We start from the raw sequence: 65,758 nt of genomic DNA, 5'->3' as shown, positions 1-65,758 counted from the left end.
ATTTAATATGTATATATATTAACAATAATAGTAAAGTTCTTGTGATATGATTTCCATTTATAAGTAACATTAATTTATTAAATATATCCTTTTCTTATTTATTTATAGAGTATGCATTTGTTTATAACCATATTTACTGTTAACTATAGAACAAGGGCCTATTTATGATTTTTATGCATGTTTTGTATAGGTTTTAAGTATCGGGTGACAGGAAACGTTCCAAGACCACTCAAACTGTCTTTATATTTCTCTGAATACAAAATAAAGATTTATTTATCTACTTATTTAAAGTTTCTTATAATGAAAATATATAATTTAATAAGTATGTGCCACGATGATTTATTATTTAAATTATTGACTAAATATTGATAAGACGCAATAAGTGTTGTAAGATATTAATATATAATTTCAAATGAAATTTAAATGCGCGCCTATATATGGATCTCAAGTTTACTAATTAATTAACAGGTGGAGGCACCTGAGGCCACTGAGGACATAACATATGTCCTGGGAGGTTACTAGGATCGGAGCTGACGCCACCTCCAGGACAGTGGGAAGTTCGTTGTCACGCGGGACCAATTTTGAATTTGAAAACAGTGATAAATTCATTGTTTACTATGATGATGATGATTATTATTAATATTATTTAATGAAATAATGAAGTTATGGATAAGGATAGATGTAATTGATAAAATAACTTTTATCAGAAGACTAAGTTTTATTATAAAGTATAGATAAGATTTGATCAGTAATAATAGTTGTGCTCGTCAATAGTTCTCGGAGAGAAGTGAAGTTACATCAGACGGCAGAAAGATCTCTGACTCTCCACACTTCGACTTCTCCCACCATTCTCATGCTCACACACATACTTACGCAATATATGTACTTATACATATCAACGTTCTTTCTAATTATATACTTCTACATTTATACTTCCTACTAATACACTAACGAAATATGAGCTTACACATCTACGTTCATTATTTATCCGTTCTATGACTTTACTCATTACTTATATTATTTATATTCCATTTTCCTGTACTTGAATACAATCTTTTAGTTAATTATTCTATTTTTAATTATTCAATACGATTGACATTTATTTATTAAATATATCCTTTTCTTATTTGTTTATAGAGTATGCATTTGTTTATAACCATATTTACTGTTAACTATAGAACAAGGGCCTATTCATGATTTTTATGCGTGTGTTTTGTTTAGGTTTTAAGTATCGGGTGACAGGAAACCGAGACCACTCAAACTGTATTTATATTTCTCTGAATACAAAATAAAGATTTATTTATCTATTTATTTGAAGTTTCTTATAATAAAAATATATAATTCAATAAGTATGTGCCACGAAGATTTATTATTTAAACTATTGACTAAATATTGATAAGACGCAATAAGTGTTGTAAGATATTAATATATAATTTCAAATGAAATTTAAATGCGCGCCTATTTATGGATCTCAAGTTCACTAATTAATTAACAGGTAGAGGCACCTCAGGCCACTGAGGACATAACACAGTTTGCTTTAGCAAAAGTTTACTGTACAAAAGTTTCGTTGAATTTTTCGTCAAATTTCCGTCAACTTCGGACTTTTCCATTTTTTACGACAATTTGTATGCAACTTGCTATTGAATTTGACGTAAATTTACTGCCCGAATTAGAATGCAAATCACTTCAAAAGTTGACTAGAAAAAAGTTGTCTTTAATTTCCAGGCATATTTTATGTCAATTTATCGTTAATTTAACTTGAAAAATTGTCAAGTATATTTTTACCCTCAAATTGTAGACAATTTCCCAGATAGCCAGAGTTTCTGATCAGAAAGCTGATGTACCTGAGTTGCGACCAACTTGACGACAAGATGTCGACAACTTTCAGTTTGTGTAACTGTTGACTACAAGTTGGCTACAAGTTGTCGGTAACAGTTATACCAGCTGAAAGTTGTCGACAACTTTCTCGGAAAGTTGCCGTTAACTTATGGAAATGACAACTTTTACGGCCAACTTGGCGGCAGGTTGCGGCCAACTTGGCTATCAGGGTTTATGTATAAATTTGCTTACCTTCTGAAATGGTAAGAATGAACATTACTGACTGTTTTTTTTCGCAAAAAGTTACCTTTAAATTGAAGAAAAATTGATCGCAAATTTTTATTTTCGACTTTTGCTGTGAAATTGTCTGCAAATTCGGGCAGCAGATTTCAGGTAATTTCAACATCAAATTACCGTCAATTTCAATTTAAAGTGGCTATTAGGGTTGATTAGGATCTCTAGATTTGGGTTGGTAACTCCAGGCTGATGCTAAATTGCTATAGGGATCGTGGCGAATACTCAACTCTACTCAAAATTTCTTTACTCAGGCACAAAGACGACATCTATACTCAATGACAACCGTATTCAATGACAACTGTACTCCAATATATATTTATAATCATCTCATCCATATTAAGTTTATTCAAAGTCTTCTATATTCAAAGACCTACACAATTTTAGCACCTCATTTTACGAATTTGGCAACGGAAATGACCTTCATCATACCTACTTAGAGAATTCCCGATCCAATAAAATATCTAGACTCATTGTCATTAATGCCTGGTCCCCTGCATGGCTAAGATTCTGTAGTCTGGGGGACCAGGCATTAATGACAACGAGTGTACCATCTCAAAATCTCTACCAATGAAAAAATCTACCATGATATAATCACTATCAGAAAAAAACACTATCAAGTTGCGTTTATGATTAATCTCTATCGTTTGAAATCCCTACCATCAACTTTAGAATGGTCAATAAAATGGAAAATTTTGATTTTTGACGTTGGTAAGGCAGAAAATTTTTGAAAGAGTTAGAGTTAATGGTTCTTAAGGGCGAAGTCTAATTCTTATGTCTTGAGTTTAAAATTTTCACTTTTTTAAATATAAATTAAATAATTACATTAAAAATGATAATAAAAACAATGTTTATCCGTTAAAAACGATCACTAACAAGAAAAAATAAGATTTATCTAATATTAAACAAATAAATTTATAAAATTATGAACTATTTCAACACAATTGATAAAACTTTATTCTACCCATGAAAAATTCTTTTTAAATTTTTTAATTAACATTATTTTGAAATACATTTTAGACAGCCGAAATCTCACAAAAATTAATTTTACTGTAAAATTACTTAGAACCGCTTCTTAAGAACTCACTCGAAACAGCAAGACACCAATTCTACAAATCTGACGAAACCAGTAACTTTATCAGTAAACCTTTTTAACTTTTATCGTAAAGAGATAAGAAATCTAAAAAGATATTAACTAGATGTATTATGAATATCAATGTTTCCAAGCATATGAAAATTTTATCAAAACCGTCTAATTCTACTCAAATATAAAAATTTCTAGAGGGCATTTTACCTCATTCTATTTTCAGAAAATAAACAATAGCAAAACTGTTTTTCTTCGTATAATTTGGATACGAAAAATCCAACAGTATTTTGAAATCCTTAGTTAATCTAGGTATTATTCGTACCCTGAGAACCAGTTGAGCTCAATTTTACATAAACCAATACGTTATGTACTGTTTGACGTAAAATTGAGCTCAACTGCTTCTCATGGTATAATTAGTATAACATGTCCAAATCTTATTCAATCTCTACTATATCATAAATTTACCTAAAAAATACTCAAAGTATCGATATGAACGAATTAACTCAATCTTGAACAGTCGATATCACAGGAGTAATTAATTTGTTGTAGTTGCAGTGGTTGCAATTTATTCAATCGTAATCAATAAGGATTTCAAAAATTTTAAGAATAAAAAAAAAATTTTTCACTTGAAGCGATTTAAACAATTGTTGTAAAATAAAAAAAACTTTTTCCATAAATAAATCATCAACTTTATCGACAGTTACTTGAAATCACTCAAGTTATATATTAAATATTAATTATTATATCACACAATAAATTAATGAAAAAGAATTACTTGATGTACAAACAATTTTTAATTTAAACACTATTTGTATATCTCCAGTACAACTGTGTTAAATTTACCGCGCGGCTTAAAGGCTTAGAAGTAAAGTAGGGTAAACTTGAGGAAGTGGTTAGGTAGACGTTTACTTTTTTTGTATATACTGATCATACAAAATAATGAAGTATGTTATTTTAATATTATTTTCTTATAGAAAATTAAATCTTAATCAATGATACTCCATAAAAAAATGTTTTAACCCCAAGTTGAAATAGTACAAATAATTTTCGATAAAAATTTCGATAAAAATAGTAAAGGAATCGTTTGAGGAAAAATTTTACTTTTTATCTATGAAGCGTAGTCCTGAATCTATTCAATGCCGATGCTCATCCAATCTTATCCAACTTTAAATTATCATAATAAAGTTTTAGTGCTATAATAGTTTAAGCGATCAAACTATTTCTTAATAGTTTACATTCAAATTTCAAAAATTTAGTTCGATTTTTAGATACTTCAAAAAAGTGAAAAATTATAACTTATTCAGATACTTATACAGCTGACTAGCTGTAAATAAATGAAAAATTTCAAAATTATGAAGTGAGCGATCAACTTGAAAACATTACTGTTATTCATTTCTTTATTCATGCTCTTTATGTAACAAAACTTCAAATTTATTTTTTTTCTTAATCGGTCGTCATACAATATGAAAAATTCCTGATGAAAAAATAAATCTCTTCTCCTTTCAAATACCTTTCATAATTCTTTTTGTTTTTGATGAGCAAAACAGTATTTTTTTATAATTACTTCAAAGTAGCCGAAAAAAAAATATTGGTATATTTACATAATAGTAGGCACTTCTTGATAAGTGCTCGAGAGTTAGTTTGTAAAATACTGAAATATTTGGGAGTCAAACCTGAAAGTAGAAACAAAATATTAAAAAATATAAACTTCCATGAAGAAACTCAAAAGATAATTGTTTACTTTAGTAAATGATGACTTACTTGATATTTTTGAAAAACTTTAAAAAGGATTTGTCATGTTGTGAAAAATATTAAATGACTTGATAAGTTATCGCAATTACGAATGATTATTAAGTGAAAATTACAAAAATAATACATTTGAAATTAATCTCCAATTCAGTTAAAGAAAATGACTAAAATTTTACAGATCATTTCTTCCGGTATTTTTTTTTTTTTTTTTTTTTTTTTTTACATGTATTGTACGATTTTTTTTTTAAGACATTGACGAACATGGTAAACGAGGTGATCCCATTTGCGTTAGAACTCGATCAAGCCACTGTAGCGGCCCATTTAGATGTAGTTCGATCCAACATGGTGTTGACGTTACAGTTTGACGGCGATACTCTGCACCCCAGCCTTTTACAAAACTCATTCGGATTGTACACATTCTTGTTAATTGATAAACTGCTTCGAATCCCTGAGATACTGATTGCGACAATAAAGCAGCAAATTCCTGATTATTAAAAATTTTTAGGTTGCAGCCTAAAAAAAACATTAGAAGTAAGTATTTATTTGATCAGACAGTAATTTGAATAAAAAATACCATCAATTAATGATTAACTTGTATTCGAATCACTACTGAATTAATTTAGAGTAAAACGAATTCAAATTTTATTTTATTAGTGGCTTTCAGTTAATCTAAAACCAATATCCGGGAAAACAAAACTTGACTATTACAAATTTTGTTATACGGGTAAAAAAACACGTTTTATTTCAAATATACCCGACCCTGTGGAAAAGCTCTCATAAATTCTGATAAGATATTGAATATTTTTTATGAGAATCTATGAGCTTCGAAAATATCTATGAGATTTAAAAAAATTCTCATATGAATTTTTATGAGAATCTATGAGTCAATGCTTTTGATGATTTCCTATCATGATTTCCGTGCTAGATTTTTAAAAGAATGAGTAAAATTTTTTAATTTATAAGATTTTGTGACTCGAATTCCGCCAACGATTATGAGATTGAATAAGTACTTTCACTTCTATAAGATTGTTACAGTTTATTCTAATGTATTTTCAATAAGAATTGATCAGGCGAATTCCGATGTTATAATACTTACAAAATCTCAATAAGATTATTTTTTTATACGAAATTTTCAGAATTTATAAGTTTTAGTAAGAGTTATCCTAGGAGATAATATCTTATTGAATATCATAAAATGTTTGTCATATTTTATGAGAAAATATTTAACATGTATTTCTTCGAAATTTTATGAGACTGAATCAGGAATCACATTGACAAATTCAGACCTTTTTCTCATAAAAATTTTATGAGAATTAGTAAGAAAATCTATAATCGAATTAACTTATAAAAACTTAAAAGATTTAATTTTAATTTAAAAGCTATGTGATTTATGAGTTTTTGTAAGTTTTAGTTAGAAGGCTATTACTAATAAAATATTATGGAGTACTTATGAGATTTTAGAAATAATTTCCATTCACATAAAATATTAATTTTATCAGATTCATTCAAAAATAATTGCTTTTCATTTTTTTTTATAAGAATTTACACCAAAAATACTAATATTATCACTTTTTTTTGTACTTTGAATATTTTAACTGTTCGGAGATGAGTGAAAATATAAGTTTTTATGTGATTTTTTACAAACCCAGTAATGTATCTTGCCCCATTTTTTTTGGTGCAAGATACATTATTTTTTTGTAGCAATATTGCATTTTTTTGGGTGAAGAGAATAAAATTTCTCGGAACAAGTACTATTCTTTTCACGCAAGTATTTTTGTATTCTCCGACCAAAATAACAAATGTTGCTTCAGCCAAGAGAAAAAATTTCTTGGGAGAAAAGATCGATATCAAGAAGGGGAAAGTCACCGGTGCTAGGCAGCAGTAGCGGGAGTAGTTCAGAGCTCGCCACGAGATCGCGCCTACGATTTGTAGTGTCCCTGGTAAGACATTTATTTCAGAAGTGTTAAATTCCAAATTTCAATACGATTTTGTCCGAGTACTCCTCTGTCATTTGACAGACCAACAAGTACCTGTGTGGGTTGTACTTTAGTATATCCCATAATACATCATGACTTTAATATTTAATATTAATGCTTACTTGAGTAATTTTTGATGAATAAATAAACTAACTCAATTTCATAGATTTCTCGTGAATAGATTGCTAAGGATTTTCCGCGTAAATACTCATACAAATATTCTGGAGCATACATAATAAAAACTTTTTGAATTCATGCTAAGAAATTCAATAATTTAGCATATAAACCTTAATCAATACTAAAGAAACTATAACTTAATCAATCTCATAAATTTTTTCGTTACTATATGGAAAATTACTGTACTCACATTGATTAATCAGTATCAGATCTTGTATGATTACTTCAGAAATCGTCTTATACAATCTTATTCATTTCCAAAATCTACTCAATTGTAAACTTTACATTTTTCGAAAACTTATAAATACTTAATAATACTTAAATAATACTTAATAATCACAATATTACAGCTTCCGTTTCTTATAGATTCTGATAATTTATATGAGAATTTTAATAAAAATTTATTTTTGATGCACCATCTATGAGAAAATAATTGTATAAGAATTTTTGAGATTTTTCGCGGATAAATACTGATCGTTTTCTCATGGCCAATTTTTTTTTATGAGATTTTATAAGACCTTTTCCACAGGGGAGCAACTGGCAATAAAATTTGGACTCTAAATTCCGTATCTAAGATTCAAAAACTTGACCGCCCGTAAGGACAGTGTGACTCAATAGATACAGGCAAAGCAAACAGATCCCGGCAAAAGCTGTGATAGCTTAGTTGGTAGAGCTCTCGCGTGATGCCGCATTGCTGCTTGTTCGATTCACGCGCGGAGCGATCCAATTGTTTTTCTGAATTTGTTGATATACTTAGGGATGGGAAGATCTATCAAAGAATCGACTTTTAATTCACACTTTGAGTCTGTTCATTTCGATTCTTGAAATCGATTAATCGACACAAGAAGTCGATTTTAATCGATTTTTGAGTGAAAATTAATATGCTGTAAAATCGTAATTATAGTTGCATATGGGGCAGTCCACGCTTTATCACTGAGGTCGTCGACCCAATTATTGATTTTAAAAAATTTCAAAATTCACTTAAATTTTATTTAATTTTACGCCGATCGTGAATCAAACAGTTTTCTGACATATATTTTTCTAAAAGTACTACTGAAAATCGATTCTTGATCGACTTCAAAAACTAAAAGTCGATTCTAAAAAATCGATTTTTAACTTCCCGCTAAGAAAATTGGAAATTGTCAAAAATTCGGGAAGTTATAGGTTTCGGTCCGATTTTCGAAAATCGAATTTCTAAAAGATCTTGACGTTTTGAGGTTCTAGGAAGCTATTCTGACTAATTTCAAGATGATGTCCAAGTGTATGTGTGTAAATATCCTATAAATATTGAACGGATGAACCGATTTTGATCGTCAAGGTGGCATTCGGCACGGCTTGTCTATATCTAAAAGCTGTAAGAAATTGAGCATGATCGATAGGGTGCGTTCGGAGATATTCCAAAAATAAAATTTTTTCAAAAATATATTTTTTTTTGATAACTTTTAATGTGCTCGGTGGATTGATTCCAAAATCTAATCAGCTCTAAAACTTTATAAGCCGCATCGAATGCTACCTCAACCATCAAAATCGGTTCATTCGTTCAAGAGAAACCGTTGTCGAGAGAAATAAAAAAAATTTTTTCTTTTAGTTTTTTTGAAATATCTCAAAAACGAGCAGATAAATCAATTCCAAAATCTGGTCAGCTTTAGAACTCAATAGAATGCGTCGATTGCCACCTCAACCGTCGCAATCGGTCAATTCGTTCGAAAGATATCGTTGGAGAAAAAATGGTAGAAAACGATTTTTTTCCAAAAACAACGGCATACAAAAGTATTTTCGAGTTCGAAAAGCTCGAAAATGTATTCACAACAATGTTTTCGAGCTCAAGAAGATCGAGAGTGAGACACGGTAAAATTTTTGTGAGCTCTTACGATGAGTCTCGGTGATCTCTTACGGTGATTCGGAGTAAAATCAAGGTAGAATCACAGTGATTCGCGTCAATTCACGGTGATGTTCCATAATCGAACAATAGAGATTTACGGTGAATTTTCGCAAAATTAAGAAATCCCAATGTTAAGATTTACCATTGGTCTACATACTGCTGCTGCCTAGCTTATTTTCTTCACCAAAAAAAAAAAACCAAGAGAAGAATTCCTTGGAAGATAAAGTAAATATAGAGGAGGGAGAAGTCACCGGTGCTAGGCAGCAGCAGCGGGAGTAGTTCAGTGCTCGCCACGAGATCGCACCCAGACACTTGTGGCATCCCTGGTAAGATATATATTTCAGAATTGTTATATTGCAAACTTGAAAACAATTCTGGTACGGGTACTCCTCTGTTATTCGGCAGAGTAACAAGTAATTATTTTGATAGTAATATAGTAAATTCTATATTGCATTATGACATTAATATTTATTATCGATGTCTCAAAGAATAATTTTTCATTGAAATTGACCTTGCATATTCCGAAAAATTATTTATCAATGTTAATTTTTCGAAGAAAGATTACATTTCTTCGACTAGTAATAATAATATACTAGTAGTAATAATAAAAGTACTAAACCACGGCGATTCACAGTAAATCATAGTCACATCGCACGGAGCTCTCACAGTGATTTATTGTAAATCAATCCGCTAGGAAACTATTCACGGTGATTTACGGTAACATCGCGGTTAGCTCTCGCTGTGATTCGCGGCCTTTCACCTTAATTCACGGCACTTCACCGTGATTCATGGTGAGCTTTTACGGTGATTCAACGTGAGTCAGGACCGCCAGGGTATTGCATGACCTACTATTTTTACAAACTGCTTGAAGTAGAAAACCTCAATATCTGCGTGATCTGTTCGTCGAGGAAGTAGATGTCAGACGAACCGAGAGATTGGCAGCAAAAAATAATAATATATCATTTAAAATTCCAAACTTTGCTACAGTGTTTTACGAGCATTCATTTGTAGCCTCGGTAATTCGTCTCTGCCTTCTGAGATACTACAATCAAGAAGTCTTGAGGTTTTCAAAAATAAAATGTTTGATTACTTATTAAGTTTAGACTTTGAATAAAAGGAAAAAGAACAATAACCTTTGTAAAATGGGGGATCACAAATCAGCTTTATTTGATTGTATAGCATAAGTTAAATCATCTATTATTATTACCTCACTATTTGTTACTAGCTAATAAATTACTCTTGTAAGAGTTAAATTCATGTATAAAGTTTTCATTTGATTTATGCCTTCCCGGAAAAAAATAATCAGACCTGACCATGCCTGTTCATGTATGATCAGGCCTGATCATACCTGTCCATGCCCGCCCATGCCTATTCATGTCTGAAGCGTTAAATACGCTCGGGCCTGATTATACCTGTCCATGTCTGTTCATGTCTGTCCATGCCTGTTCGGGACTGAAGCGTTAAAATGAAAAGATATTCTTTTTTTATCATTTTGTAGGCACACCAAGTACACTGAATTTTTTTTAATCAATTTTCTTTTAAATTTATGACAATGTTTTCCATGCTTTTAAATTATATGAAGAACTTGGTATTTTTTCGATTTGACTTTTTTTTTGTGAAAAAAAATTTTTTCAACTTCCTGCTAAGAAAATCGATGATTTTCAAAAAATTCGGGAAGTTATTGTTTCTACCCCGATTTTTGAAAACCGAGTTTTTATCAGGTTTCGACGTTTTGAGGTCCTAGGAAGATATTCCGACCATTTCCAGAATAATGTCCGATGGTCTATATGTATGTGTGTGGTTTCGTCACAAAAGAACCGAGCGACAAAATAACTACGACAAAATAACCACAACAAAATGATCGCCAACAAAATAACCGCGACAAAATATCCACAACAAATTGACCTGAAATAAATAAATTTGCGAAAACTAATCTATTGCGGTGTAAAAGTAAAATATACATCGAGCCTTTAATAAAAGAGCTTGTCTATTTTTTATTAGCTTATTTAGACTAAATGTATGTCAAATTCATAGTAAATTTATAAAATGAAATGATTTAAAAAAAAAATTTGTATGCTCTTTTGAAGTGAAATAGATTCTAATTCATTACTTTGTTTTTTACTATTTGTTATTAAAATTCTTATTCTAATTCAAATCACATCATTGTTTTTTTTTCAATTTCTATAATTAAAGAAATAGAATAAATTTTATAAAAATCGTAAGATGGAACCAAATTTATATACAATTTATAATATAAATTCAATGTTATGAAACAAAAGTATGCTTGTTGAAATTTGAATCGATTTAAAATAATTGTTTTTTTACTAATAAAGCTAAATTGCATGTGCGTTTAATTATAATGATCAACGAACATATAAGCTTGCAATCGTAATTCTTTCTTCTTTCACGGATTTTAGGTGTGTATTGCACAATTACACCGACTGAATGCAGTCAATGTAACAGCCGGTAATGTCAAATAATTTTTTTCAACATACGTCACTGTTAGCAAACCTCACATTAACCGTTCCGCACGTTGTCCACATGTCACGTTCTTCGTTCCTCCGTTTCTACAAACGTATCGTTCTTTGTTACCCGCGTTTATTCAAACGTCTCATTTTCCGTTCCTTCGTTTCTACAAATGTCTCGTTTTCCGTTCTTCCGTTTCTACAAATCTTCTTTCAATCAAACGTTCGGTTTATTGAAGAGAACTTTATTCAGAGATTACGTTCATCATTCCTACGTTTCTCCGAACGTAACTTTTATCTGTCATTCGTTTACTTATACGTGTCGCTACACTTTTACTTTCGATGAAAGTGTGCGTTTCGTGTAACCTCCGTTAGGCACAGGTTGTGGCACTCTAAAATTCCCATTTTACCGATCACTAGATCCTCATCTTGTGCTAAACGGTCCGAGACCTTCGCTCGAGCTCGACGCATGGCTAAGCGGTCACCCAACCAAGTAGCGATCATGCTCGATGCTGCTTAACTTGGGTGATCGCCCGAGCCACACGAGAACCGCTCGGCTGCCTCTGCCGCTTGGTTTAATTAATTATAAAATTACGTATTGAAAGTACAGGGGAGTTATACTTCGGTTAAATAACAATTTAATGGTAAACAATTATTAAATTGTAATATTGTGGAGAAATTAAAAAATAAAGAAAAGTGGAAGTGGTCAAAATAATCAAGGGTTATTTCTTAAACTAGTACGAAGAAACAGAAATTTCTAGTTAACCCAAGTTAACTAACGGATAACTTTACCATAAGATAACTGCGAGTGAAGACATCGGCTAATAAATAAACAAAAAATCTAGAATACGACTTATAATTTATTTAAATATGAAATTGATAAGATGACATTTTTTTTAAATTACCAAATATTAGTTTATCTATCAATCAGTTTTTTTTTTTTTGCATACTTCGAAAGTTTATACCTTCGAAACAACATACTAAAATTTCAAGTGCATATCTCAAATAGTTTTTTTGAATCACAGCTATCTGAAGAGCAGCCGCATATCGGTTTCCGATAATACATTTTTCAAAATTGCTGCAGTTATAACTCAAAGACAAATCATCCGATCGATTTGATTCGAATTGCAGCTTCTTTTATATATGTTTCTACGTACCATGAACCTCTAGTTTTCCAATTGAATCAAAATTGTAATTTTGGCAGACCAAAAATCATCAAATTTTCGCGCAAAATTTGAAATTGTTTTTTAAAACTCTGTTATTTTGTTAAATTTCGATTTTATTTTTGATCCGAGGGTCATGGTACAGAAAATTATTTTCTAGTTCAGTAAACTTTTTGGTTTTTTTGATTTCATGCACTATGAAGGTCACTGCAGTGGAGGGACTTATGCACGACTCGTAATGCGAAGCATTAGAGTATGCTTTACGATCGAAAAATTCAGTTTGCTGAAATTATTTTTTTTTTAGGCGGTCACACTAGGGTCCCCCTTAATATTGTTAATAATAATATTACTTTAAAGGACATTGAAAAAACTTTAACCTGGAGGTATTTTGCAAACAGTCGCTGGATGCCATCCATAGCGCTGATTGCAGTTTGGACTTTGCACGAAAATGCTTGAATCAGATTGACACTCAGCGAATACTTCGCCACCAATATAATATAGTCTAACTCCTTTGCCAATATGTCGTCTAGTTTGCTCCACCACTGTATTTCGATTAACATTAGACAATAAGCCAAGACAAAATCGTTCTGAATTACTTGGATCCGTGAAACCATCCACCGTTATACTTGGTTGTGAAGCATGAAATGTCTCACCTACTCTTGTATTTAATTCGTAGTAACTTATTGAACACCTAATAGCAATAGATTTACTAAATATATTTTTAATTCTTTTGACAATAATGCAGACAAGTACATGTTTCAACAACTAACCAAAATGCCGGTTCACAGTACATAACTGGCTGAGCATCCACAGGACTAGGTGATAAACGAGAGAGAGACATATTGTCATTGTGATCGATATTTTCGCCATCTTCGCTAATATATCCAGGTGGAGGAGTATCCGCTGGTGGATCCATCGATCCTGTCGCAGGATGAGGCGAACCTTGGATACTTCCTATACTTCCCACACTCGCGGGACTTGTTGCTTGCATGCTCTATTTTAATAGAAAATATTATGAATTAACATTGATTAATATTTATCAAAGAATCGACTTAACGAACCTGCATCCCTTGATAAAGACTATTTGGTTGTTGCTGTTGTGAAGGATGAGGAATCCCTTGTTGATTATTGTATCGATGATTTAATGTAGCGTGAAAGCTTGTATTTTCAGGAACACTAACGCTAAGTTCTTCAAAAGACGTGTTATATAGTACTGATTCGTCACCTGACAGGTTATGTCGGGGTACCAAGATTGCTGGCAAAACTATAAAAAATAGAACTTAATATTTTGAATTTCAAAATTGTTGATTTTTTAAAGAAAAAAATTAAATTCATTAGTAATTTTTTACCCTCTACAAATGATAAACTCACCTGGTGTTTGTATCCTTTGATAATGATAAGGATTTACACACACTTCATCCCTTTTTTGAGTAAAGGAGTACTCACAAAGATCGATGGCCTTAAGCTCGTGATGAGACTGAAGATCTGGCCACCGCCAAAGACGACAGTAGATGACATGCGGTAAGCCTTTACCTCGTACACCCTGAACTCCGTTATCACCAACGCCTCCAGGACTAGACCTACAATAAAAATTGTTTTAAAAATGAAATTGAGTGCTGCCAAAATTGCTGAAATTATGATCTATGGAGGATCTTTGAAATTAATGATGAAATTAATTAGCACTCACATGAAATTAAGATGGAGTAATTTTTATTAATCTTTACGTATTTCCGAAGAATATCGTTCTGAGGTCAAAATTGGTGATCTCATGTTACTTTGAGAGGTACGAGTAGTCAGAATTTACAAAAAAACGAAAATGTTTTTTTGAATTTTTTCACGGTATGATATTTCAAAAATATTCTGTGAAAATTTCAGGATTACCTGATAACTAGTTTCAAAGATTTCCTGCAATAGGGTTTTCTTACTGTTCATAAGTAGCGGATCAGGTGTAGCGGACGGCAGCTGCTACAGACCAGAAATAATTCAAAGAAAAATGATATACATTGTAATCGATTCTATAAGCTATTATTTTAAAGGCATCAACTGTATAAAATTTTTTGTATTGTTCTATTTTCAAGCTTCAAGCCTGTTGAGGAACTGAAAATCCAATTATGTGATGAACTGGCTGAGGGTTTACCTGCGTTAACTGTTACCGGAGTTTTTCTGATTTATAATTCTCAAATTCAACGAATTTTATCTGCAGTCAATGAAAATACGGTTTATTGAAAATACCGATATTATCAATAATTTGATTATTAGCCCTGTTTAGAAAATCTTATAGAATCCATTAGATTCTCATAAGTTCCTATACAAATTTTATAAGAATGAATGAGTTCTATGAGAAGTGCTATAGTTAAGTATAGGGCCTTATACATACAGCTATAAGAATCTATCGGATTTTCTAAGCAAAGAGTTCACAAACATGCAAATGCATCTGATAATTAAATGGACTCCGTTTTAACAAAGTTTTCTCGTGAAAATATAATTCCAAATGACTACCACTGAGCTCTGGTAACGTGTGCCAATGGACGGGATAAAGTGAGAGAGACAGGAATGAGATAGACGGTGTAATATGACACGACTTGAGCAGATCTGACGCAAGATCAGCCCAAGTATCTGCAGATAGCTTCTGATGCAAGATATGCTTAAGTTAATTGCATCAATATATCTTGAGAATGATATGTTCAATATTCTTGTACAATTCTTGAAGTATTACATTACACACTGTTTTTTAAAAAGTCTTGCGCAATTAAAATCTTTGGACCAGTGTCTGCAGCAAGATACAGAGTCATATAAAGACATAAGCAACTAGTTTATTTAAGACCAGGCTTCCGAAAAATTGCTACAAAATAGTTATATGGGAAGAACAAAATACTATTTTCAGTTAAGCAAGGTATTACAATTACCTATTATTTTCATTATTTTATGATTTCATTTATACAAATATCCTGACAAAAGTGTAAAATACTATTTCTTGTTCAATAATTTTTCACTTTCGCAGTATTTTTTCATCTAATATTCTTGTCAAATTCATAAATATCGTTTTTTTTTAATTTCGGGGATGCACATCGATGAGTCCGAGAATGATGTCCGGAAGTCTGCGTGTGTGTGTGTGTGTGTTCGAGTATGGGTGTGTGTGTGTGTGTGTGTGTGTGTGTGTGTGTGTGTGTGTGTGTGTGTGTGTGTGTATGTATGTGTGTGACCGGCTTATAACTTTTTAAGTAATGAACCGATTTGGATGGTTAAGGGGGCAATCGAAAGAGCTTGTTGGCCATCAACTTTTCTGAAAATTTCACATCATTTGATCAAGTTGATTCAAAAATATTGGCGAATTACGGAAAAAAAATTTTTTTTTTTTTAGTTTTTTATTGATTTCTCAGAAACGACTCGAACGATCGACTTCAAAATCTAATCAGCTCTAGAACACAATAAAACGCGTCGATTGCCGCCTCAACCATCGAAATCGGTCGATTTTTTCGTAAGATATCATGGAAGAAAGAAATGCTAAAAACGATTTTTTTCGAAAAGAATGGGATACAATAGTATTTTCGAGCTCGATGAGCTCGAAAATGTACTCACAACAATGGTTTCGAGCTCAAGGAGCTCGAAAACAGCGGGAAGTTTTGGGGATGGCCCGCAGGGTCAACCGATAGACAGATTTTTTTTTGTGGCTTCAAGCTTATAAAAAAATATCCTAAGGTAAATTTTTTTGCTGAAAAACTTTTAATTTTGTGACAAGCTTTAATCTGCCATTTCTTTGACTTGGTTATTTTTTGCACTTTTGTTTATTACCTGGACATTTTTTATGCACCATAGCACATTAATGCACATCTAACAAATAATCCAATTTTTAAATTGACTTCCCAAAACTTGTATTCAAACCAAAATTCCGCGAATATCTCGGTTTTATGAAATTTATCACAATAGATATTTCAGAAATCAGTCTGCGAGTGATTGATAAACCGTAAAAAAAAAAAAAAAAAAATTCGTCTTCACTGAGATCCGAACTCACGTTACTTCCACCACGGGAAAAGAAGACTATCACTAGCGTATGACACCCCTCACGATATTGGTATTTTTTTTCTTATCACTTATGTTTTGCAATTTTTTTTTTATGTTCCTTGTATAAGCGCACAGAAAAAACAGTTAACTTGAATCAAGGAAAATATTCTTGATTCAAGAAATTTTTTTAGATCGATGCGGAAAATAAAAATTTATTTGCACCAAGTAAACAATTATCTTTAAATTTTTATCTTTAATCAAAATTTTTTTTCTCACGTCAACATATTTTTACGCTTAAATCAAAAAATTTTCACTTATCTCATAAGTTTATATTTCTTAATTAAGAGATATTTTTTTTTGTGCAAGATACATTATTTTTTTGTAGCAATATTGCATTTTTTTGGGTGAAGAGAATAAAATTTCTCGGAACAAGTACTATTCTCTTCACGCAAGTATTTTTGTATTCTCCGACCAAGAAAACAAAAGTTGCTTAAGCCAAGAGAAAAAATTTCTTGGGAGAAAAGATCGATATGGAGAAGAGGAAAGTCACCGGTGCTAGGCAGCAGCAGCGGGAGTAGTTCGGTGCTCGCCACGAGATCGCGCCTACGATTTATAGTGTCCCTGGTAAGACATTTATTTCAGAAGTGTTATTGCACGACTCGTTCGTGCTTTACGATCGAAAAATTTTTTTTCGCCTCACTTCGGTAACTAATCAATTATTATACCCTTGTTAGTTTACGGAATTAAGATGGTTTGCATACTATTTTGAAGAAAATTTAATGGAGATTAATTCCATACTTTTCAAAAATTTATTTAGTTGAATAAAAACGGAAAAAACATCAAAAATAGTTTTAAAAAATTTCCTGTCCGTCAAGTACGAATCCCGTATACACGATAACTTGCGAAAAAATGCAGTAATTAAATCAAATTTTTTAAAAAAAAATTCTTTGAAATAATTGTAGGTCTCCTATTGCAAATGGCTAGGTAACTCAGTGTCGTTTAATTACAATTAATAAAAAAACAAAAAAGGCTGTATAACTATATCTATATATATCTATGTAAAATTAACATGGATGGTGATATATCTATACATTATACGTATATTTATTCCACCAGGGGCGCTTGCGCATTACCGTCGGCTTGCAGGCACACTGTCAAAAGTAAAAATTTCAGAAGTATACCAACTTCAGAAACTCACAGTTAGGAATGTAAAAAATAAAGATGGTTCATAATTCAGAATGACAAATTATCACCTTGTCAAAAACATCGAATCTCTAATCTTTATATCAACACATACTCAGAATTTACAATATTCATTCTTTCGTAATAAAGAATTAAGAATATTTAGAATGACAATATTTCAGAAATCCAATACTTCCGAAATTTCAAACTACGAACGCCAATTCTTCAGAATTACATTTTATACGAATGACCATTTTAGTAAAATTTTCTAAGCTTTGCTGACAGTCGGTTTTACAGACTTTCCCTATGAATTTACCATTATCATGTGAGTGCTTTGGCGGATTGATTGGGTTTAAAAAATTTGTATGACTCGTTATGTAATAATTATATATGAATTTTACGAGTTTAATTTGTATGAAACGATTATATTGAATGTACTGAATTAAGATAGAAGTGCTATTTATGGCCAGTGTTTTATTTTTAGACCTTTAATATTTCATTTTAATTAATGGAAAAGTATAAAAAAAAAAAAATTCATTCTAATACAGTAAAAAAAATCGGTCTGTCAGTTGACCCTGCGGGCCAGCCCCCAAACTTCCCGCTGTTTTCGAGCTCGTTGAGCCAATTTTGTATACAATTACTATCACAATAATTATTAGTATAAATTTTATATATAATTTGTATACATTTACTATCACAATAATTATTAGTATAAATTTTATATATAATTTGTATACAATTACTATCACAATAATTATTAGTATAAATTTCATATATAATTTGTATACAATTACTATCACAATAATTATTTGTATTAATTTTATATATAATTTGTATACAATTACTATCACAATTATTATTAGTATAAATTTCATATATAATTTGTATACAATTACTATCACAATAATTATTTGTATTAATTTTATATATAATTTGTATACAATTACTATCACAATTATTATTAGTATTAATTTTATATATAATTTGTATACAATTACTATCACAATAATTACTGTCATATAAAATCGATAGAAAATTGATAGAAAACAAAAACTTGTTGCTGTCAGAGAAAATCGATAGAAAATCCATAGGAAATTGACAGAAAACAAAAACTCGTTGCTGTCATAGAAAATCGATAGAAAATCAATAGAAAATCAGTCTGTCAGTTGACCCTGCGGGCCAGCCCCAAAACTTTCCGCTGTTTTCGAGCTCGTTGAGCTCGAAAACATTATTGTGATTACATTTTCGAGCTCTTCGAGCTCGCAAATACGTTTGTATGCCATTGTTTTGTAAAAAACCATTTTTTAGCATTTCCTTCTCCCACGATATCTCGCGAACGAATTAACCGATTTTGATGGTTGAGGTGGCAATCGACGCGTTTTATCAAGTTCTGAAGCTGATCAAATTTTGAAATTGATTTATTCAGCCTTATTGAGAAATTTCAAAAAAACCAAGGAAAAATTTTTTTTTGAATTCTTTCGTTAACGGTTTCTCTTGAACGAATGAACCGATTTTGATGGTTGAGGTGGCATTCGACGCGGCTTATAGAGTTTCAGAGCTGATGAAATTTTGGAATCAATCCATCGATCAAATTAAAAGTTATCCAAATAAAACATTTTCGAAAAAATTTTATTTTTGAAATATCTCTGAACGCACCCTACCGATTAAGTTCAAATTTTCACGGCTTCAAGACATTAACAAGCCGCGTCGAATGACATCTCAACGATCAAAATCGGTTCATCCGTTCAAGAGTTATGAATATTTACATACATACATACGTACGTACGTACGTACGTACACACATACATACACTCGGACATCATCGTGAAATTAGTCAGAATAGCTTCTTAGGACCTCGAAACGTCGACATCTGATGGAAATTCAATTTTCGTAAATCGGACCGAAACCAATAACTTCCCGAATTTTTGAAAATTTACAATTTTCTTAGCGGGAAGTTAAAAATTCCCTTTAAATGAATTAAAAAAAATTCATCATATCATTACGTACTTTGCGTATTATTTTATTAAAATTTTTGAAGTAACCAAAACTGGTACTAAAGTGGTCAAAAATGGTACTTCTATCCTATATGAATTATAAAATAAAATTCAAATAAGATATTGAAAATAATACACGGATCAATGTCCAATAGAATGAATCAATTATTCTTGAATTATAATTATTATTTAAAATATTGGACCTAATAAAACATAAACATATATGTTAATTATAAATTTATAAATAAAAAATGCATCTGGATTTGATTTAGGCTGTATTTTTATTCATCACACAAGCATTAATAATAATTAAGTTACAATAATAATAATCCGAAAATTCCCATAGAATCCAATCACATGCGACAAAAACGGCATTGAAACCAATACAGTCTATAGGATTCTATGCGGTTTTTGTCGCAGTTACGTGGATTCTACAAGAATTTTTGGACAGGGTATATACTGATATACATCAAGATTAGTTTCGATTAAAATTTAGTTTAGTTAAATTGATAATATTTAAAATCTATAAACTATTTTTAAACAGATGAGATTATATTGTTTATTAGTATGTGTTAAAAAAATTATGTCACTAATTTTACGATTTTATGTTGAAGCTTAAATAATTATAACTCAACTATTCTTTCTAAACATGAATAAGTCAATGTTCACTAATTCTGAGTGCCAACCGAACCACTTTTTGAAATTAGTGGTTCGGTTTGCACTTGGCATTAGTAAATCTTCACTTATTTTCACTTATTCATGTTTAGAGAGTTATTAGAACTTAATTATTACTGGCCAAAAATAGCACTTCTATCTTAATTCAGTACATTCAATATAATCGTTTCATACAAATTAAACTCGTAAAATTCATATATAATTATTACATAACGAGTCATACAAATTTTTTAAACCCAATCAATCCGCCAAAGCACTCACATGATAATGGTAAATTCATAGGGAAAGTCTGTAAAACCGACTGTCAGCAAAGCTTAGAAAATTTTACTAAAATGGTCATTCGTATAAAATGTAATTCTGAAGAATTGGCGTTCGTAGTTTGAAATTTCGGAAGTATTGGATTTCTGAAATATTGTCATTCTAAATATTCTTAATTCTTTATTACGAAAGAATGAATATTGTAAATTCTGAGTATGTGTTGATATAAAGATTAGAGATTCGATGTTTTTGACAAGGTGATAATTTGTCATTCTGAATTATGAACCATCTTTATTTTTTACATTCCTAACTGTGAGTTTCTGAAGTTGGTATACTTCTGAAATTTTTACTTTTGACAGTGTGCCTGCAAGCCTTACCGTCCTGGAACAGCTGTTTTTTTTGCTAATTGGTAGGCCTGAATTTTTTCAATTCAATTTTTTTTTATTTTTGTTTTTATTTACGTTTATTTTTTTTTTTTGTTATTAATCGAGATATTTTGAATAAGTTCTTTTATAATTATAAAAAAATACTAATATAATAAAAAAAAAAAAAAAAAAAAACATGACAAGTTTCAATGAAAGAGAATTGTATATATTTCAAATTTATTCGCACTTCCCGCCATTTTTTTATTGTTATTTATTATTTCATAATATATGAGCATTACGAGTCGTGCACTTTTGGATTTTCCAAATTTTATTCCAAATTTCAATACGATTTTTTCCGAGTACTCCTCTGTCATTTGACAGAGCGACAAGTACCTTTTTGGATTGTTCTATAGTATATCCTATAATACATCATGACTTTAATATTTAATATTAATGTTTACTTGAGTAATTTTTGATGAATAAATAAACTGACTCAATTTCATAGATTTTCCGGGAATAGATTGCTGAGGATTTTCCGCGTGAATACTCATAAAAATATTCTTCAGTATACATAATAAAAACTTTTTGAATTCATGCTAAAAAATTCAATAATTTAGCATATAAACCTTAATCAATACTAAAGAAACTATAACTTAATCAATCTCATAAATTTTTTCGTTACTATATGGAAAATTACTGTACTCACATTGATTAATTAGTATCAAATCTTATGTGATTACTTCAGAAATCGTTTCATACGATCTTATTCATTTCTAAAATCTACGCAACTGTAAACTTTCCATTTTTCGAAAACTTATAAATACTTGTAATCACAAAATTACAGCTTCTGTTTTTTATAGATTCTGATCATTTATGTGAGAATTTTGAGAAAAATTTTTTTTTTGATGCACCATCTATGAGAAAATAATTGTATAAAAATTTTTGAGATTTTTCGCGGACAAATACTGATCGTTTTCTCATAGCCAATGTTTTTTATGAGATTTTGTAAGACCTTTTCCACAGGGTATAGTTTCCTTTTTTTAAATTTGTTTTACGATACTTTTTCCAATTTTAATAAAGGTTCAAAGTTACATGATTGACTCTTGTATCATAGTAAAAATGTCATTAATTAATTATTATATACCTTTGAAAGTTTTCGACGGATGATTAAAAAATTTCGTATACTGATTCTTCAGGCAACTATATTGATCGAAGTCAAAAATTTAAAAGGTCGGTTGAGTATTTGGGAAATGGTGGCAATTTAAAGTTTTCAAATTAATGAAAATTGTTGCTTCGATGCTTTTATTCTTTAATATCTTTCTAACGGAAAATTCTATCTTTATTATGTATACAGAACGTCAAAGCTGAGAAAATAAGTTGTATTGTCTTTTTCTTACTTTATGTTTTAGGATAATTTTTGAAAGTTTGATAAAGGTTTCAAGTTACATGATTGAATTCTGAGCTATGGTTAAAATTCCATTGTTCTATTTTTGGCGGTTTTCGACCTCAAAATTCATCATAAATGTCAATTAAAGATTAATTTATACTTTAATTTTATCTTAGAACTCCAAAATAAAGGAAAAATGAGAAATATATTTCCATTTCGGATGCCGAATGGCCTTTTAATAGTTAATATAGTTAAGAGATTGTTATTTTAAATACGTGACGGTAGTAGTTACAATCATTAGTTTACTGATAATTGTAATCAAATAATTCATAACACTACATTGTTTTGTTTCATTAATACCAATGTGTTTAATTAAATTTGTAACCGGGATCCAGTAAATATTACAACATCATGCTCGGGAGATAACTAGAACCTAGGGGCTACCTACGGTAACTGGACAACGAGGGATAAATTAACATCTTCTTATACCCACTGGAAATTACCACGAGGCAAAGTTACAGGACGCATGCGCTAGCCTGGAGTACGAGGTAGTAACCGCATCGCATAGGGGCAGGACAGACAATTCTGTACCAGCCGTTACACGACTCACTTCGAGTTTAGTCTATATTATTCAACATCATTTACTTCATATCCACCACAACTTTTGGTACCTGGGTATAAACTTGGATTTTGACAGTCAACCAGTTATTTGAAACATCATACGGAGGTTTTATAGACGACGATTATCTACTGCTATTTTCAAGAGAACGTGGACGTGGGCCGACTTTGAAGCCAAGCGTGCCAAGCAAGCGGAGTCTCGAGACGTAGTTGTTTCAGTCTGTTAAATCTCAGTAATAAAATCTAAACACTGTTAATTAATTATCAATATAAACTATTAAATTAATCAGTCGATTTGGTTACAATTAAAAATAGTCTCAGTGGGAGACTAAATTAAATAATTTAATATTGTATAAAGTCATTAAGATAAAATAACGTAGAATTGTTAATTATAAAATAAATTAAAGTAAAATTGTCAAGTCGATTCTGTGTTCTGGGCCCGCCATTTTGGCGTCGTCACCAGTTTGTCAATCACATACATAAAATTCCGGGTAAACTCATTAACTTTACTTGCTCGTGCCGTATTTATTGTCGCGGTTTTTATTTAATGTATTTATTGTAAAGTGGGACCTGTTGTCTGGGTAAATTGGTTAAATAAAATTGTCATTAACTTTTTATATTTATATCATCTGTACAAATCTTTTATTTAGCTAAATTCCTATAATCTCAGGAATTATAAACAATTACTTGTGACCAGGATAGGGTATTTCCCGCCCTCTAGAAGAGCTAGTCACATAAAATAGTTGATTTATCAACTGAATCTAATCTTGGCTTCCTGGACAGGGGGTCACACCCTGGACTTGAAGTCTCGTTTATATTTTGCGCCCAACAATAAAAATTAATACCTGGAGGTTTTGAGAGTGTAGAAGTGGGTTGAATAATTGATTTTTGGTGATATAAAAATTTTCTTCTTTTTTCTACTTTAAAATTTATTTTTTTTTTTTTTTGGTGGAAGTGAGTAAAAGGTTGTAAGTTCGGTACGCTGCCAGAATTAAAATCGGTAAAAAATAGTTGGTCAGATTTTAGGAATTGGGAAATTTATTTCGTTAATAGGAAAAATTTTATTTTTTAGTGTATATATTTTTTTTAGTTAACGCAGTAGGTCGGGTAATTTATTTATTTTTCCGTTTGCTTTGAGTAAGTGGGGAAAAATAAATCAACGTAAAGGAAAATAATCATTATTGAATATTTATTGTTGAAAATATTTTTATTTATATAATATAAGATTAAGTAATATTAAAAAAAAATTAATTAAAAATCAAAAATTTTGATTTGCGACGTGGCTGTCGACTTGAGGAAAATTTTATATATTTTAAAAATAAAAAGTAAAGCTACGTCGTGAAGAGATCGACACGACGACGACCTCAGGTTTATATCCTGCGTTTCATATTAAAATTATTAACTAAATTAAAAAATTATTGAAACATTCTCCAGGCTTTTTCCTATAGGATTTTTATTATTTAGTTGCGAGTAATAAAACGGAAATTTATTACCGTTTTATAATCTTTCGAACATTTTGGGAACAATAGTGTAAAATATTAACTTAAAAACTACATTAAATATTTATTTGCTGGATCGGGATGGTGAAAGAAATAAGAAGTCACTGATTTGGTGTATTGTCCATATTTAATAAAAATAAATCACAGATAATAGCGTAGAGTACAAGAGTCGATCACGAGTTCAGATTAGAGCACTTATTGAACATTATTCGATTGCATTTGAGTTTAATTGAGTTTTATATAAATTGCATGGCACCGTACACATGAACATTATATTATATACATATAGAGCGTGGTTGAAGATCGAGTTTGTTGAGTTTAATGAATACGAGTTTATAAATTTACACGGCACCATACACGTGACTTGATTTATACAAAAGAGCGCAATAAAGAGTAAATTATTAACAATTAATGATTTACAAATATCATCAATAGTTCGAGTATACATTTTGTCACAATTAATTTTGATACGCGACATTGAGAACGAGTAAGAGCCGAGTATGAACTTAATAGATGCTTAGCGAGCCGAGACTGAACGTATAATGATTACTTTGCAGTCACAAATAAAATTTGATATTGATTTTGAGATTAAGTATGACTGGATGACTGAATGATGACGTCAGTCATACCAGTTGACATCGAGTACGAGCAAATAATTAAGCAATGAGTAATAAAGTAAATTGTAAATTGCAAATAATTATTTGTGGCTGCAAAGTCACGTGATGGCGAGTATGTGAATGAATATAGCCCGCACGTTAGTTTAACACGCGGTCACCACAGCAATGAGCACAGAGTTTATATATGAAAAACCGGATATAATTGAAGAATATAGATGATAACAAATACATGGTGTATCAGCGAGTTACAATTAGAATGATGTACTTGATAGTGTAGAGTAATTAACACGATGTAATTGAATTACAATAAAAACTGGTAGCACGTGGTGTTCTATCACAAGTGTTGTAGAGTAATGCGAGTTGCCGCGTAGCTGGCTATCGAGTTGAAATTCCGAGTATCAGAGGGCGCGTCGATAGCAGCACCTCTGATATAGTAGAGCGTCAAATTATCAAGTGTTCTGGCGCGAACATTTGAAATTTACGCAACAAATAGAAATATTAATTGTATTTTATTTATTTTCGTTGGGGAATTTTAATCGCATTATCGGCATCGGTTGCGTATAAACAAAATGGCGACTACGAGGTCGAAGGCAACGCGGTAAAATAGTTTTGCGCATCGGTTAAGCCAAGACGAACGCCGAGAGAAAACGAAATCGTAGTTTTAAGCCCTGGAACGAAAACTCAACCATCACAAACAGGCAGAGTTCGACACTCGCCTGCGCGCGCAATTCCGAACACGTCAGCAAGTACGTCAACCGTGGTATCGTTACCAAGCACGGTGGTAACTGATCAACAAATGGCTTCTCGGCAAACCGGAACTTTGCCGACATTGAGGATACCAGTTTTGAATGTGTCATCTATTAGACCAAATAATAATAATAATACTAATAATAATAATAATAATAATAATAATAATAATAATAATAATAATAATAATAATAATAATAATAATAATAATAATAACAACAGTAGAAACACGAGTAACGCCACAATCACTAGTAATTAGGCAGCTTTAAATAATAATTTGAATATTACAAATTCTAGTACAAATACTAGTAATGCTACGATTACAAGTAATTCGTTAGCAATGAGTAATAATAATAACAATACAAATAATAGCTTACCGGTTACTAACGCGTCTCAAATAACAGTTAATAATATTTCGACTGTTGATGTTCCTCAAATAAGAGATAATAATTTAATACCACTAAATAATATTATTCTACAAAATAATTTTCCGTCTTTTGAGTCACAAAATAACTTAGTGGATAGTTTGCGGATAAATAATCGAGTTTTAGATACGTGAAACAGAAGTGACCCTGGAAACGCAATATTTCATAATAATAATCAGCCGGGAAACAATACAAATCCGAGATTAAATTTGAATTCTTCAAGTAATGATTTGAGAAATAATTTGAATCATTACAATTCACAAAGTCTAAATAATCCTCAAAGTAGTTTTAGATTTAACTTAAATAATTTAGAAAGTTTTAGTAGCATTAACAATAATGCGAATAACAATAACACTCTGAATTCAAATTTAGATCCAGGTTTAGGATTAAATAATTTATCACGGCCTGTATATAGTTTTAATAACAACATGAGTAATCCACCGAGTCACTTAGACTCAAGAAATCAATCTGAAACCCCGGGTAGTCTCAACCAGCATAGAAATAATAATATGAGAGCTGATGTAAGCCAGTCCTCTGCCGATACGGTTGACAATAACGCTTTTCCTGGGCCTAACCCGGTATTGGCCTCCATCGAGGAGAGGATGGATCGTTTGATGAACTTAATAGCTGCTCAGAGCAGTGTAAGTCAAACACACACGCAGGATTTAAATAACCTTGAATCGATCTTTAATAGATTGTCGGTTAATCAAGAACCAGTTGTGCAAAGTGCGAGAGACCCTCATCAGGCTGTCAGTACCGCGAACCCGGTAATTCTCGGTCTTGGATACGATTTTTCTCTTTCACAGGTAGCAGCAACACTAATTTAAACTTTCTTCCGTACAGGCACGACCAAGAGTTTAGCGACTCAAATAGCAAAAACAAAACATGGCAATTCTCTCTCCTGAAAAATTATCCGCACCAATGGACCGGCATTCGGATTGTGCGGGATCGGTCCTCAGGGGGAGTCATGGCAATTATATACATGAAGGCACCACGATAACCCCATCATCATCATCATCATCAACGACCAACACCATGCTCGTTCGAAAGAGTGCCAGAGTGGCAAACCGTGTTGTTGCAAATTTGATCGCCAAGCCCCCTAGTACCCCCGTTAATCATCGGCACGAGAGTCGGGAAACGCGGACACACCCGGGTAAAATCACGCGACCAAGCAAACTAGTAAACGCGGAACAGGAAGTAACGCTTAAAAAAGATTCAGTAGTAAACAAGACGACGTACGTGCCCGGGGTCGAGTAACTTTGCCCACGGTGGGCTCGCAACAGGAGAAGAAAAATTAGAAGGGCTCGGTACGGGAAACGAAATCCAACCCCCCCTCCTAATTCCGACAACAGCAGAAGGAGAAGGAGGAGAAAGAGTCTTTAGCGCGAATGGTCTTCGAGTCTTGCAGGTAAACTTTCGAAGCGATAAGGCGGGAACACTGGAGACAGGTGCCTTGTGAGAGGAAGAACGTATTGATGTCCTTCTTCTGCAAGAGCCATACGCAGTTGCGAGTAACAAATGTTTTAATATACCCGGTTTTGGCAGCAATGTACAAATTGCTGCTACAACTGGGGAGAAGCCATTTGCTTAACAAATCCAAAGTACAAAATGATACATATTTCACAACTAAGCACCACGCACTGCGTATGCGCTCAAATTGTGGGTCCAGGCATTTCTCTCTACGTGGTATCGTCATACTTCCAGTGTCGAGATGAAATAGAAATTCACATCACGCAATTAGAAAAGGTAGCTCAGGCACTAAGGGGAAAAAAGGTTTTATTTGGGATGGACGCGAACGCTAGATCTATTAGATGGGGCCCAGAAATAAACGAAAAGGGAGAGAAATTGGAGGATTTTATAGACGATTGTGGGTTGGAGATTTTAAATATAAAGAGGGAGGGCCTAACTTATGCTTCAAAATCAGGGGAATCATACATAGATGTCACCTTAGCCTCCCCAAAACTTGCCCGGTACGTACGAGACTGGTCCATCAAACGTGAGTGAATGCAAAATACCGACCACTATGCGATCGATATCAGCCTAGGAAATCCAAGAGATCGGGAGGGTCTCGATGGGGCAGATCCCAAGCGGTTCAACACAGCGTTGGCCGACTGGGAGAAGTTCCGCGAGAAACTACCAGAACTCGCAAGAGTGAATCTTGAGGGCCTAGTGCTGGAAACAGTCGAGGACGTGGAAAAGTATACCGACGCACTCACCAAAACCATTATAGAGTCATGCGAATTGGCTATCCCGCGGAAGAAGGCGCACGTAAAATCATATCCATGGTGGACCAGAGAATTATCTAAAGAAAAAAGAGTAGTCTACAAAGCTAGAAGGGGATTTCAGAGGGAGGCGGATGAAGGGAAAAGGACAGAACTTAAAAAGACGTACTTAGGACTTTGCAAAATATACTCAAAACACGTTAAACGACAGAGAGAAAACAGCTGGCGAGAGTTTGTCACGTCGAACGGTAACAAGAAGCACTGGGGTATCGTTTACAAGCTCCAGGCCGACAAACACCGAGTTAACAGAGTGCTCACCACACTCCGGCGGGACAGACGATCCACAGAAAGCTTTAAACACACAGCTAGCTGCTTTCTCAACACACACATTGTAGACTACAAACCAGAAGGAGAAACAGAGGAGCAGAAAGTAACTAGGGAAAATTCAGAGACGCCACCAGACACCGCGGACGCCAATTTATTCACCCCGCGCAAATTATACAAAATTCTAAGGACCCTTAAAAATAAAAAAGCACCCGGATCAGACTTAGTAGAAAACGAGGTAATTAAAAGAACGGCAGTTATTTTATCAAGGGAATTTTTAGAGTTATAGAACAGATGCCTAGAGTTAGGAGTTTTCCCGACCGCATGGAAAGAGGGTGGGATTATTATGCTCCTTAAGAGCAGTGACAAAGACGCGAGTGACCCCAAATTTTATAGGCCGATATGTTTACTTTCGGTAATCGGGGAGGTATTTGAAAGATTGCTAAAGTTGAGACTCACCACCACAGTCTTAGCTAGGGATAAGATCTCCAGTCAACAATTTGGCTTCATGGCCAAAAGGTCAACTGAAGATACAATCGTTGAGATGCGCCGCTTGCTAGATTCGACAACAGAAAATCTGACAATCGGACTTCTCTTCAATATTTCTGGCGCTTTTGACAACGTGTGGTGGCCGCGAGTACTCGAAGGCTTAAAGAAAAGGGAATGCCCCAAAAATGTTTACAGGGTAGTACAGAGTTTCTTTAAGGATAGGACAGTCGCATTGTCATGGGGATTCGGGAGGGAAAAGAAAAAGCCAACAAGGAGATGTCCACAGGGATCAGTTTTGGGGCCATTATTTTGGAACATTATGTTCGATGACTTGCTTAAGGAACTAGAATTATCAGAACACGGGAGTAAATTTGTAGCCTATGCTGACGACCTCGTCGTCATCATAGAAGGAACCTCACGCGCGGACATTGAAAGGAAAGCACAAGAGACGGTAAATACTGGAATGGTGTCGTTCCGCGAAACTTACGCTGTCGGAGTCCAAGACCGAAGCTATATTCCTCAAGCGAGATTACACCCGACGCGGTCCACGCAAGGGCAAAGGTCCGTACTCCTACGAAGCGAAAATACAGAAAATGCCCAAGTTTGATTCATAGCCACCGAAAATCGTAATAGGTAAAACAAAAATAGCATTCAAAAAGAGCGTTAGATACTTAGGGGTACACTTCGACCCGGACCTCAAACCAACTACACACATAAAGACAAGGCGCGCGAAGTTAGACAAAACTTTTGGTCTTTTACGCCGTCTTGCACGAACTGAATGGGGACTGCGCTTTCCGGCTATGTCCACCATCTGCAGGGGCTACTTCCTGCCTGTTGTCACTTATGCGGCAGCAGGTTGGAGTGACCTATGTGGAGTGGAGGATTGGAAGGCTCTTAGGGCCCTGCAACGTCGAGCCCTGATTACGATGACGTGTCCATACAAGACGGCATCGTAAGAGGGACTTTGTGTATCTGCAGGGACAGTGCCCATTCGGCTTGTGATTAACGAACGTTGCGCCCGTTACAATCTTCGCACTGGCAAACAGGCAACCCTTGGATCCGTGACCGTGCAGCCAGATGACGAAGAAGGTCTTGTCTCCCTCAGAAAAGAAACCTTTCACAGATGGCAAGAACAGTGGTCAACAACGGACAAAATTTTTTTTTTCAACTTTTCGCAACGAAGAGCTTAAAACTTCTATATAGATAATTTTTCGAGCATTTTGAGCTCGTACATAGCGGGAATTTTTAAAAAAGCCTGCAAAGTCAACCTTTCCAGATTCACTAATTTTTCCATGTATCAGGAAGAAATACGTTAATTCTGACAAACGAATTTTATTTTATCCGTGATTCTAATGCCTGAAACGTTCTAATTACGCTTACAACGTCTGAGACGCTCAACATACGCTTCAAACGCCTAAGACGCTTGAGATACGTTTTAAATTTCGACTCAGGAACTGATCCACTTATTATGACAGATAATAACAAAATTTTATGAAAAACCCACTATGAAAACAAGTACAATAGCTAGATTTTTGAAAAATCTACCTGAGACCAAGAAGTTCATTGCGGAGATAATGTCTTTAAATAAACTGATTATTCGACTCAATATTAAGATTCATCAACAAAACTAGCATATGTTTTTTCTTAATTTTATTCGTTCTACCCTGATTAAGAAAAATGATTCAAAATAATTTGGAATAATTTAAAACAATTTAAATTGACTAATATATATATTCAGGTGATTCAAAAAATAACAAATTTTTTTTTTCTTGGAAACAGGTTCAAAAATTTAATTTAGATAAAAAAAGACGCCTGTGAAAACTAGAGCTCTTAATGTTAACATTAAGAGGTTCCTCATCGCACTTTTCTATTTTCCATAAGAATAACATGGAAAAAATTTTTATTACGTCTTCTGATTTTTAAGTAGCTAACGATGCGTCATAGGAATGATTGGCAGGCATATTTTTCTAGGGAATTGAATGCTCTAAAGATTCTTATCATTTTTTGAGGAATCTATTTGTTCAAAAGTTACTTGAGGTTGAAGTCGAATTCATATTAAATTTTGAGATTTTCTTACTTTTCCGGCGAAACTATCAGACCTATTACAAAATATCATGACACCTTTTTTGTAGACAATTTTATTCCCTAGAAGTTATTTCTAACAAAGTTTTTTCGAATTCCGCATTGTTTCTAGTTATTTTTATTCTAATGTCAAGCTCATAAAAAAAATAGTCTTCTGATCGATTTCAAAATTGTCTACAAAAAAGGTCCGATGATATTTTGTGTTAGGTCTGATAGTTTCGCCGGAAAAGTAAAAAAAATCTCAAAATTCAATGTTAATTCAACTTCAACCTCAAATTACTTTTGAACAAATAGATTTCTCAAAAAATGATAAGAATCTTTTTTTTGTAGAGCATTCAATTCCCTATAAAATAGGCCTTCCAATTATTCCTACGACGCATCGTTAGCTACTTATAAAAATCAGAAGACGTAATAAAAATTTTTTCTATGTTATTCTTATGGAAAATAGAAAAGTGCGATGAGGAACCTCTTAATGTTAATATTAAGAGCTCTAATTTTCACAGGCGTCTTTTTTCATCTAAATGAAACTTTTGAACCTGTTTCCGAGAAAACGTAAAAAATTTGGTATTTTTTGGATCACCCTAATATGCACTTAGCATGGATTAAATCATGATTTTTAATAAGAGTAAAAAAGTTTTGTAAAATATTTCAAATTTGGTAAAATATGAATATTTAATTAGAAAAAAAAAATATCTTCGATAATTTAACATGACTGAAAGCATAAACACTACTATCATTTAATATAATATAAATAATAGAATCAATCACTCGATTCCTATCCAAATGAATATAATGAATACTGTAGATCACGCATGTAGTTTCGCTCTGTAGTTAATGGCTCTGACTCCGGATTCAAAGGTCTCGAGTTTGAGCCCAGTGGGTGCCAAAATTTTTTCTCGATAACAGCGACTAAGGTAAAGTACCCAGTAGTTGAACAGGTTTTAATGTAAAACGTATTTGACCCTACTTTTAATAGATTAAGTTGTAATTATTACTTCAAATTGATAATTTTCATGAAAATATAAATAATTTTAAATTGATTGAAGCGTAAAATAACGCAGATAATTGAATATTTCTTTTCTGACAACGTTTTTCAGATAGACTATAAAAGGAGTAGTAGTTGAACACTCCGGGAGCAGTAGTTGAAGTAATGAAATATATGGCAATAGGCACACCAAAATTTTTCAACGTTTTATGAAAATGTCAAAAGAATTATAATACATTATGGAATAATATTAACAATAATACTCTGAATACGTAATATGATGATTTAAAAATGAGAAATATTTGTATTTAATTTTTTAATTACATTTTTTATTACTAATGAATTGATTATTATGAACTAAAAGCAACACAAAATAAAAAAAAGGCCATTCGGCAGCCGAAATGGAAGGTAGATTTTCGAATTGATCGCTATAAAAAGTTTAATACATACATCTCTTGTGATACATGTTAGTGTATAGTCATGATATGGAATTAGGCTCGTTTTTTAAGAGTGAGGGTAAAAAAAGACAACGACTATTTTCGATAGAGAACTTCAGATAGTCGATTTGACAAAACATTATATAGGTAATGTATTAAACTAACCTTCACGTAAACAAAGTATAGGAAATTTAATTAGTATGAGATCATAATTGTAATCGCTATTACGATGGCAAGACCAGTGATAATCATCGGGGTTAGAGGTACATTTGATACATCATAAATAATAAAAGAAAAACTTTTAAAATACCCTAGCGGTTTCACCGCGACGGTGAAAGCACGGTCGAATTACGGTGTTTTTACCGTGAAAACACGTCTTCCGTGTTTTGACAGTGAAGCGGCGGAGATTCGACGGTGAATTTACGGTGGTTTCTGTGCAGTCACGCTACTATGTACCGACCGAGTCCACACTGTGTTTTTACGGTGGTTTAAGGGTGTTTCGAAAGCGAGTTCACAGTGTTCTGACGGTGAATTTCCAGTGTTTTCATAGTGGTTTCACAGTGGTTGGCAGTAATTTCCACGGTGAGCTCACGGTGGTCCCACGATGGCCTCACAGTATTTTCGCGTGGATTTTTCAGCGTTTTCTCTGTGGTAGTTCAGTATTTCCTCGTTGTTTTCACGATGATTTCATGGTGTCTTCACCATTGATATATTTTTTTCTTATAGTTTCCAAATCTCTGTCAATCATATTTTCTTATTTTCTCAGTACTTTTGATAATTATCTTTTCTAAAGTGTATTGTTAAATTATTAAAATGAACAAAGCTTATCATTTTAAGTTATCTTATCAATATGAGTACACAGAAAAAAGGAATTTCTTGGCGCCAAAAAGTTGCACTCACCCCAAGAAAATTTTGACTTGCCCTAAAGAAATTTAAGCATAATGAATTGAAAACAAAAATTTTTTTGTGGCGACAAAGAATTTTCTGAATTCAAGAAAAAATTTTTTTAGGCGAAAATAAAATGTTATTGCGTCAAAAAATTTTTCTAGTCCCGAAGTGAATTTTGTTTTTATTCAATAATGCAAAATTTTATATAATTGAGTTCTAGCAAATTCTATTTAATAGCGATTTCTGAGTAAATATGCCGCGCAGGTTTGTGAATCATTATATTTTGTAATATACTTTAGATACGACTAAATAATGTAACATTATTCGAAAAAAATGATTTTACAATGATTCATAAATCTTATAAAGTCTATGAAATTTTTCAATTTACCGCATTCATAAATGTTGTAAAGTACGCAAACTTTTTTAAAATTTTTGAAAATAAGCTAATAAGATCATTAGTGAGATAGTTAAGGACATTTCGATGTTTGAATAATGAATTTAGTTATAAAAAACTTAGATTTCAAATTTAAAATATTGTATGGTTAAGTTTGAAAAATTTTAACTTCTCATTTACATAATTTACCAAAAAAAGTATTTATTGCCCCGCTACTAGTGGGTATACCGGTATTGGTCTCGTTACCCTATAAACAATTATATAATTGAATGTAATACAAATCAGAAAATCAATCATTTATTAAATATCTTTAATTTTCTAAAGTTCATTTGTGCTTATATAAATACAATCAATCCCCACAATCAAGGGTGTGATTTGGCACAGTGGATAGCAGATCAGACTTTGAATGCGAAGGCGCTGGGATCGATCCTCCGAGTAGGCGTTAATTTTTTTTTTTTTTTTTTTCGCTATAAAATTTATGGACGCATCATGAAACGATGAGCTGACTGTGGAAATACGGTGAATTCACGGTTAAAAAACTGTCAAGCCATCGGAAAGCCGTTGTAAACTCACCGTGGATATCGCTGAAAACCACTGTGGAGCGCACCGTAGTTTTACGGTGGTTTCACCGTAAAACCACCGTGAGATTACTGTGACCTTACGATCGAAACACCGTGGAAACACTCTTTAAGTGCAATGGAAACGCGGTCGGAATACAGTGGCGTGACTGCACAAAAAATACCGTGATTTCACTGCATTACAACCACGTTTTCACAGTCGTTCCACGGTGTTTTAACGGTGTTTTTACTGTAAGGTCACCGTGGCGCTAAAATCGCCAGGGTACTAAATAGCTGTGAAATTTACAGGTTATTTTGTTCACAATAAAATTCAACTGACAAAATTGTATTATAATGGAAAATGCATAAGTTATGTAAAATGAACACCATATTTGCAACATTTGTTGATTCCATTAAAATTTTCAAGGCCATCAAATTATTGGAAGAAATGGTCAAAACAAAGTTTAAGGTCAAATATTAAAGCTTACTAAACAAGCTTTATAATACTTTTTACTGAAATTGTCTATCAGTTTTAATTTTAATGTTATACGAACTTCAACAGTGAATAAAAACTGATTTTTTCGAAAAATCGTGAAAATTTCAAACAACCATTACTTCAAAACTAATTGACTGATTTAGCTCATCTTCGAATTTGATCAAGATAATCGCTTATAGAATAAGTGTAAAAAATTTCATTAAGATCCGATAAGAACTGTGGGTGCTATCTTAATGACAAGACCAGTGATAATCATAGAGATTAGAGGTGCATTTGATACATCATAAATAATAAAAGAAATACTTTTAAAATACAAAATAGCAGTGCAATTTACAGGTTATTTTGTGCAAAATAAAATACAGCTGACGCAACTGGATTATAATGGGACAAGCATAATTTATGTGGAATAAAATCCATATTTTCAACATTCTTTGATTCCATTAAAATTTTCAAAGCAAATATAGGGCCGGATAGCTCAACTGGTAGAGCACTCGGCGCGATACCGAATTGGTCTGGGTTCGATTCCCAGTTCGGGCTATCTATATTTTTCTCAATTTATCTATAAATTGTCTTATTGAGAGGTTTGCATGTTTAGGTTTCCACTATATAAAATGGTGTATTACCGTAAGAAGGACGGTGTGGCTCAATAAGTTATAGATCAAATTGAACGGAATATAGTATAGGGCCGGATAGCTCAACTGGTAGAGCACTCGGCGCGTTACCGAATTAGTCTGGGTTCGATTCCCAGTTCGGGCTATCTATATATTTCTCAATTTATCTATAAATTGTCTTATTGAGAGGTTTGCATGTTTAGGTTTCCACTATATAACAATATACCATCAAATATCAAACCATCAAATTATTGGAAGAAATGGTCAAAATGTAAAATTTAAGGCCATAAATTAAGGCTTATTAGTCAAGCTTTAAAATACTTTTTACGGAAATTCTCTATGAATTTTAGTTTTGAAGTTATATGGACTTTAAAAGTGATTAAAAACGGATTTTTTCGAAAAATCGTTTTTTAACGATCAGCCATAACTTCTAAACTAATGGACCGATTCAGCCCAACTTCGAACTTGACCGTGGTAATTACACATAAGATAAGTGTAGAAAATTTCATTAAGATCGGATAAGAATTGTAGACGCAATCGTGTCCTCAAAAGTCCGTTATATTACATAAATAAATATATATATATATTTTTTTATATAGAAATATATATATATATATATATATATATATATATATATATATATATATATATATATATATATATATTAGGGTGATCCAAAAAATAACAAATTTTTTTTTTTCTTCCAAACAGGTTTAAAAGTTTCATTTAGATAAAAAAAGATGCCTGTAAAAATTAGAGCTCTTAATATTAAGAGGTTCCTCATCGCACTTTTCTATTTCCCATAAGAATAACATGGGAAAAATTTTTTTTACGTCTTCTGATTTTTATAAGTAGCTAACGATGCGTCATAGGAATAAATGGCAGGCTATTTTTGTAGGGAATTGAATGCTCTACAAAAAAAGATTCTTATCATTTTTTGAGAAATCTATTTGTTCAAAAGTTATTTGAGGTTGAAGTCGAATTCATATAAAATTTTGAGATTTTCTACTTTTCCGGCGAAACTATCAGACTTATTACAAAATATCATCCGATCTTTTTTGTAGACAATTTTATTCCCTAAAAGTTATGTCTAATAAAATTTTTTCGAATTCCGCATTGTTTTCTAGTTATTTTTATTTTAATGTCATGCTTATAAAAAATAGTCTTCTAATCGATTTTAAGAGCTTGACATTAAAATAAAAATAACTAGAAAACAATGCGGAATTCGAAAAAACTTTATTCGACATAACTTTTAGGGAATAAAATTGTCTACAAAAAAGGTCTGATGATATTTTGTAATAGATCTGATAGTTTCGCTGGAAAAGTAGAAAATCTCAAAATTTAATATGAATTCGACTTCAACCTCAAATAACTTTTGAACAAATAGATTCCTCAAAAAATGATACTAATCTTTTTTTGTAGAGCATTCAATTCCCTACAAAAATATGCCTGCCATTTATTCCTATGATGCATCGTTAGCTACTTATAAAAATCAGAAGACGTAAATAAAATTTTTCCCATGTTATCCTTATGGGAAATAGAAAAGTGCGATGAGGAACCTCTTAATGTTAATATTAAGAGCTCTAATTTTCACAGGCGTCTTTTTTTATCTAGATGAAACTTTTGAACTTGTTTGGAAGAAAAAAAAAAAAGTTTGTTATTTTTTGGATCACCCTAATATATATACACTGGTCACAAAAATTAAGGGATAGAAAAAAAATCCGAAATTTTTAGGTGATTTTTAACATGCTGTAACTCGGTGAAAAATGATCGTATAAGAAAATAAAAAAAAGCAAATTGTAGTCTCAAGTTTCTAGTTTTCAGATTTGGACCTCAAAATTTTTTATCATGCACGGTTCCGGAGTACTCATAAGAAAACCAACGAAAAAAAAATTTGCAAAATTTTTGCTGGTTTTTCAATACCTCTATGGGTGTCAATAAATTTTTTTGAATAATCCGACCGTATGACTTTTCTAGAAAATTTTATGCCCTTTAATTTGGCGGTCTGAAAAAGTCTCTACGACGATTTGGCGCCGAGTTATCATTGATCAAAGCAAAAAAGTCCATTTTGGCTTTGATAATCAATAACTCCGGATGCATTGGTCGTACAGAGAATGGAAGCAGGATTTTGAAAACTGGAAAACATTTTCTATAAGGCAAAATTAGTCGCATTTCATAGAAAAATTTTTTTTAAAGCGATATTGTTTAGTAAAAAACAGGTCAGAATTCACAAATTTAAGGATATTCGTAAATCTTGCTATATGTTTGGATATAACGGATGAACAAAGGATATCTTCGTCTTTTTTTCAACCTCAAAGTGTCCTGAAAAAACCCTGAAAATTTCAAATCGCTGCGATTTTTCTTTCTTAGTGCCCCAAAGCTTTAAATTTATCGATTTTGTCAAAAATCACCATAATTGATAGTTTCTCGGTTTTTGTTCATTTTTTCGATTTGAAAATGTTTTTTCTCCTCGACGGGCGGAAAGCGTCAACTTTCGTCCCGCTGTGCAAAACGAAGTTGCCGCTTTCCGCCTCCGTCGAGGAGAAAAATAGCATACACTCCTCGGGAAGTAAAGTAAGAAATGTCGCAGATCACATGTTTGTTGACCTCGGCTTCGCCTCGGCCAACAATTACATGTGATCTGAGACGTTTCTTACTTTACTTCTCTCGATGTGTAATATACTATTTTTTACCGATAACCTTCACTTCCTTGATCAAAATGATTGATTGTCGAAAAAAATTGAAAAAAAAAAAATTTTGAAAAAAAATTTTTTTTTTTGTTGTATCCGCAATGATTTATCATTTTCAAAAAAAAATTCTTCTAATTTTTTTTACCACCGGCATTAGCGTTACCCAAAGCGTATGTTTGTTTAGTTGACATTTAAAGCAGACGCAGACAGCGGTCAAAAAAAAATTTGAAGAATTTAGACGCTAAAATTTAATATAAAAATTTTAGTTCATGTCTTTGCAAAAAATATTTAGTATTTAGAAAAGACTATTTCATTGGGTGGTACAATTTTTTTTACTTAAAATGATGATATACCGTTTTTTATTACTGATTGTTCGGTTTACGGTATAGTATTTTTTTCATGAAAAAAATAGCATCTATCGGCTATTCTCAACATGTGAACTTTAAAGTTAAAAAATATATAATTTTTTTGATTTATAATTGAAAAAACTTACAGAAATCGGTACTTGTTTACAATCACTCCTCCACCTGTTTGTATCAAGCAAAAAACCAAAATTATGCAAATTGCCAAGAGACTTGTTTCATTCTCTGGCATTTGTCGGCGCATTAAAGATGTGTTTGCTTATTGAGGTGTTATTTAAGCATTAATAAATTGTACATGTGTACCATAGGTATAAATTAGCTTGATTTCAAGATTAAGTTTGAAATTTTTCTGTTCCGTGCTACCCTGCACCATTTGACATATTTTTCTTTTTATTCTATGTATTGACTCTTAAGTCAACCACCAAAACTTAAGGTATATGCCTATTTGCCATAATTTCTGTAGTTTCGTCCTAAGTACGTTAACGGACTCGTCAGTAAGGCTATGTTAACGCACTCATGCCTTAGACTACATCTCTTACTAGTACGAGCCGGCGTGAAACTGTGTTGCGGGCTTCAGCCAGACACTATACTATCAAAGGAAGGCGGATACCGTCCAAACTACTTGTAACCAAGTGCTAGGTGAGCTGTTGTACACCATTAGTGTATTGAAATAACAGAAATATGTCAATTTTTCACTATACAAGAGCTCAAAAAATATTTTAACTCTTAGTTAGACCTTTCTATCGCCACCGTCCATCTTACGGTATTAATAAAATTAATTATTAGTATTTATTAGAAATTTATTAAATTTATTTTGGAAAATCAACATGATTTTTGTCATTTTTGATCAATTTTGCACACTTTAGTTACAAGGTTCGGATAGATATCTTGTGTTATAGACATAAATGCATACAGAAAATTCTTTCCGCCGTGTAGCAGAACACGTGGAAAAAGTTTAATTATAGATCTTTAATGTGTAAGCACTTGGAACTTTAGAAAATGTGTGGAGTCGCTATTGCCAACAATTACCCAGAAATCAATTACTGTATCATTGAATAATTATAACATGCGCATATTACTCATAATATATATACTCGGGTGATTCAAAAAACAAACAAATTTTTTTTTTTCTTCCAAACAGGTCCAATAGTTTCGTTTAGACAAAAAAAGACGCCCGTGAAAATTAGAGCTCTTAATATTAATATTAACATTGTCCGCATCGCACTTTTCTATTTCCCATAAGGATAACATGGGAAAAATTTTATTTACGTCTTCTGATTTTTATAAGTAGCTAACGATGCATCATAGGAATAAATGGCAGGCATATTTTTGTAGGGAATTGAATGCTCTACAAAAAAAGATTCGTATCATTTTTTGAGGAATCTATTTGTTCAAAAGTTATTTGAGGTTGAAGTCGAATTCATATTAAATTTTGAGATTTTCTACTTTTCCAGCGAAACTATCAGATCTATTACAAAATATCATCAGACCTTTTTTGTAGACAATTTTATTCCCTAAAAGTTATGTCGAATAAAGTTTTTTCGAATTCCGCATTGTTTTCTAGTTATTTTTATTTTAATGTCAAGCTCTTAAAATCGATTAGAAGACTATTTTTTTATGAGCATGACATTAAAATGAAAATAACTAGAAAACAATGCGGAATTCGAAAAAACTTTATTCGGTATAACTTCTAGGGAATAAAATTGTCTTCAAAAAAGGTCCCATGATATTTTGTAATAGGTCTGATAGTTTCGGCGGAAAAGTAAGAAAATCTCAAAATTTAATATGAATTCGACTTCAACCTCAAATAACTTTTGAACAAATAGATTCCGCAAAAAATGATAAGAATCTTTTTTTGTAGAGCATTCAATTCTCTACAAAAATATGCCTGCTAATTATTCCTATGACGCATCGTTAGCTACTTATAAAAATCAGAAGACATAAAAAAAAATTTTCCCATGTTAATCTTATGGGAAACAGAAAAGTGCAATGCGGACAATGTTAATATTAATATTAAGAGCTCTAATTTTCACAGGCGTCTTTTTTTATCTAAAGGAGACTTTTAAACCTGTTTGGAAGAAAAAAAAAATTTGTTTGTTTTTTGAATCACCCTAATATGTACAGATTTTGTATAACAACAATTCTAAAAGTCTGTTAAACTACTGGTCCCATTTTTAGAAGTGTTCAAGTACTGGGTACTTTACTTTAGTTAACGGTTCTGAAAATCATCCTTAATGTATTTGAAAATGTAAAAGCCTAATTTGAATTGTATTAATTCTCCTCGCCAAATTATTTTTTCTTGATCCTGACGAAATTGTAAAAACACCGTGAAACCATCGTGGATACAGTTGAAATTCAGTAGAAACACGGCGGGAATCTAGTGTCAAGACAGCACAAAAAAAACTTCGTATTTCCATTGAATTTCAATCACATTTTCACGGTAATTTCACGGCATCGCTATAGGCGCAAAGGGACCTCAAAACATCGGCATTTTATGCAAATGCGGTTTTCGAAAATCGAACTAAAAAAAATTCTTAATTTTAATAATGTCTAAAATTTCTTTAGCGAGAATAAAATAAATACCATATCTTATTTAAAAACGTTTGAAAATTCTTTTTTATAACTATAAAAATTTTTCTTATCGTTTTCTTTTGATTTGTTTTTTTATATAAAGGGCTGCAATTTTCTTTCTAATTAAAGGTAATTCTTTGACTGTCGATTCTACGTAACCATGTATAGGAGAAATTATTTGCATACCTCGGTATAGTAATACACTTAGTATTGCAGTTCTGTGTTGTGATAGCTTTTTCAAGTTCCTCGAGACCCGCAGACTTTTTAAGTTTTTTAACAAGACTTTTAACAGCTTTTTCACTCCATTTATCTTCACCGTCAGCTTTTTTCCAGCCTAGCAAACGTTTTACAATAGGTGGATTGAAGCTAGGCAACATCGAAGTCATCATTTGTGCTCGATAAATATTTAGCGACCTGCATTAGGCCGTCAAATTTTTTATGACTACTTCACTCCAGATGTAAAGTTTAGATAATGCACTAGTACTCAAATTTCACACTTAAAAATATGAATTTTAGCTTATCTATTAACGTTTCAATAAAACCGTAAATCTTTGAAATAAACATGAATTGCCGCTAATAAATCGCAACTCAAGGTTTCATGAAGCCGCCATTTTATTGCTATAAAAATTATCTCGATACACCTCGATCAAGCTCGGTATTTTTCGGCTTGTTTCAAGCTCATGACAGCAGCCATCTGAATGACAAGTATTTGTCAACATAAAGTCGTGAGTTCGATAGCAACTGTCACAACTCATTAGCAAACAGTAAACTCATATAGTGAATTGTACGAAAACTAAAGTTCAATTTTTCTTTTCAACTGACTTATAATTCAGTTCAAAAATTTTAATTAAATTAAAAATTTAGAGACAATGAAGACATTGTATAGGTATCACATACAGTGTACAATATGTCGACCGCGACGATCGAATGTCGGGTGGCTTACTACGTCTGGATTGGTCTTGGGTGCTTTCATTACATATCCTTATGGCAACCTTGACTGCAAGTTGACAGATATCGACGGACTACTCACTTAACGGCAAGTTCACTGCAAAAAGTTGATGTACAAGTTGACACCGATTTGGATTCTCGACATACTGCATAAAACTAGACTAGTAATTATTAATTAACCACTCATGTAGTAAAAAATAAAAAGGGGATCGGACTAGAGATGGGCACTGGTCTCGTGACGAGTTATTTTACGCACTTTTGACCGTCACAAAACGGTTTTGTGACCATTTTCGTTGCGACGTGACCGTCACAAACCACTGCCATTTAGCAGAATACATTTGAATTAAAACTAATAATATGTTTTGGAGGGCAACGCGCAGGTACTGTGAACTATGCACTTAGCTTTGTAATAAATCGCAAACTCTTACATTTATTATTTTTTATTGATTTAAATACATTTGTGTGTGTATAATCATAATTGAAAATATTGTTCATTCTAAATTACGATCATAGCCAAATGCGTTATTGCTAGGCAATTAAATTAGATGAGCCTGAAGTTAGCAGACAAACGAAAAATAAAATATTTGACAGCGGATATCTTTTAAACAATTTGAATTATAAACAATTAAATGACTGGAATAGAATTCTATTGAAATAAACTAGATATGCTAGCAATTTTTTTTTTTTTTTAGCTCACTGTTTTGGATTTATTCAAAAACAAAATTTTTAGCATGCTAACCTGACATTTCAAATGATCGGAATAACTTTATATTGTATTACTTTCTTGATGGCACTATTATCTAATGGCGCCTTCGTTTTTTTTTTTGAAAATCGAAAAAAAACTTTAGCACGTCATAATTTTTGAACAAATCGTTGAAACGAAAAAAAAAAAAATCACACCTCTTCGTTTTTTTATTATCTAGAGGTGCAAATTTTTTATTTTCGAAAATTGCTGTCATATTTTGAAAAAATGATAAAAACAAATTTTTCGAATTTTTTAACTAAGCATATGAGTGAGAAAAATTATTTTAAAGATAAAACTAAACATGCCATCTTTTTCTCTTTCCAAGAGCTACGTATGCATGATTTCATTTTTTTTATATTCTAAATTAAGTGGTCAATATGCTCAATCAATCAAAATTTTATATTTTGAATTTTATACCTCGTTAATGGCGTATTATCAAAATAAACCAAGAAGACATCTTTGTAGAGAATTTTATGCTCTACAAAAAAGGTCTCTTATGAATTTTTTATAAATCCATCTGTTCAAAAGTTATGGAAGCTTGAATTCAAATTTATAGTAAATTTCGATGGGTGTGAATGTAGCTGACAATTAAAAATTAAAAAGTTTTGGAATTTAAATAAAATGTAAGTACGATAAAAATTAAAAAATATGTGTGTAAATAATCGAAATATTAGTACCCGCATTATTTTTAATTTCATTGTTGTAAATTATTTATTTATTTACCTAAGAGATCGATTGAAGTCGAGCAAAATGCTATTTTTTTTAAGAGCTTGACAATAAAATAGAAATAAATTAAAAGTTATGTAGAATTTAAAAAAAAATTTTCAAGGTTTATTTGTAGAGAATAAACCGTCTACGAAAAATTCCATGGCATTTTATGATAAGTTCGGTAGTTTCGCTGGAAAAGTAAAAAGATCTCGAAATTTACTATAAATTTGACTTCAAGCTTCCATAACTTTTGAACAGATGGATTTATAAAAAATTCATAAGAGACCTTTTTTGTAGAGCATAAAACTCTCTACAAAAATGTCTTCTAGGTTTATTTTGATAATACGCCATTAACGAGGTATAAAATTCAAAATATAAAATTTTGATTGATTGAGCATATTGACCACTTAATTTAGAATATAAAAAAAATGAAATCATGCATACGTAGCTCTTGGAAAGAGAAAAAGATGGCATGTTTAGTTTTATCTTTAAAATAATTTTTCTCACTCATATGCTTAGTTAAAAAATTCGAAAAATTTGTTTTTATCATTTTTTCAAAATATGACAGCAATTTTCGAAAATAAAAAATTTGCACCTCTAGATAATAAAAAAACGAAGAGGTGTGATTTTTTTTTTTTTCGTTTCAACGATTTGTTCAAAAATTATGACGTGCTAAAGTTTTTTTTCGATTTTCAAAAAAAAAAAAACGAAGGCGCCATTAGATAATAGTGCCATCAAGAAAGTAATACAATATAAAGTTATTCCGATCATTTGAAATGTCAGGTTAGCATGCTAAAAATTTTGTTTTTGAATAAATCCAAAACAGTGAGCTAAAAAAAAAAAAAAATTGCTAGCATATCTAGTTTATTTCAATAGAATTCTATTCCAGTCATTTAATTGTTTATAATTCAAATTCTTTAAAAGATATCCGCTGTCAAATATTTTATTTTTCGTTTGTCTGCTAACTTCAGGCTCATTAAATTAGTCAGTTATTTGATGAAGAATTTTATTGCTTGAATCTATTTTTATATTTAAAGTAAATAATTAAAATATATGTAATAAATAAATGAATATCTAATGATCTCAAAAATACCTAAAAACGAATAAATAAATCTTTGTTTTTTAAAAATGTGTAAGTCATAATGTAAGTCATAAATTTAAGATAATAAAATAATAATTGGCTAAATTCTTTGTACAAAATATACTTTTCAAAAAAATCCGGTATGTATACTACATATATAATACCTTGAATATTGATTTATTTTAATAAATTATATAAACAGAATGGCATCATACTTCAGATCCGTAAAATCATAAAATAACGAAAAAAACGTGAAAAAATTGTTTTAACTTAACAAGGTAATCAATTTAAAACAAAAAAAAACCGTCACAAAACGTCTATATAGTTGTATTTGACGGTAACAATTGTGACCGGCGTTGTGACCGTCATTTGCACAACAGACGTATCAAAAAAAATTTTGTGACGGCAGTGACCGTCACAACACGGTATATGTGACGGTCACGTCACATAAATTGAAAATACCAGTAATTGCCTATCTCTAGGTCGGACCCAATTTGCTAACTACCCTAATAGCCACTTTAGCTTGAAATTGACGGTAATTTGATGTTGAAATTACCTGAAATTTGCTGTCCGAATTTGCCGTCAATTTGACAGCAAAAATTAAAATTTGCGGTTAATTTTTGCTCAATTTAAAGGTGACTTTTTACGAAAAAAAGTCAGTAATGTTCATTCCTACCACTTCAGAAAGTAAGCAAATTTATACATAAAATTGTTTACAATTTGACGGTAAAAATATACCCAACAATTTTTCAAGTCAAATTAACAATAAATTGACATAAAATTTGCCTGAAAATTGACGACAACTATTTTCTAGTCAACTTTTGAAGTGAATTTGCATTCTATTTCGGATGGTAAATTTACGTCAAATTGAATAGCAAGTTGCATACAAATTTTCGAAAAAAATGGAAAAGTGTGAAGTTGACGGAAGTTCGACGAAACATTCAACGAAGCTTTTATAAGTAAATGTTTGCTCAAGCAAACTGTGCTATTAGGGATAGCGACCCTGATAGCCACTTTAACCACAAATTAACTTCAAGTTATACAGCTGTATTCTGAAGTAAATTCAAAAGAAAGTGTTGCAGAGCAATCAATTACCTTTAAAGGCTGGGCCGCACCTAAAGAAGTCCTGAATTTAAGAATTCTAATTATTTATTAAATAATTATCATAACAGCAATTTTATGAGCTCCCGACTAAAAGCAGAAGACGAATTTCCTCGGAAGATTTTCATCCGAGTCCCATAAATATTCAAAAAGTAATTAGAATTCTTAAATTCAGGATTTCTTTGGGTGCGGCCCAGCCTTTAGGTAATTTGGTAGTCAAACCTCCAACAGTTAACCCTTACTTTAATTATGATAATTTCAAAGATTATATTTTTAGCCCTTGAAAACAAAAAACCAGAATTTTTTACCACACCGTTTAAAAAATATAATCAATTAAACTTTCGTGAAAATACATGGGCTCTTATGGCTGTCTTTATTCAACTTAACAGGAAGTTGATAATTTGTAAAAAAGTGGCACAGTTAACCTAGGCAAAAAAACTATTCAGTCTATGATATAATATCTAAAGTATCTACCTACCAAATTTCGAAACAATTTACCACATGGTTTTTTTTTAATTAATTGTTTTGTGTGACAGAAAAATTTCTGTCCTGGTTTTGTAACCCATTCTGCGCCCCTCTTATTTATACTAGGGAAAAAATGGCGGCTTTGCTGTACGCGCGAAATTTAAGTTATTGTTTACACTCAAAGTATAAACATATATTTATATAAGGTTCGTTAAATACTGGACTGGTAACAAATACAAACTAAAGAGTTGAATAAATAATAATAATGAATACTTATCATTGATAAGATATCTAAAAATTACGTGAGAGTTTATATTTCCATTATTAAAATTAAACTAAAAATAATTAACGTTTTTTATAAATAAAAAAATTATTAGATGCGAAGATTAGTACATTATTTACATTTATAAATAATTTTTTTTTAAATTGTGTGTCTGTTACATTTATCGTATCATCATGAACTGTCAAAAATTTACCGGGATTATAAGGTTATATTTACTACACATACATGTGACACACATTAAACTGTCAAAGAAACTAGTGTAAACAGAAGTACCAACTTTCATCAAATAACAACTGTTGATACTGTCTAGTTGCAGTCGGAATAATTTATATAATTTGAAAAAAAATTTTAGCATTTTTTTCTACATATTAATTATAGCTTATAAAATATAGCTACTAATTATTGTAAATTATTATGGACTTTATTGAATGATTAAAGTCAAAGAAAAAAAAAATTTCGACATTGTTTTGACTCCAGAATGCGGCTACCAAATTACCTCAAGTTGACAGTAAATTGTCTGTAACTTTTTATTCAAGTATTACTGTCAGACAATGACGTTAAGTTAATTGAAAGTTTCACTTCAAATTGACGGCAAGTTTTTCTGTCAAATTACATTCAAGCTACTGCCGTATTCTGAAGCCAACTTAATGGAAAGTATTATCCAGCCAAGCTTGCCAGAACCCTAATAGCCACTTTAGCTTAAAATTGACAGTAATTTGATGTTGAAATTACCTGAAATCTGCTGCCTGAATTTGCCGACAATTTCACCGTAAAAATTGAAAAGAAAAATTTGCGGTTAATTTTTGCTCAATTTAAAGGTAACTTTTTACGAAAAAAAAAAGTCGGTATTGTTCATTCTCACCATTTCAGAAGGTAAGCAAATTTATAATGAAAATGTCTACAATTTGACGGTAAAAAAATACTTAACAATTTTTTAAGTCAAATTAACAATAAATTGACATAAAATTTGCCTGAAAATTGACGACAACTTTTTTCTAGTCAACTTTTGAAGTGAATTTACATTTTAATTCGGATAGTAAATTTACGTGAAATTGTAGAGGAAGTTGCATACAAATTGTCGTAAAAAACGGAAAAGTCCGAAGTTGACGGAGATTTGACAAAAAATTCAAGGAAACTTTTGTAAGTAAACTTTTGCTAAAGCAAACTGTGCTATTAGGGGAACTTTCTCGTTAAGTTAGCCGAAAATATTTTGCAGACCTTACTGAGTAAGGTGTGGCTATCAGGGTAAAAATGTCTACAATTTGAGGGTAAAAAAATCTGTCTGTCGGTTGACCCTGCGGGCCAACCCCAAAACTTCCCGCTGTTTTCGAGCTCCTTGAGCTCACGGAGCTCGAAAACATTGTCGTGGATACATTTTCGAGCTCTTTGAGCTCGAGAATACTTTTGTGTGCCATTGTTTTTGAAAAAAACCGATTTTAGCATTTCGTTCTCCCACGATATCTCAGGAACGATTTGACCGATTTTGATGGTTGAGGCGGCAATCGGTGTATCTTATTGAGTTCTAGAGCTGGTACAATTTTGAAATTGTTTGGTTCAGTTGTTTCGAAGATATTCGAAAAAAACGTTTTTCACCGTTTCTTTCTCCCGCGATAACTCTCGAACGAATACTCCAATTGAGATGGCTAAGGCGGCAATCGACGCGTTTTATCAAGTTCTAGAGCTGGTTAGATTTTGAAGTTGATCGTATAAGTTGTTTCTGAGAAATCATTAAAAAACTAAAAAAAAAAAAATTTTTTTTTTCGAAATTCGCCAATATTATCGAGTTTACTTGATAAAATGATCTGAAATTTTCAGAAAAGTTGATGGCCAACAAGCTCTTTCGATTGCCGCCTTAACCATCCAAATCGGTACATTAGTTAAAAAGTTATAGACCGGTCACACACACACACACACACACACACACACACACACACACACACACACACACAGACACTCGGACATCATTCTGAAAATAGTCAGAATAGCTTCCTAGGATCTCAAAACGTCGACATCTGATGAAATTTCGATTTTCGCAAATCGGGGTGAAAACAATAACTTCCCAATTTTTCAAAAATCGTCGATTTTGTTAGCGGGAAGTCAAAAATACTTTACAATTTTTCAAGTCAAATTAACAATAAATTGACATAAAATTTGCCTGAAAATTGACAACTTTTTTCTATTCAACTTTTGAATTAAATTTGCATTTTAATTCGGGTAGTAAATTAACGTCAAATTGAATAGCAAGTTGCATACAAATTTTAAAAAATGAAAAAGTCCAAAGTTGACGGAAATTTGACAAAAAATTCAAGGAAACTTTTTCCTGATAGCCACACCTTGCTCAGCAAGTTCTGCATTGAAACATTTTCGGCTCCCTGATAACCACCTTAACTGTAAATTAACTACAAGCTACTGCCGTATTCTGAAGCCAACTTTAAGAAAAGTGTTGGTGAGCAACGGTTACTTTTAAGGTGGTTCGAGACCGATTTTTGATATAATACCAAAATCTGAAATTTTTTTCACCGAAAAAGTTAGAAAAAATTGAAATAGTTGCCGAAGTGAGGCGAATTAAATTTTTCGATCGTAAAGCACATCTCAGATGCTTCGCATTATGAGTCGTGCAAAGAGATCACTGTTAAAATTTCAAATTGATTCACTACACCGTTTTCGAAAAATAAATTTCCAAAATTCGTCCTTATACACGGGCGTAAATGGGAATAATTTTTCAAAGTGCTATAGTTTTTGCTACAATAATACCATCGCTATAAATTATTCCGTATCAAATAATTAAACATTTCTGAACACATTAATATTTTTTTTAAGTTTAATCATGGGTTTGTTATTAAATTATTAATAAAATAAGAAGCGAATTTTAGTTAATGACATCACATGTGTCGTGAAGCGAAGAAACGACGGCAACAGCGTAAAATGACGACCGCGGGAAATTTGAATAACTAATAATCATTGGTGTCGGATCTTAGCTCCAGCTAGTAATAAACCTTGTGACCAACAATAGTACACAAAAAAATTACTAAAAACTAGCGCGCTGTTGCCGTACTTCCGCGTTTATTTTTTAATCACTTATTTTATTCACAAACAATTTCTTTTTATGATTTAATGCAATAATAATAAAAATATATTGAGTTAATTCTTAAAACTAAGTCAATTTATAATATATTCTATCAATGAAATTTTGGTGTGTAGGAGTTGTAATCTTGCAAGAATACAATAGAAAATCTACGAGATCCCCTAGAAAGATAATCGTTCTCGAACCTCCTTAAGTTGACAATAAATTGTCTGTAAACTTGAATTCAATTTGACTACAATCGTTACTGGCAGAGAATGACGTGAAGTTGATTGAAAGTTTCACTTGAAATTGACGGCAAGTTTTCCTGTCAAATTACATTCAGATGATGGCAGTAGATTAGCATCAATTTGCACGCAAGTGTTATCCAGCGAAGGCTTGCCAGAAACTTGTCGTTAAGGCTGGGCGCCACCTAACGAAATCCCGAATTTAAGAATTCTAATTATTTATTAAATAATTATCATAACAGCAATTTTATTAGCTTCCGACTAAAAGCAGAAGACGAACTTTCTCGGAAGATTTTCATCATCCGAGTCCCATAAATATTCAAAAAGTAATTAGAATTCTTAATTTCAGGATTTCTTTAAGTGCGGCCCACCCTTAACGACAAGTTTATGGCAAGCCTCGGCTGGTTAATTCTTGCGTGTGAGTTGATGTAAATTAACTGCAGTCATCTGAATGTAATTTAACAGAAAATCTTGCCGTCAATTTCAAGTGAAACTTTCAATGAACTTAACGTCATTGTCTGACGGTAACACTTGTAGTCAAATTGAATTCAAGTTTACAGACAATTTACTGTCAACTTAAAGGTAACTGCTTGCCCTCCAACACTTTTCTTTTAATAGGCTTCAGAATACGGAAGTAGCTTGAAGTTAACTTGTGGATAAGGTGGCTATCAGGGGATAAAAGTACTTGTCCAATATGTACCTTCCTCTCCTTAATTCTTAACCCCACTGCGCGTCACGCGTCGCTCTCCTAATGTTTTATAATCGCGACCCATGGTATGTCCGTGTGTACAAATGTGCACCAGTCATATTATATAATAGTATAGTGCATGCAGTATAGTGGGTGCACTTTACTCTTATAGAGAGAAGGGGCATTTTATAACTACCTTCTTCCCGAAAATTTTCGCTCCTTCATTGATTTCGCAGGTACTTATTGGAAGTTGATTGCATTGTGTTTTGACGTGTATTCTCTGTTGAACAGTGCTAATTACAGGTAAAATTATATCCAGTCAAAATTTTTTTGAATTTCCGAATTAAGTACTCAATCCTCGGTGAACAATTTGATAAAAGTGAAATAATTAATATTATGTTGCACTATGCATAACATAATCGGTTTTCAAATGAAAATTTGTTGAATTTATGCAAGTAAATAAGTAGAAGACACTTTCAATACTTCTAATCTTTCATTTTCAGATATTGACTGAAAATTTTATACTATGGCTTCGATTGTCCTCAAGTCTCTATCAATTCTTTTGGGAATATTTTTTATCTTTGTTGGAACACTCAAAGTTACATCTTATCTTAGTAAGGATCTTCACAAAGATCTTGTGAGTATACAACTTATTTGCTTGTCAAGTTTCTTTGCACACATTAACAAACTAAGAGTTTTTATTTTTATAAAAAGATTTGCAATCGATACGGATTAAATATATGCGTATAAATAAATGTTTTGTTAAATTTACTTTAAACCATTATATAAGACTTAAATAGAATTTTCAGACAAAGAGTTTAAATTGTTCTTGAAGATATTTTTCGGTAACTAAATTGTTTAAAATGTTGGGTATAAAATAATATCTTATAATAATTATTGATCTCTACTTCTATTTCACGAAAAATTACAAATCTCAGAAATTTATATATCATTTGCTTGATAATAATTGATATGTTCGCAGTTTCATTGTCATCCTAGCGGGTCAAATTTACCGTAATTACTGTAAATAAATCTACCGTAGATCACGGTGAGCAATCTCTAAGGCTGATTTATCGTAACTCACAGTGGATTTACCGTACTTTACAGTGAATTTCCTGCATTATACGGTAGATTTCTTAGTACATTCACTGTAGATCCACAGTTAAATCATCCTAAAATTGAATGGTTGCTACGGTAGATATGAGTGTGAATGGAGCAGATATGAGACAAATTTTAAATCACAAATTAACGAATTGAATAATCAAAAAATGCACACATTGATTTTCAAATTCTATCAATACTTATTTTAAAAATTTTTTTCGATTTACATTTAATCCACTTATTTAAAAATTTTTAAAATTGACAACTGTCAGCTACATTCACACACATGCGATGGATTTACTGCATTTTACGATAGACTTTTCCATAGTTTCACAGTGCATTAACTGTTGACCTAGAATTGAATCAACTCAAAATTTAATGGCTCTTACGGTGATTTTTTTGTATTTTACGGTAAATTTATTGTACATTTCGGTTAAATTTTTCCGTTCTACGTTAAATTTTTTGTGTCTTTCAGTGGATTTTCTCGTTGTTTTATGGTGGATTTTCCATATTATACGGTCGGTTTAAGGTATTATACGGTGAATTTGATGTGGAATAACTGCATTTTGTGATAGATCCTCTTTCAGTCTTACGGTAGATTCGCCACAAGACTACGGATAAATCAACGTAAAACAAAAAGATGCATGTTATGGTGTATTTTACCATAAATTTACATCAGTTTATGATAGATTTTAGGTATTTTTCAGGGCCCTTATTAAAAGCAACGATTTAAAACGATTGGAAAAAAAAAATTTAAATACTTTTTAATACTTTTGAATCACCCTTCTTATGGGCATTCAACATTGCAAATCGTTTTGAATCGTTTCTTTTAATCAGGGGGGATTTACTGTATTTTACGATGGATTTACTGCATTTTACGGTAGATCCACAAAAAAAAATCTGGGCGTCGGTTGACCCTGCGGGCCAGCCCCAAAACTTCCCACTGTTTTCGAGCTCAAGGAGCTTGAAAACATTACTCTAAATATATATTCTCGAGCTCAAAAATGCTATTATCTGCGATTATTTTTTATGAGCTTTTGAAGCTCTACCAAATTGCGTTTTCTACTAAAGTTTGACAAGTTAAGAATCGAAAATTGTTAATGAAGAAGTTGTTTTTAAATTTTAAATTCTCCATTATGTTCAATGAAATGAATATATCGAGGCAGAAATCAATGTCAGTGATCAAAATCAAGATTTGAGTGAGTTTTGACTTAGGTCAGAGCAATAATATATGAAATATCCGAGAAAAACATTAAAAACTGGATTATCTCAATTTTTTGCTGATGATATGTTTTAAACTAAAGAACAAGTTAGATGACATTAAATGATGATCGAAAGAGACTATAAACAGAAAGTGTTGGTATGATTTCAGACACATTTAGTACATTATATTTTGATTTATCCGGAAAAAATAACATTTTATGTTATTTTTTTAACTTTTCAGCGCCGATATCTTTTGAACTAATGAACTGATTTTGACGTTTGAGGTGGAAATCGGCGCGTTTTCTCGTGATTCTAAAGCTGATACAAATTTGAAATCGATCCGTTCAGCCGTTTCGGAGATATTTGGAAAAACCCGTTTTTCACCGTTTCTTTCTTCCGCGATAACTCTCGAATGAATACTCCAATTGAGATGGCTAAGGCGGCAATCGACGCGTTTTATCAAATTCTAGAGCTGGTTAGATTTTAAAGTGGATCGTGCAAGTCATTTCTGAGAAATCACTAAAAAACTAAAAAAAAATTTTTTTTTTTTCGTAACTCGCCGATATTTTCGAGTCTACTCGATCAAATGATCTGAAATTTTCAGGAAAGTTGACGGCCATCAAGCTCTTTCGATTGGCACCTTAAACATCTAAATCGGTTTATTAGTTAAAAAGTTACAAAGAGTTTACACACACACACACACACACACACACACACACACACACACACACACACACACACACACACACGCACACACGCACGCACACACACTCGGACATCATTCCAAAAATAGTCAGAATAGCTTCCTAGGACCTCAAAACGTCGACATCTGATGAAAACTAGATTTTCGAAAATCGGGGTGAAAACAATAACTTCCCGAATTTTTGAAAATTTACAATTTTCTTAACGGGAAGTTAAAAAAACTTGAAAATAATCATGCTATAAATTTATTTATCCTTTCGTCCATCGCGCTATGAGCGCAAATCCGTAATTTTTATTAAAATATTATTTTCAAAGAAAGTCAATTTTCTAGTCTTTTGAAATTTTATGAGTTCTTCTACTATACTTTTTAGTATTGAATGAAATAATGTTAATTATTTTTCGATATTATGAACATCAAAATAAATTTTTTTTGTTAGAAAACCTGAGAAACACGGTGATTTGCCGCTGATGCAAGTTAACTCGGTCATTAAATTTGTTTAGATTTTCTGCGCAGTGTTGCCAGTTACCACCAGCGATTCTTTTCCAGCTCATTTAATTTATCTCTTTCTTTAATTTTTTCATTTAATTGTTAATTGTTAAGTTTGTGTGGTTTTAATTTTGAAAAATCATAGTTATGATACTTAGCAACATCGCAATATTAAATACGTGGTGGCAGAACGCTGCAGCGCGATGAACGAAGGGTAGTGAGGCCGCGTGACGGGCGGAGGGTTATCTCGATTTTGAACACGTGATCATTTCTAAAACTTTTATTTTTCAATATTTAATTCAATTTTCTACGCATATATCTTATAAAAATTAAAAAACAGTTTATGACCGAGTAGAAAATCTACCGAAAAATACGGTAAATCCAACGTAAAATAAGGTAGACACATCCAAATATACGGAAAATTCATTGTAACACAACATAATTTGAGTTCAAATGAGCATTCTCAACTAAAACTTGTCGAAAATTTTATTTTATTAAAAGTATCTATTTAAAATTTGCATAACCAAGTTAATGTGACGAGACATCATTTGATAATCGAAAATTGTCGACAAAAGTAAAAGATTTTGTAGAAAAAGTTGCTAAATTCAAAAAATTTACGAAAATAACATCAAGCATTTTAGTTATTATGAAACCTTTTTAGTCTTTATTTCGGATTAATGTTATTTGTATCTCAAATAAAAAACTCATTACCTATTTGTTTTCTACTATATTTTTTTAGTGTCACAGTCTTCAATGACTTGATACTTCATGCATCGAAAGTTTGCCAATTTTCAGTAAACATGTTCTTTCAAATATTAGTACTTCTACTAACAAATATTTTTTCCTTTTTTATTGATTGCAGCGAAAAGAATACGTTAAGTATGCAAAAGTATTTCCACTTGCCGAAGTTCTCAATTTTAAAGTACCAAGTAAATGGTATCGAAGAGTTGTCGGATCTCTAGAAATCATCTGTGGTCTGACAATGGCAATTATTCCTAGTCGTGAGTTTGCCAGAAATTACAAAATTACTTCATCAACCGGCCTAGAAAATTCGACGTAGTTCTATTTTCAGGAAAAATCAAGAATACTTCTAATGTCATTTTACTATGTTTGATGTTGATGGCCGTTTATTCACATCATCGACTTGATGACAAATTGGAAAGAACTGCGCCAGCACTCGTATGAATTATTTTAAATACAAATTTCTATAAATAAACGTATTTGTGTATATTCGAGTGACCCAAAAAAACTGACTATTTTTTTTTCGAGTCTCTTATGAAAATTTTTTGGTTTAAGATGTTTTAAGAAGCCACTCCAAAAATAAGCTTGATGAAAAATTTTCAAGGGGTCGCTCATGAATTATCAAAACCTTGGTTAAAAATACTGATTGAAAAGAATTAAAAATGATGAAATTCGAATTCTTTTCAATAATTTCAATTCTTTTGTTTGTATATATAGATATACAGTTTGCATGGAGTGGCCGCTTCTCAATTCTTTTCAATCAGTATTTTTAACCAGGGAATATCAAAAATGATTGAAATTCGGATTTTTTGTTTCTAAATTTTTTCTTTCTCGTGGCAGCAATAGTTTATATTTATAAAATCACAACCGTGCTGAAAATTTCAGCCCAAAATTTAAATATTTAAATGGCGCTCGAGAATTTTGAATATTAACATAATATGTAGCAAAAAAATCTAAAAATTGAATTAAAAAATAAAAAAATATGTAAATAACTTATTATTTCTATTTCTCGGGTTAAATTCTTACTTATTATGATATAAATTGATGGTGAAAAAATCGAAAAGCTTTACTATTAATATTTAAGGGTCGATCGAAAACGTCCAAAAGACAGTACTCATAAACTTTCAAAATTCTTGAGCGAAGTTTAATTATTTTAATTTTGGGCTGAAATGTTCAGCGTAGTCATGATTTCACAAACATAAACTATAGCTGCCCCGAGAAAGAGAAAATTTAGAGTAAAAAATCCGAATTTCGATCATTTTTTATGTTATCAAAATCCGTGAGTGACCTCTTCAAAATTTTTTATCGAGCTGATTTTCAGAGATGCTTCTTAAAACATTTTAAACTAACAAATTTTCATAAGGGACTCAAAAAATAATAGTCGCTTTTTTGGGTCACCCGAGTGTATATATTAGGCTCTATCAAAAAAATCAACTATTTTTTTTTTTTTTTAGTAAGGTAAAAGCCCTTAGAACCGCTCAGTACCATTAGTCGCTCACTTCAACTGTTTAAGGCGTTTTTTTAATAATTTTTATAAAAAAAAATTACAACTAAAAATACTATTATTGATTATTTATAATAGATTATAAATTTAAATTAAATGACAGTTTTCGAAATCGCGCTCAGCCGGGCATTTTTTACTTAATCGTTCATTCGTTAGATTAAATTGAGGTTATGTCAATTTTTTTAAGAATTGTTGTAACTATATCTTACTAAATACATTTTTAAAGTTCATGAAATTTTATATTATGAAAGAATAAAGTAGTATAATTTATAAATTATTTTCCAAATCAATAAACTTATCATAGTTCAATTGATATAGTCTTTGAGCGACTACAGGGCCATGTGTTGATCAAGTAATGGTACATCACAACTTTTAAATGTAAAGCTCTTTCAATATCTTGAAATCGATCCGAATACTATTTTTTTTACGAGCTTTACATTAAAATGAAAATAACTAGAAAACAATGCGGGATTTCGAAAAACTTCATCAGAGATAATTTGTAAGGAATAAAATTGTCTACAAAAAAAGTTCCTATAACATTTTACGATAAGTCTGATGATTTCGCAGAAACATTCGAATAGTGGTAAAATTTACTATGAATCAAACTTTGACCTTGAATAACTTTGGAAAAATTAAATTTATCGAAAAAAGATAAGTGAACTTTTGTGTAGAGCGTTCAATTTCTAACAAAAATGTTTATTGATTTTTGCGATACTTCAATTCGCTAAAGCATGATGAAATACCAAATTTAAAAAGAAAAAATTTCCTATGTTAATCAAATAAGAAATAGAAAATCGCGACGAGGCAACTCTTCATATTAAAATTAAGTGCTGCCGTTTTAACAGGGTCATTTTTTCGGTATCTTGAACAATATTTTCAGAGTACTTTTCTTAAACAAAAATAGTTGATTTTTTTGATACAGCTTAGTATACATATATATATATATATATATATATAGTGGTTTAAGTAATATTAAAATATAATAAATTAATCAAACCAACTAATCATGGTAAATAAATATTTTATTTAACAATCGTTGTAACACAGTAAAATTAAAAATACAATTTATTAAATTAAGGGAATGACAAGACGCGTGTACTCGTCTCGACGGCTAACGCCTAATTATCCTCAATCCTATACGAGTATACGAATAGGATAGAAAATAAAATGAAAATCCGATAAAAATCGATCCGGCTACGAACATTGACGAATAAATTATCGATCACAGTTACTGTGGCAACGCCACAGGACTCCCTTGGTTTTTTTTAAATTTAATATGCGATAATTAAAGTAATGAAATATTTACAAATGATATGAATAAATTAATAATTAAATCAATGAATATAATACGATGGTGAGTTGTTACTTTGTAAAAGAAATTTTTATGTGAAAAAAAAGTGACTCGCGTAAATTTTTCAAATATTCAACTGGACTCGGCGTTTTTGAGTCTCGGTTGCTGTGTTAAGGGTCGGCAAACTGTTAGAAGTATTTTTTTGAGCCAAATAAATATTTATTAATAGTTAATAAATGATTTATTAAATGGTATTTATTTGAATAGAAAGAAATGACACATGAAGTTAATTAAGTAAGGTTATGACAAATAATTTATCGGACTGTTTAATTTTATTTTTTTAAAGAAAATAATACACACAATTAATGTTAATTGAAGATAAAAATTATTATACAAAAGATATAAAAAAAATGAAACATCATAATAAATTTTTACTAACAATCACACTCATTCCATTCAAGGTTATAACCTTAACTTCATGTGTCATTTCTTTCTATTCAAATAAGCCATTTATTAACTATAAAGAAATGGCTTATTTGGCTCAAATAAATCTCATTTAACAAATCATTTATTAACTATTAATAAATCTTATTTGGTTCAAATAAATACTTCTAACTGTGCAGTACTAAACGAATTTTACTTTTCTAATTACATTCTGAATAATTACATCACTCGAATGATGAAAACCTTCCGAAAAAGTTTGTCTTTTACATTTTTTCGGAAGCTATAAAAATTTTTGTAATAACCATTGATTAATAAATTAAAAGAAGAGTAAAATTCAAAAATTCGTTTAGTACGGCCCAGCCTTAATAATTGCTGGGGAGTCTGCCGTCATCGTCGTCGTGTCGACTGAATTTGCCTCGTACACCGGCTTCAATCTGTCCACTAAAATGGCGATTTGTTGTCCTCAAAAATCGACGATGAAATATTTATCGTGTCGAGTTATTACTCGATATGGACCTTCGTACGGCAGTGAGAAAAATGGTTCAACCTGGTCATTTCGTACCAGTACGTGATTGCAAGTACTAGGGCTTCACTCAAGCCGAGACAAGACAAGATTGGGAAAGTCTTGTCTTGATCTCGAAAGCTTTGATCTCCTCTTGATCTTGACTTCAAAATATAAGTCTTGCATCGATCTCGAAAAATAAGTTATTAATAATATTGTCTTGTATTGTCTTGTCAAGATCTCGTCTTGGTCTTGAATAACCTGAAATTTTCTTAATATCAGTCATAATTCGTTATTATTTGGAATTTATACAAGTATATTAATATAGGTATAGATATGTATATACTAGGGGATCCAAAAAATTAGAAACTTTTTTTTTTTTCTTCCAAACAGGTTCAAAAGTTTCATTTAGATAAAAAAAGACGCCTGTAAAAATTAGAGCTCTTAATATTAACATTAAGAGGTTCCTCATCGCACTTTTCTATTTCCCATAAGAATAACATGGGAAAAATTTATTTACGTCTTCTGATTTTTATAAGTAGCTAACGATGCATCATAGAAATAAATGGCAGGCATATTTTTGTAGAGAATTGAATGCTCTACAAAAAAAGATTTTTGTCATTTTTTGAGGAATCTATTTGTTCAAAAGTTATTAGAGGTTGAAGTCGAATTCATATTAAATTGTGAGATTTTCTACTGTTCCGGCGAAACTATCAGACTTATTACAAAATATCATCAGACCTTTTTTGTAGACAATTTTATTCCCTAGAAGATATACCGAATAAAGTTTTTTCGAATTCCGCATTGTTTTCTAGTTATTTTCATTTTAATGTCATGCTTATAAAAAAATAGTCTTCTAATCGATTTTAAGAGCTTGACATTAAAATAAAAATAACTAGAAAACAATGCGGAATTCGAAAAAACTTTATTCGGTATAACTTCTAGGGAATAAAATTGTCTTCAAAAAAGGTCCCATGATATTTTGTAATAAGTCTGATAGTTTCGCCGGAAAAGTAGAAAATCTCACAATTTAATATGAATTCGACTTCAACCTCAAATAACTTTTGAACAAATAGATTCCTCAAAAAATGATAAGAATCTTTTTTTGTAGAGCATTCAATTCCCTAGAAAAATATGCCTGCCAATTATTCCTATGACGCATCGTTAGCTACTTATGAAAATCAGAAGACGTAAAAAAAATTTTTCCCATGTTATTCTTATGGAAAATAGAAAAGTGCGATGAGTAACCTCTTAATGTTAATATTAGCTCTAATTTTTACAGGCGTCTTTTTTTATCTAAATGAAACTTTTGAACCTGTTTGGAAGAAAAAAAAAAAAATTTATTATTTTTTGGATCACCCTAGTATATACAGTCGTATTAAGAGTAAGCTTTATCAATACCAACCCTTGCGGTATTAAAAACATTCTGGATACACTCTGGAAATATTCTGGTAACACGATGCAACCATACGGACTCCAGAGTATTTCCAGAATGGTTTTGTGCCCTTTTCTGAGAGTGAACCCACAGTATTTTCAGAGCGATTACGGAGTAAATCCAAAGTGTTTCCATAAAGTATACAGAGTGGATACATACTGACACCGTTATGCATCCACATTGAATACGAACTGATACCAAAGTGTTTCTAGAATGTTTCCAGAGTGGGACCAGAGTGAATACATACTCAAACCAGAGGGTATTCATTAGGGTGGTCCTTATTTTGGACATTTTCGAATTTCTATGCTCCCAGAGGCTCATGTGGTTCGAAATAAATAAAAAAAAATATCCTCAAAGTTTCAGGTCTCTATCTCAATTTCAACCCGTGCCGCACAGCGATGTAAGTTTCCCATTTAAATAACACGGGGTTTTTGGCATTGAACGATTAAATTTTTATTCCGGCTAAAGTAATTGTTCGAAAAATTTGAAACTCTGTAGACTTTATCCTCATATTAGCAGCTACTCCTCAGAATTTGTACAGATTTTCAGTTACTATAATTTTGGGGGTACAGTATGATAAAAAAAAAGAAAAAAATTATTTTTTTTATTTTTAGCTAAAATTTTTTTCAAATGACATATCAAATCAGTCTGCATCCTTATCAGAAGTTCTTACTTTTTTTCACTCTACTGCACATTAACGCACTATTGTCTTATTTAGCGAGCTGCGCTTTAATTTTTTGAAAATATTCGTTTGTTAAAAAAAAAAAACTCGTCCAAAGCTCCTGATTACTGTATTAGTGCAACAAATCGCCGTTGACCCACTTGGGTGCGAGAATAAAAAAAAGTAAGAACTCCCGATAAGGATGCAGAGTGGTTTGATATGTAATTTGAAAAAAATTTTAGATAAAAATAAAAAAAATAATTGTTTTCTTTTTTTCATCATGCTGTACCCTCAAAATTATAGTAGCTGAAAATCTGTAAAAATTCTGAGGAGTAGCTGCGAATATAAGGATAAAGTCTACAGAGTTTCAAATTTTTTGAACAATTACTTTAGCCAGAATAGAAAATTAATTGTTCAATGCCAATAACCCCGTGTTATTTAAATGGGACACTTACATCGCTGTGGGGCACGGGTTGAAATTGAGATAGAGACCTGAAACTTTGAGGATATTTTTTTTTATTTATTTCGAACCTCATAAGCCTCTGGGAGCATAAGAATTCGAAAAAGTCCAAAATAAGGACCACCCTAGTATTCATAGTAAATGAATACTGAAGAAAAAAAAAATTTACCGAAATATATTATTTTTAGAATATTGAACAGAATTTATTGAATACAAAAATCAATTTTTTTCATTACCTGAAACGTATTTTATGTTTCTGGATTGTAAAAACAATTTTTTCAAGAAAACAAAAATATTTGACATTATTGTCCCGATGTAATATCGCGTGCTTAAAGGTAAAAGGGCTTATAGCTAAGGGTTAATAGGGATTTGTGGTGAAAGGGCGTATAAAAAAATTTTTTTTTGCCATTCGGTTTGAAATTGTCTGAAACGTAAAAATCTGTGAAAAAAAAAAGTTGGTATCCTAAAGCTGAAAGGGCGTATCTCCAGACATACGCCCTTTCACCTTTAAGAAAAGTACTACTTAAAGGTAAAAGGGCGCATAAAAAAAATTGTATTTTTTATACCAAATGTTAAATAATGCGTTACTAGAACCAAAAGGGCGTAAAAAAAAATTTTTTTTCGCTCCAATCAATGTAAAAATGTCGAAAACATTAAAATCTATGGAAAAAACAAAAAAAACAAAAATTTTTTTTGTTATACGCCCTTTTGGTTTTAAGAAAAAATTTTTTTAAAGTCATAAGAGCGTATCCTGTTTTTTCGGTTGTTATCAATTATAGGTCAGAGTGAGAAAAAAAATTGCCAGGGTAATAAAAATTATCACTCCATAACTTAAATTATCTGAACAAATATTTATTTATGTAAAAAACCAAATTTCTTTATTTAATTTTGATCGAATCTTAAGTTTGTTATAATTTTTTTAATTCAACAATTGATGTAAAGAATATGTATAATTCGAGAATGAAAAAAATGCATTTAAAAAATTTTAAATTCTATGAGTGCAGTGAAAATTGATTTAACCAAATTAATAAAATGTACTTTTGGATTTTTTAATTTTTCAAAGGTGCATTTTTTAATTTTTCAATCAAGGTTTCATTTTCTGTTTTCTGTTTTTTTTTTTTCATCGGTATTGTCAAAGTCCAATTTTCAGCGATGATAATAGTTTATAAATTTTTTTATTATTATCAAGTTATGTTCTAAAAAAAAAATGAAAAAATCTTTTTTTTTATAATCTTAGGTACAGATGATCCTGACGATGACGATGGCATAGGACCAATACCCTGATGAATTTATTTTTTCTTCATTTTTCATTCGTTTTTTCACTTGAATAAATATTTGTTCATATAAATTAAATTGTGGAGTGGTAATTTTGATTGGAGTGGCATTTTTTTTTCTTACTCTGACCTATAACTGATACTAAATTGAAAAAACAGGATACGCCCTTTCACCTTTAGATCACTCAAATTTCGAATTCTTAAAAGTAAAAGGGCGTAGAATGTGTCCACTACTCGATTGGCAATAAAAAAAAAAATATGCGCCTTTTTACCTTTGCAAAGGTAAAAGGGCGCATAAATTGTTATAATCCCTTTTACCTTTAAGCACACGATATAGCATCTACTATATGACGCGATCTAGTGGCGAGCACTGAACTACTTCCACTGCTGCTTAGCACGGGTAACTTTCTCCTCCTTCACATATATCTTCTCCCAGCAAATTTTTCTCTTAAGTCTTCCACATTAAAACCCGGGTCAAAGCTGTCAAAACTTTCATTAACTGTCGACATTTTTAAACAAAAGATACTAAATAAATAGTAAACAAAACATAATCAATTCTGTAACTTAATATATTTTTTATAAATATTGCCCATAAATAAAAATATAAGTCCATGATATAATCTAGTTTAGTCCTTGTAAATTTTCATAACTAATATTTTTTAAAGTTCAAGAATTAATCTAGTTTTGTCTGTCCGTAACGCAATTGTTTTTTAAAACAACAGATCAAAAACAGATCAAATAATTAATTAATTAATCACGAAGTATAGATACAAGAAGTCCGAACGTAATGTTGAACGAATGGTCTCTATTTAGGGGACAGATTTTTTGTCGGTAGAGCGCGCCACTTTTCATGAAGTACTCGTTTAAATCCTTACGCGGGAAGTTTTGTTACTATTGACAGCTGTGGAAAAGAATGTTCTAAGAAATGTGGAATTAAATAAAAGTTTTAGAAAATTCTTAGAAACTTTTCAAGTTTTGTAAGCCCAATAATATAGAGAACGTTAAGAGAAAATCTACAAAGCTAAAAACGTGTGGTATTAATGAATAATAATATATTAATTAGCAGAGACCATCCCATTTTATTCAATGAAAAAATATAGATGAATGCTGAGAAAAAAGTATTTAAATAAAAAAGTTAGTAACTACAGATAATCTTAATAAATTTAATAGTTAAAATATTAAAAAAAATTGCCAAATGCCAATTAATTTCAGTATTACGATAATAATAAAATATACTTATGAAAAAAATTAGTTAACAAGTTATTATCAAACATATTATTTATTAAAATAGTATAAGTTACAAACAAAACATATTTAATACTTATTAATAGTCAACGCGAGTTAATGTAATTTAGAAATCTTTCGAGATTTTTTAGATTTTACTTTTCTCTCTGTAGTACTTTTATTAAAACATTTGACTAGAAAATGCCCCCGCATTATTAAAAAATTATTAATTATTTTTTTTGTTAATTCTTTCTTATGCTCATCACACCCAACAAAAATAGAGATATTTTTTTTAGAAACATCATCTAGTATTTCAAACATTGTGTCAATATTAACTGTTTTTGTCCCAACTACCATTAACACAACTTCTTCTAAACTTTTAATTAAATTAAATAATTGTTCACTAGGATAAATCAACGCACCTTTATCCATCAATTCTATAAATTTGTCACGAGCCTTCACTACTCTTGACTGCATAGACTCTGTGCAATCGAAGCATTTGGAAAACCGACCTGTTTTACGGGCTACATATCCCGCAATGTAGGAAATCACATAGTTGCTAGTTTGAGCAACATCATAATCATGTTCATATCTTGAGTCCACCGAGTTCAAAGACAGTTTATTGTTATTATCATCACCTTCATAATCACTTCTAGTGTTATCAAAATTATCATAGTCGTTATCACTATTTGTGCAATAATAATTATTATTATTATCATCATCATTATTAATAATGTCATTTTTATAGCCATTAACATCATTAATATTATTATTATTATTATTATTATTATTATTATTATTATTATTATTATTATTATTATTATTATTGTTGTCACTTGCATTATTAGAACCTGTATGCTCATCGCCAGTATTCGCTTCTGTACTACTGGGATTTCTAGATGCATTTTCAATGATAGAATCAATTTTTTTACTCCAGCTTTCTTTGTTCACATTGCATGCTTCAAACGATTCTCTGGTCTGCATTAATGAACCTAATAATTCTCCTGCAGTCACATTGGATCCTTTTTTGTGTATTAAGTTTTAAACTTCAAGCACATTCATAAATATATTACGCTTTTTCAAATTCACAGTGTTTGAAAGAGCCCTATCTCATGTCAATTATTAGCAATTAATTTTTTTAGTTGCAAGATGTTACTTAGAAATTAAATAAAAACAAAACTTTACCGTGTGAACAACCCGATTAAGCTTTCTGCGTTGTAAAATATAGCGATGTTTGAAATTCATCCATCGAGCATCATTATTTGTTGTCTCCGTCTTACGTTTTTGAATCAAACGTCTCAATTTTCGGCAAGTAATACATCTGTACTCCACAACTTTTTTTTTATACCTTTCCTCCGGCAATAATATACCTGTAAAAGTGACTGAACATCTATAAAAATAAAACATTAAGATTCAGTTAGATGTTAAAAACGGTACTTGACATTTTAATTACTAAGTAGTGATAGCATTAGTTATTATAAAATAATGTGTCTAAATTAACGGTTACTTCTTGTCATCGTATCCAGTTCCACTGCAGAAAAAGCTATTTTCTAAAGATATTAATAATTGCCAAATACAAGCAATTGATGAGATATTTACATTCATATCAATAACGATATTAGTTTTTGCATTCATTATCTATAACATAAGAAAAATTTTAATACTATTTAAATAATTAAATTAAGTCTGATTATTGCTATTGAAGCTTCTTACCGTTACATTTAAATCCATATCAATTTTTACATGACAAACTAATTCCAGTTTCGAGCTTATATATGACAACGAAATAAAAGAATTTTTTATGAATGTCCAACTCCAATTTTTACGTAGTGGCTGAGTTTCAAAAATTTCTTTGATTGAATAAAAAGAAAACTCCTCAGTCTCATTTATAACCAGCAAATTGTCATTTTCAA

At 31.4% G+C, this 65,758-nt stretch overlaps 3 protein-coding genes across 9 annotated transcripts in view; 1 reads left to right on the top strand and 2 right to left on the bottom strand.

Annotated features, from left to right (window-relative positions):
- Positions 1 to 5,023: 5,023 nt before the first annotated feature.
- LOC130670646 (mothers against decapentaplegic homolog 3) lies at positions 5,024 to 42,567 on the bottom strand. Of its 2 annotated transcripts, none has more exons than XM_057474091.1 (6): positions 41,675 to 42,567; positions 13,983 to 14,191; positions 13,673 to 13,890; positions 13,382 to 13,605; positions 12,989 to 13,302; positions 5,024 to 5,461 (listed from the first exon to the last, which is right to left on the bottom strand). In XM_057474091.1, exons 1-6 carry the CDS (start codon positions 41,875 to 41,877, stop codon positions 5,193 to 5,195), a joined length of 1,437 nt encoding a protein of 478 aa, XP_057330074.1. In that variant the 5' UTR covers positions 41,878 to 42,567; the 3' UTR covers positions 5,024 to 5,192. The 2 variants fall into 2 exon arrangements, with proteins under 2 accessions (XP_057330074.1, XP_057330075.1); XM_057474092.1 differs by having other exon boundaries at positions 13,673 to 13,875; positions 41,675 to 42,559.
- An 8,252-nt stretch (positions 42,568 to 50,819) lies between these two features.
- The window catches only part of LOC130670648 (novel acetylcholine receptor chaperone), a 21,280-nt gene continuing 6,341 nt past the window's right edge, over positions 50,820 to 65,758 (top strand). The window contains exons 1-4 of one of the 2 annotated variants that reach the window (XM_057474098.1): positions 50,820 to 51,119; positions 51,320 to 51,453; positions 55,172 to 55,310; positions 55,382 to 55,488. In XM_057474098.1, coding sequence (XP_057330081.1) covers positions 51,343 to 51,453; positions 55,172 to 55,310; positions 55,382 to 55,488 — 357 coding nt within the window. In that variant the 5' untranslated portion in view covers positions 50,820 to 51,119; positions 51,320 to 51,342. Of the gene's footprint in view, positions 51,120 to 51,313; positions 51,454 to 55,171; positions 55,311 to 55,369; positions 55,489 to 65,758 lie in introns of those variants that run through there. The other variant, XM_057474097.1, reaches the window with a different exon arrangement.
- LOC130670647 (probable WRKY transcription factor protein 1) overlaps positions 57,569 to 65,758 on the bottom strand; it is an 8,716-nt gene continuing 526 nt past the window's right edge. For 2 of the 5 annotated variants that reach the window (XR_008990373.1, XM_057474095.1), the window contains 4 exons: positions 65,559 to 65,758; positions 65,353 to 65,483; positions 65,031 to 65,235; positions 63,961 to 64,950 (listed from right to left, as the gene is read on the bottom strand). The exon at positions 65,559 to 65,758 is cut by the window's right edge. Coding sequence is in view for 3 of the 5 variants with exons in the window: in XM_057474095.1 (XP_057330078.1) it covers positions 64,915 to 64,950; positions 65,031 to 65,235; positions 65,353 to 65,483; positions 65,559 to 65,758 (572 nt within the window). In the remaining 2 variants the exon portion in view is untranslated. Of the gene's footprint in view, positions 59,053 to 63,960; positions 65,484 to 65,558 lie in introns of those variants that run through there. The other 3 variants (XR_008990372.1, XM_057474093.1, XM_057474094.1) reach the window with 3 other exon arrangements.

Source organism: Microplitis mediator, chromosome 6 (assembly GCF_029852145.1).
Source record: "Microplitis mediator isolate UGA2020A chromosome 6, iyMicMedi2.1, whole genome shotgun sequence".
In the NCBI taxonomy this organism is placed as follows: Eukaryota; Metazoa; Arthropoda; class Insecta; order Hymenoptera; family Braconidae; genus Microplitis; species Microplitis mediator.
The sequence above is the reverse complement of the archived record's forward strand: the minus strand, read 5'-3'. Positions and strand labels throughout refer to the sequence as shown.

What these genes read in the sequence shown, in the direction of transcription:
- LOC130670646 (XM_057474091.1), bottom strand. Translation starts at nt 41,877, where the DNA reads ATGATGACTTCGATGTTGCCTAGCTTCAATCCACCTATTGTAAAACGT. An exon ending in GTCTTTATCAAGGGATGCAG is followed by an intron (nt 13,606 to 13,672) that starts GTTCGTTAAGTC and finishes CTATTAAAATAG; the next exon opens with AGCATGCAAGCAACAAGTCC. An exon ending in TACTGTGAACCGGCATTTTG is followed by an intron (nt 13,303 to 13,381) that starts GTTAGTTGTTGA and finishes TATTGCTATTAG; the next exon opens with GTGTTCAATAAGTTACTACG.